General features: G+C 40.0%; 1 long non-coding RNA gene across 1 annotated transcript; it reads right to left on the bottom strand.

Moving 5' to 3' along the window:
• Nucleotides 1-17,081: 17,081 nt before the first annotated feature.
• Nucleotides 17,082-19,528, bottom strand: LOC128628318 (uncharacterized). The gene is made up of 5 exons (XR_008392691.1): nt 19,423-19,528; nt 18,935-18,963; nt 17,779-17,890; nt 17,582-17,655; nt 17,082-17,309 (listed from the first exon to the last, which is right to left on the bottom strand). It is a non-coding gene; the product is annotated as an uncharacterized LOC128628318 (long non-coding RNA).
• Nucleotides 19,529-72,089: the final 52,561 nt, after the last annotated feature.

The raw sequence follows: 72,089 nt of genomic DNA, 5'->3' as shown, positions 1-72,089 counted from the left end.
GATTGCTTTTGCTGTATCCCATAGAATTAAGGTTGTTGTGTTCTCATTTTCATCTGTTTCAAGGTATCTTTTGATTTCTTCCTTATTGTTAACCCATTAATCATTTATTAACATGTTATGTACCCTACATATCTTTGTGTGTTTTTCATTTTTTTCTTGTGATTAATTTCTAGTTTCATACCATTATGGTCAGAGAAGATGCTTGATATGATTTCAATCTTCTTAAATTTATTGAGACAGGATTTGTGCCCTAACATGTGGTCTATCCTTGAAAATGTTTCATGTGTACTTAAAAATAATATATATTCTGTTCCTTTGGGGTAAAATGCCCTGAAGATATCAATTAAAGTTGTCTGATCTAGTGTGTCATTTAAGGCCACTATTTCCCTATTGATTTTCTGTCTGGAAGATCTATCCATTGATATCAATGGGGTGTTAAGATCCCATACTATGATGGTATTACCCTCAATCACTCACTCACTTTATGTCCATCAGGATTTGGTTTACATATTTAGGTACTCCTATTTTGGGTGCATATATGTTTTACCAGAATTATATCCTCTTGTTGGATTGGTCTTTTTATCATTATGTACTTCTTTGTTTCTTATAGTTTTTTGTTTTAAAGTCTATTTTGTCAGACATAAGTATTGCTGCCCCAGCTTTTTTTCAAGATATTTCATTTGCATGAAATATCTTTTCCATCCTTTACTTTTAGTCCTTGTGTATCTTTCATTCTGAGGTGGGTCTCTTGTAGACGACATATGTATGAACCTTGTTTTCTTATCCATTCAGCTACCATATGTCTTTTGAGTGGAACATTTAAGCCATTTACATTTAAGTGATATTTGATAGCCATTTTATTCTCTTAACTATGTTCTACTTTCTCTTCTTTTTAATACTGGTTTGGTGATAACAAATCCTTTTATCTTTTTTTTTCCCCTGGGAAGCTTTTTTATGTGTCTTTCTATTTTATTTTATTTCTATTTATTTATTTTACAAAGGGAGAGAAGGCAGAGAGAGAAAGAGAGAGAGAGAAACATTAATTCATTGTTCCACTTATTCATGCCCTCATTAGTTGATTCTTGTATATGCCATGACCTGGTATCAAACTAGCAACTTTGGCATATTGTCAGGATGCTCAATGGCCAGGGCACTCTCCTTCAATTTTAAGCAATAGCCCTCCTGGGTGATGTTGTCTTGGTTGTAGGTCCTTACTTTTTATCACTTTGAGTATTTAATGCCAGTCCCTTCTGGCTTAAAATGTTTCTATTGAGAAATCAACTAGTAGTCTTATGGGAGCTCCCTTGTAAGTAAATAAGTATCTTTCTCTTAGGGCTCTTAAGGTTCTTTATTTGTCTCCAAGCTTTGCCATTTAATTATGGTGTGTGTTGGTGTTGGCATCTTGGGGCCTATTTTGTTTGGACTCTGCACTTCTTGGACTTGTGTGTCTTTTTACTTCACAAGGTTAGGGAAGTTTTTCATCATTATTTCTTCAAATAGTCCTCAATCCCTTGCTCTGTCTTTTCTCATTCCGGTACCCCTCCCATATGGCTGTTGTTGCACTTTATGTTGTCTCCAAGGTCCCTTAAACTATTGTCATTTTTTAAAATTCTTTTTTCTTTTTCTGTTCTGATTGGATGTTTTTTTTCCTACCTTGTCTTCCAAATAGCTGATTTGATCCCCTGCCTTATCCAACCTACTGTTGTAGTGTATTCTCTCCTTCTAGTGTATTCTCTATATCAGACCTTACATTCTTAATTTCTGACTTGTCCTTTTTTTATGGTTTATATGCCATTTTTATGCTGTTCAGCATTCTTATAATCATTACTTTGAACTCTATGTTTGCTAAAGTACTTGCTTCCATTTCATTTAGCTCTTCTGGAGATTTCTCTTGTTCTTTCATTTGGGCCATCTTTCTTTGTCTCCCTCTTTGTGTTCACTTCTGTGTATTCTGTAGATGTCCTATGACTCCAAGCCTTGGTAAGGTGGCCTTATGTAGTAGGTGTCCTGTTGGACGCAGTGGCACAGTCCTCTTTATCACCTGACTGGGCGTTCTAGGAATGCCCCTTGTGTTGGTTACGTGGGTTTTCCTGTTATAGTTGAGTCTTGATTGCTATTAGCCCATTCATGCATGGGGTAACCCTCAGGCGGGCTGACTCTGAAGATCAACTCTGACCATAGTGTACAAACTATTATGCACGTGCTGACCACACAGAACAGAATTCACCTCAAAAGGGTCTGGCACCTGCCAAGATCTCCCTTTGGATATGCTGTTGGTGAAGGTAATTGGATTCTTTGTATTGGAATTTGCCTCATCAGGGTTTGATGCCTGCCACGATCTCCCTTTGAATGTGCCACTTATAATGCTTATTGGATCCTGCTCTGTTGTTGTCTTAAGCTGGCCACTGTATGTGTTGGTCTGGGGCCTTTTGGGAGAGGATCTGGCACATACCAATATTAGATGATGCTGTTGTGGCTGGCCCTCAGCAACCTGTTTGGAGCTATAAACAATCCACAGTTTGTAGTTTTCTCTGGTGGGCTTGGGTGCATGTATGAAGAACCAAGGTATGCACCAAGGCTGGCTTTACCAACACAAAGCCTGGGGGCAGGTCAGCAAAAGTCCCAAGGCACCCTGAGATTCACCTCCACCTGCTTCTGCCTACTGGCTACCTGTTAGACTCTGTCACTGAAAGCCTCTGGCAGTACTTGAGTTGCATGAGGTAGGTTCTCAGTGAGTCACTGGATAGGGGCAAGTCATTTTCACCAGATTAATATAGGTTCAAACTCAGTGCCAGTGCTAGATTTGAGGCTACCCAGCCAAAGTCTCCAAGTATACCAAGTCTATCTGCTACTTACTGGTAGTTCACACACCTTTGTGCTGGATGTGAGGTCTCAGGGAATCATTAGGGTGAGACTAGCCAAGTTTATCAGGCCCAAACAGATCAAGATTTGGCCATGTGAGTGGAGGGCTGTGCTCCAATTGGGTGTGCATGGGAAAAATTGTCCCTGTTCTAGAGCCACACAGCTCAGTCTGTTTCAGATTCTGCCAGAAGGGTGGGGTTGCCTAAAGCCTAGAGGGTGATCCTAGCAGCTCTCCTGTGATGGGAAGCACTGGTCAAGTTTACAGGAAAGTGGGAGCAATGGCCCCAGTACCAAAGACACACAACTGTCACTGATGCCCTCTGAGTCTGCCCAGAACTCTACACACTGTCCAAGGCAGCTGATTCCTCAGCAGGTCATAAGCTCTGTAGAGTTGGGTAAGAGGGAGCCCCGAGGGTGGGGCTATTGCTGTCCCCCAGGCTAATACCACATGGAGGGGAGTGCTCCACCCAAGAAAGATGGTGTGTGAAGTATGAGAGAATGACTCAGTACCAAGATCCTGACAGCTGTTCCTTCAGCTCTCTCCAGAGCCTCAAACTCCAGACTCTCCTTATGCGACTCTAGGCCGCTCCTCCCTCTGCCAGGTGAGTGGCTGCAAATGAAACTTCCTGTGTTGGCTCTTTCAGAGGGTACCTGTGTCCCTAGTGGACTTCTGTCTCTCCCTGACAGACAGAAACTCCTTGGTTTTCACAGCCAGGTGTTATGCAGGTGCCTCTTCCTGGCTCTGGTGGTCTGGGCTATGGAGCCAGGCTTGGTGTTTAGACCCCATGCTTTGCAGGGAGAGCCCCTCCCCCCAACAGTTGAGATATCCCTCTGGAACCTCAGCCGCCACCTTTGGGAGCAGGGCCAGCCCTTTTTTCATTTCTGCCCTTCCTATCAATCTCAATGTCACTTCTTTTGTAAATCCTTGGCTATAAGACTTCTCTTCAGCTACTCTTCAATTGGTTATTCAGGATGATTGTCCCATAATTTGGTGTAATTTCAGTTTTGTCCTGGGAGGAGGTAAGTATAGCTTCTACCTGTTCTGCTGTCATCTTGGATCTCCCCATTTTCTAAAATGTTCAAACAGGAATGTACAATTTGATAAATTAATCTTATCACTTTGATATTTGGGTTTTGTTTTGCTTTCTTAAATACATTTAAGTTGTTTTCATGTGACCTTAACCAGGTTGGATGTACATTTGGAACCTTCTTATATTTATCCCAGACTGTTTCTGTAGAAATCTTATGTGACAAGATTTAGAGAGGAAGCATTTTTCTCTCTATATTTTGGTGCTTTGCAAACTGTCTTCTTTTAAGTCATGAGGGTATGGGGGGAATGCATGAAATTATTCTCAGAAATTATTCTCATAGCTGCAAGTGGCTTTGCTTCACAGCACCGAGGAGAGCAAAACTTTTGTTTCTATGTGATCCAAGATGACCGATATCATCCCAAACAGTTCATCACCTATAATAAACTTTTTGTTCTCAAATAAGTGATTTTTTAAACATGTAAACTAATAGTCACCGAGGAACCTGATCTGTGCCATGATATTTTTCTAAGGAATATAATAAGATAAAAGGTGTTGCTGAGGCATAGAGATTAAGAGATATCAAACATATATGAGCTAGGGCACATACAGTACATTTAGTTTGACTTTCTGAGTAATGATTTTATTCATTAATCTGCTTTGTCATATGAACATGCTATTACTTCTTTCTTGGAAAAATCATTGTCCAAACATCTGTCCAGGAGGTATCCATGCATGTACTATCAAAAATAGAGATATTTATTGAAGAAGATACAAGATACAAGAAACATTGTACATAGGACAATGACTCCTCAGTTCCCTTCAAAGTAGGCCCCTGGGACCTCACACAGTTCTCCCAATTGCCATCAGCTGCCCCATCATATTTTCCTAAATCTCATGGACAGTCTGAAATCTCTCCCCTTTTGGAGGTGATTTTAGTCTGAGTAAAAGCCAAAAGTTGTAAGGTGCCAAATCTGAGCTCTGGGGGTGCTGTGTTACCTGGGTGATTTGACATTTCATGAAAAAACTCTGCATGAGACATGATGCGTGAGCAGGTGTGTTGTCATGCACCAGTTGCCCATAGCTGTAGCCTTCAGAGTCATCTGAATAGTTTCCATGGAAGAATGTCCAAGCTTAACAATTACATGTTCAGATATAACATGTCATTCATTTTAGGCTCTAAAAATATAAAGAAGTGCTATATATTCCTCTTGTTCTAATAGAAAGTGCAGTGGGTAAAAAGATAAACAGATATGTATAATGAAACATGTTGAGTATGACAATGAGACATACTCAGAATATGAGAGGAGGAGAGTGAAGACGTATGTGGCACTCACTGGAGGAGGTGGAAACACAGAACGCAGGTCAGAGAAAGACTCTGGAGAAAAACGTCTCTTAAGTTTCTCAGGGTGGTTAAGAATTGACTAGTAAAGGGATGTAGGGTGGAGAAAGGCATTTAAAAGAGAGGGAATCTCAAGAGTATAGAGCAGAAATAAGAAATGCCTTGTAAGAAATAAGTCCAATATTTCCAGAACATAAAGTGTATTGCAGGGATAGTTGGGAAACAGATTATCATGGGATAATTTCAGGTGAGTGTTATAGGCCTTGCTAAAAGGCTCGTAGCTAGTGAAGAACTGCAAAGCACTTTCGGCAGAAGAGTGACAGGTCTGATTTGCATTTCAGATGAATCTCACTAGAAGCTGGGTGGATGGTCAGTGAGGCAGAGAGACCAGTCAGGGGACTGCTATGGTGGTGCAGGTTAGAAAAGATGAAGGGTTGGATGAGCAGCATTGACGTCGTGATTGTGGTGATTGGAAGGAGGGGTGTAAACTCAAAAACATTTATGAGCCAAAGCCAGCAGGACTGGAGATTGATGGGATATGAGATACAATGGGAGCAAAAGGGGTGATAAAAAGCAGGATTCGGTGTTTTAACTGGATGAATGGGCAGATATTGGTGCCAGCACCTGCACCTGTGAACTGTGGGGGATAAACAAGGCTGGGGGAAAGATAACAGCCTTGAAGTGCCCTTGGAATATATCCTCAGGAAACTATCCAGAAGGCTGGGAGATATGTAAGTGAAGGTTAGAGAAGATTTCTGGGCAGGAAAGAGAGATTTAAGAATAATCAACATTCTAGCAAATCTCCCATCTATAGGCAGTGATGGAGGAGGATTTTCAATGTGTGCAAAAAGTCAGAATCCTATGGATATAGAGAAGGAATAGGGTTGGGGGTGAGGAGAAGGAGGGCGAACAAGAGTATAGCATTGTGGGAAGGAAAGAAGTAGTTTCCAGGTCAGCATGGTAAACATAGAAGATAGTAGAGACTGAGACTATCCTAGAGGCATTGTCTTGCACATGATGAACATCTAGCCCCTCTGTTGACTGTTCCTCTTTCTCTTTGACTCTTCTCTGTCTCATACCCAGGAATATTCTGCTATGCAGTCCTCAAATTTAAAACTCAGTTTATGGGCATTGCCACCTTAGAGGGTGGCCAAGCCTCTAAACTTGATACCCATCAGAGCTACAGATGGTACTTCTTCATTTGACCCTATTGCTCTAGTGCTGACTTATCATTGCTTACCTACATGCTTACTTTCTTTTCTATACCAGGAGCTCTTCAAGGTTATTGTGGCAGACTGATTTGCGTGAAGGGCTCCACTTTTTCATGCTTCTCTGTTTCCACTCCCTTTGATACTGCGCCCCCACAGATGACTTTGACTGTGTGTCTTATTTGAGCCAATGGCATGGTAGCAAACTTGATGTAAACTGTGACTTGGAAGTGCTTGTGCATTTTCATTTTCTTTCTTAAATTTCTGCTACCAAAGGCTAACAAGTGCAGGCTAACCTGCTGGCGGAAGAGAAAGCACTTGGAGCAGAATGAAGTTATTCTAACCAAAGCCATCCTACACCACACAGCCCCTAGTTGACCCACTAGCAGAATTCCCACGCACTGAGTTTTGGGATGATTTGTTACACAGCAATACCTAATACAATTAGAAATCATGTCTTGTACACTTTTTTTTTTTACATTAGCACATTAGCTGAGTGCTTAATATAGTGAGTCATCCATAAATATATTTTGAACTGAAAAGCATAGAAGAAATGGAGTGAAGATTTCAATCTGTTGCAAAGCTTTTTTCTTCTGTTTTTAGCAAACATCATGACTATGCCCCTACTTTCTCACTTTTACCTCTGAGACCTCAGGAGCTAAATCTGTAGGGGTGGCTGTGGGAATTCCAGCATGCACAGTGTGGTTTGAAGTCCACAGACAAGGGAGCATGGCTTCCTTCCTTGGCCTGCTGCCCCACACGCGGTGAGTGGAGCAGCCAAGCCAAAGTGGCAGCCGCAGTGTGGGAGCCCAGCTCTGCTGCCATAAATTACCCAGGGCCAGGAAGGAGCAGTGAGAGTCAGCGGTTTCAACTACCTAGTAGTTCATTTTTGTTCTTGTTTTTCAGTTAGCAATCTGTAAAATTTATTGCAAAATTAAGCTCCCTGCTCCAGAGTCAATAATATTCCTGGTGCCAGGTGGTGTAATAATTTACAAAAAGGTCAGGAGTTGCAGGGAATGAGACTGATTTAGGAAGTAGACTTCCAACCCCTATTTGCTGCTGCCTACTCCCTGCTGCTAAAGGTCAGGTAAGTAGAGGGCTAAGATTACAGCCTCATAATATCCTTGGAGGGCTAGAATTTCTATTGGGTTTGAAATTTAAAACAAAAACTGTTTCTTTTGCATGATGGATTCCTTTTATCCTTCCCACCTCTGTTTCCATTTTAGCATAAAAATAGAAACATTCAATTTCATATTTTGTTTCTGGCATCACAGGGAAGAGGTATTGTAGAAAACTTGGCCCTGTGCAAGCTTCCTATAGTGCTCTCTAATCCCCTAACATGAGTCTCTTTGAACTTGAAGGGTCATAGGAGGGCTCCCTATTCCAACATCTTCACTTAGAGATGTGAATGCCCTCTTTTGCCCGCATAATATAATGTCTTTCAATATTATATATTTAATATATTTATATAATATCTTCATATGTAATATAATATCTTTAAAAACTCTCCATCTCCTATTTTTTCTTTTTGCACAATGATCACAATAAGTATAGTTATTATTATCCTATTATTTCTTAAAGAGTCTAAATTATGTGTCTGATTATCTAAAAGAACCACGAAACCACATTTTCATTCCAGCTCTAAGGCATGAGATGTTATCATTAATTTACTTTCAGTTAATTATCTTTACAAAGTTACTTTCTGAAAGACAGCGATTAAAATGTTATGTTTTGTTAGTCTCTTCTTTAAAACATGTACAAAATCATCTTTGCAATCTAGGGTGCAAGTTTAGTGTTTTGGAGGGACATTTAACAGTTGATTGGGAATTTTTCCTCTACGAGTTAAATTTCTACCCATTTCTCTCTTTGTTTTTTTTTTTTTAGCTAAAATTGGAATTTATTGGTTCATGTCATTGAAAAACCCAGAGGTAGATTTAATTCTATTTCTCAGTCTGTCATCTGCAGGGTCAGCTTTCTTGTTCGATGTCGTCATTTACTATTTTAGAAAATGCAGATGGAATTTCTTTCTTTTAAACCCTGGTTCTTTATTGGAGCTGGAGCTTTAGCCACTGCTCAGGGCTGCTTATAAGGCATAGGTTGGAAGGAATTGCTTTGATGTTTTTCAAAGTCAAGAAAGAATTTTACACCTCTCTGAGTATTCCTTGACTGCAGGTAAAGAATGTACCTCTCTGGAGAGGTACCAATTAGAGCTAATTGTATATGACCTGATTGATCCATGGAGTGCTTAGGGCTTCTAATTGGATTTGCTACTGTCTCATACAGTGAAGATTTGGTTTAGTAGCAGATTGTGGATTAGAGGACCTGGCTGCATTTTCTAACCACGGTGACTCTGTCAACCTAGTGACCTACAAGAGGCCATGTAAACCAACCCTTGTCCCAGAATTCCTCCTCTAAAATCAAGGAAGGTTTAGGAGTGCTGGTTCCCAGCATCTGGGAGGAAATGCCGGTTGCACAGCTCAAGACCTGATACTTTTTCCCAGGTACTTGCCTGGTGGGTAGAGTGGGAGAGGTACAGAAACTCAACTGTTGTGAAACTTTTGTAACCTGACCTGGGGCTGGGCAAAAGGAGCCTGGCTTCAAGCTCCACCAAGACCTTGAAACTCAGCCCAAACTGATTAAAATTTGTGAGTATGTGAGTCTTTCCAAGTGCACTAATTGTGATACCATGTGGACGAAAACTGTGAAAAAGGGGTGTTTTGAAAGTCTCAAGCTTAGGGTGAATCTTACTTCTAACATGATTAAACATCTGTTCCATTGTGAGATTTGGGTCAAAACTCAAGTGCATGATCAGCTGGAAAACAAATTAAATAGGCGTAGTTGAGCAGTCAATAAATTGGTTACTTACTCTGATGATGTTTATTCTATTGCAGTTAAAATTAAATGCCTCAAATGGGTATCATCTTTTCAATGTTAACAATCAATATGTTTTAAAAAACGGAGTGCTTTTTAATTGGTATTGTTACCGAACAAGAGGAGGTCCGAGAGAGGGGCAATACAATATTTGGCCCACCTAGGGATGCCCAAAACTGCTATACAATAGGGGCCCCTCCCAAAAACAGAATACTAAAATCTACTGGGCCCTTCTGTCCGCCGCCAATTGGAAAGACATCTCTTAATGCCAGAGATTTGTGAAAAGGAAACAAAATGTTTATTTAATGCTACTCAGGCCTAATGCCACCACTAAAATATCAAAGTCCTTTAGGGTATACACCTACACCCACACAGCTCTCCCTTCTCCCACTGTCCCAATTCCGGGTACTGTAAATCAGGAAAAGAGCACACGTCCCTTTTTCAGGCCGCTGGTGCCATCAGCTGTGTCACTGTGCAGGATCTCGAGTTAATCCAAAGTACTGTGGTACCCTCTCATGGTCCACTGGCAAGAGTCCTTTGTACCCAGTTCCAGTCAAAGTCTCTGTTGCTTTTCAGGCCCCCGCGGCCAAAGGGGGCACCCCAAAGCCGCGTGGGCCTCTTCTACCAAAGCTGCAGGAGTCCGCACTCCACCAAAAGCATGTGGCTTTCTTCTTCACCTGGCTGCAGGGATCTCCATTCTGGCAAAGCTGCATGGTTTTTCCCTTTCACCTGGGAAAGAGGGGGTCCACACCCTGCCAAAACCACGTGGCTCCCTCTTTCACCTCACCTAGAGGGGGGTCCTCACTCTGCTGAAACCGCGTGGCTCTCCCTCTCACTCAGAGCTCCCAGGCCTTCTCACCGTTCATCGGGAGCGCAGCCCTTAGTTCCCATCTTGAGTCCCCTAGTTCCATCCTCAGTCCCTGCTATTCATTGCCCATTTTACTCCCTTCTTCCTTCTTCCTGGCTCCAAACTTGGCCACTGCTATTTAACATATCTATGAAACCAGTTAAAGGTTATAGATATGTTAAATAACCATTCCAGAGGTTAGCTGCAAAACTGTTGCTATGCAAAACAGCTCTCAATAGCCTGGCTCCATTCATCCCTTCCCCCTGGGGGGGGGGGCTAAGTGAGGACATCTTATATATCTCTCTAATATTTTTATACACTTTGAATTCTGGACACCATTCCAAATCTTTTTTGGGGGCCCCCCTGGCTGCACCCTGTATCAGTATGAGACTGATTGCATATTTTAAATTGTTTCAAAATAGGAATTGTCTATACTCAAGGAGTATACTTTCTTAAGTTTACTTTTTCTTGTAAATGTACATAGTGAGCATTCTGTGATCTTCCTTGTGAAACAAAATTAAAATGTCGTGCTATCATCCCTGCCTGGAAAAGTAGTACTTACAATTTCATTCTCAGTTGCCTTCCTTAGCTCACACACATAGCTACACTTCATTCCTCCATCTACATAGCAAGTGCCCTAGACATTCAGTTTTACACCCACCTTCCAGAATCCACGTCTCACAGTTTAGAGCAAAAAGAGGTAAAGGAACCATTTCTTCACCCAGCTATTTTCTTCCCAATTTGCATAACAACAAGTTGTCTACAGTATATTGAACATGAAGCAGAGGTTCAGGCAGCAGGATATAATGCTGTGGTAAGAGGTACGCACTTTAAAACAAGACTGCCCAAGCTCAAATTCCTGCTTTGCCACTTATTAGCTCTATGACCTAGGGCAAGGTATTTAAATTGTTTGAGCTCTGGTTGGCTCCTCTACAAAGTGGAATAATATTTCCACCTCTCTCAAGGGATGTGGATGAAACAAATCAATCTACATAAAGTCCTTAAAATAGTGCCTGTGTTCTATTACATTTATGTACACAAAATACAGGTTTCTCTTACAATACCCTGAGTGTCTTAGGAGTCTTGTAGTTGTGAGTTCAAATAGTCATGAAGTAAATTTTCTTCCAGTAATGTAAGACTTACCTGATTAGAGTGTTCCATTTTGAGGTTGTTTGGCATCCACATGCCACATCCCTCCTCTGGAAATTAAGGATACTTTGCTTGTAGCTCAGAGCCCTTCCGCTTGAGAAGCACATGTGAAGCCCCAGAGTATACATACCACTTTGGAGATTTTAAAATACTCTTTTCCCTGCTTTTTCTTAGGCTCATATAAATTTTATTTTTCTAATCACAAGGAGAATAAGCTGATGTGCTTGATGGAATAGTTTTAGTTAGGGAATGGATGAAAGTCCACTAGCCGTAGTTGATCTGCCTCACTGGTATATCTGCTCACCCTTTATACAACCTTTTAAAATAATGAAATGCTATTTTCCTAGAGTCTTCCTCCTGAGCAGAGGCTTTTAACAACCCTGTTGGAAGCTCATGTAAAAGCTCAAGGTGGAGAGGTTTACCTGGTATAGGGATTTGTTTCAGGTTATGTCATAAACCAGCATGTACTCCTCTCTCTGCTCTTTTTGATTCTGATGGGGACTGAGGCATTCTTTACCTTAAATATAAGGTAGAAAGGAGAAGAGAGAGAGGTGGAGAAGGAGAGGGGAGCATTAGAATATAAAAGAAATGAAAAGAAAAACTAAGCCCTCAGATTTGAGAAACGCATATACTTATCAAACTCTATTTTCCGGTCTCTAAGACAGATGAATTTTGATTCAGGTGCCACTTTGTCAGGTATCAGGGTGAATAAATTCACGGGTGTTCATGTTATGGGATGTTTATTCTTTCACATAATGCAAAGTGGGTGAATGATCTCCTAGCCATTTTTAAATATGTGAACTTTTAATTTTTGACTTAAAACATTGTTAATCTTTTTTTAAAGGATCATGACTCTATTTACTGCCTCCATTTTAAATTTTGTCTTCTGTAGGTCTAGACATAACCATTTTTATCTTATTTCAGTATCTTTTGGTAATTTCATTCATTTTTTGGATGGTAACACCAAGAATACTTAAAGTATGTTACAAAAGACTTCAGAATAAGAGTCTGTTAATCCTTGTTTTCTCTTTCTAGCTAGAAATTTCTCATCAAGGAGTCAAAACGTCACTAGGTGTGAGATAACCAGTTATTAATAATGATAGCTCATAAAGAAATCACTTACAATAAAAGTGTAAAAAGAAGGTATTTTCAAAGAGTTTATAAATCTTCCCCCAACAGCTGTCCTTTCCAAAATTTCTGTTCTTTCCACCCATGGGCAGGGTCGCCTATGAGTCATTCTTTCTTAAAAGCGAGAGATAAATTCCTAATAGCCACTGACTTATTAAACACTGTCTTTTCACTGCTTGAATTTTGATTTCCTGAAAGCTATCCCAACTTAAAGAGCCAAATAATCTGTGTGTGGAACACTTTTGCAGAAAGTTCTCTGGATCTGTGCCTCAACACTCAGTAGGCCATTTGTGGAGTGACTCTAATTTATCATTGAAACCAGGGCATTTTTGAGAGGAAAAGGAAGTGCTATTAATAATTATCCAGGACAGCAAAAACTGGGGCTATTTCACACACATTGGGGTGAATTTTTAGGAAGTAAGTGGTCAGCAAATAAAAACTCGAAAGAAAGGGAGAAAATCAAACTAGAAATTATTTTCTTGCAATAATGTTTAAAAACTGTGCTGTGTGCTATGCATCTATTAACTCATCATAGTAACTGAATTCGATAGATATCATTATTTCTGTTTTATGGATGAGAAAACTGACCTGTAGGAAGTACAGTCATTTGCCAAACATCACAACATAATATATATTGGGGATAGTATTGACTTTAGAGGTTAGAAATTGTGAAAGAAACAGACTGACTGAATGAGTGAATAAAATGATTAAGAAACACAGTACATCTCATTCATGAGATGAAGAGATTCCCATGTATATTACCATCTGAGTTTTCAGAAATCTGCCAGTCTGACAACATAGTCTTAGCTAATTTATAGTTCCTGTGCTTATTTTACTTTTACAACATCATAAAGGTGATAGCAATTTCCAGCAAGTAAGAAAGCTCAGGACCATTGCTGTGGATAATTTCTTCAAGTGGAAAGATATCTATATCTATATCTATATCTATATCTATATCTATATCTATATCTATATCTATATCTATATCTATATCTATATCTATATCTATATCATCTATATCTATATAAATATAGTTTTTAAATATATCTTTATATATATATATAGTTTCCCAGTCATATATTTGACTGGCTGAAAAGAGTTCTTAAATTTTTATTCAATAATTTCACCTCTAATAATGTATTTTACAGAAACAGAGCTGGTCTTCATACTCTTTGTATGGACCAGTCATTGGACATAGGCTGCCCTGTGGAGGTGGAGGCTTTCTTCAGCCCATTTTAACATGCCTTCCAGTGTTAAATGGGGGTTGATAATAACCACCTTGTTTACTGCACACGGTTATTGTAGGAATCAGTGAGATGCCACCGTATCTCAGAGTGCCTCAAAATATAAAACATGAAATGTGAGAGATCTCGTTGTCAGTCCAATAGCCCTGAATGAACTTGCCTTCCAGTTGGACTGTGTATGAAGACCTGATTTTCCAGGGAGGTCTGTTAATGACACACTTGGATTTGGAAAGGTTCACAAAGGCAGGCAGTGTTGAACCCATTTCTTCTCTTTACATTCTGGGAACCACTGTCCTTAGAAGGGTAAATGTGGTGGTTGGTGACTATCCATCATGCAATGGGTATGACCAACAGGTTTTAAGATGGTCCCCAGTTATCCCTGCTCCTGGTCTTCATGCCCTTGTGTGATTCCCTTTCCTTGAGTGTATGCAGAAACTGTGATTTGTTCCTAACCAATGGAATATAGCAAAGTGCATGGTTTGTCACTTACATGATTATGTTACATTAGATAGTAAGTTTCAGCTTGTTAGCAGACTCTACCCTTTGACTCTTCCTTGCTGGCTTGGTGAAGGAAGCTGTTAGGTTAGAGAAGGCCACACAACAGGGAGCTGAGGACAGCCACTATCCAATATCCAGCAAGAAATCGAGCCCCTCAGTCTGATAGCTCACAAGGAAGTGAGTTCTAACAGTCATGTGGGTTTAGAAGGGGATCCTTACCCAGATGAACCTCAGTTGAGGGCACAGCCCTACCTGCCAGCTCAATGACCATGTGCAGAGGACCCAGTTAAGCTATGGATTCCTGACCACCAGAAACTGAGATAATAATGATTTGTTGTTTTAAGCTGCTGAGTTTGTGATATGGTTATGCAGCAATAGATAACAAATACACTAGGTAGTAATAATACAATATACTTTCAAAGGCATATATTGATCGGTTATTTTTCCCAAATGGGTATTTTAGAAACTAAGCCAATTATACTTATCCACTCTTGAGTTGTGCTCACGTCACTGACCACCAGTATGAGAGAGTCCACTCAGGGAGTTTGGGAAAGAAGAATTCCACCCACGGTACTATCAGATGTATAACTCTGAGAAAGTCACCCACTCTACATCTGTTTAAAAACTGTGCTGTGTGCTATCTATCTATCTTATCTATCTATCTATCTATCTATCTATCTATCTATCTATCTATCTATCTATCAATCATCATCTATCATCTAATCTGTCTATCTATAGCTGCTTTACATGTACAGTGAGATAATATTTACCTTACAGAATTTTGTGAGAATTAAATGAGATGATGCATGTCAAGTGTCTGATATAGTGGTCCCCGAGAGATTCCAGTCTCTTTCATTTCTTTCAAAGGTTGCCTGGAATTTAATTGAGCAGATACATGCCTTATAGACAAATGATAGGGAAGATTGCTTATTCTTTAAACTGAGAGAAGCTAACTTCAGTAGAGGATCATCTTGCCCTTTTTCACTGTGATTGGGTAAACCAGCTGGTTTATTGGCTAAATTGGTTTTGTCTACTAAAGCCAGGTCTCTCTAGTAAAAGTGAAAAGTGGTTTGGACATGTAAATCTAGGGGCTCTTCAGGTTTCTGAAAGGACTAATGGATGCCAGGTTAGCTAGATAGAGAAAAATTAAATTCATTTAAGAAATACTTTTAGCACCAATTATGTACCAGGCACTCTCTGTGGTGTCTAAAGCTTAATTTTATCTGTATATCTGGATACAAAACTCTTTGTTAAAGGTGAACAGATTTAGATTTTCTCATTTATAGGAACCCTCTATTATCTTCAGAGCAATACATTCTTATGACTACTGGTTCTTACATATATACATACATTCTTATGACTTACGTATATAAGAGATACAATCAGGTTACAAGTTCTAGACTTTTAAATTTTTTTCCTTTCTTGTACTGTATTTTGTAAAGTGATACTTTTTCTACTTCCTCTGATTGATCATCTTCCTTCTAGCTTTGATTTATTTATTTTCAGTCTGTTCTATGAATATATCACAACTTATTTCTCCATTCTACTTTTGGTGTACCTTTGAATTTCTTCTAGTTTGGGGCTATTACATTAATGCCATTATGGCTGTTCTAAAAATATTTATGCTGGTTGACAAAAACTAGCTGCTCTTGGTTATATAAAAAGGAACAGAATTTTGGGATCACGTGTATGCACATCTTCAATAATACTAGATAATGCCCAATCATTTCCAAAGCAGTTGTATCATTTTACAGTTACCTAGTAATGCATGTCTTCAAGTTGTGACACTCTGTGGCAGACAGGGTTGGTGCCCCATCCATATATTCTGGCACGATTTTCATGCATGACCAAATCGAGGGCTTGAACTATAAAACCTGTAACTTTTTGCCTGAATGCTTTCTTTCACTTCCAGAACCCTCTTAGCTCTCAGCAGTCTAGAAATGCTCAGGAGTTAACATTCTCCCCATCCACTCCTAGAAGCTTCCCTGACCAAATCACTAACCAAAATGATGTATAACAACTTTAGCTCCCTCTTCCAGCTAGTGGGATATCTCTGAGATATATTTACCACCACCTGGTGTTTTTCAAAGAATAAAGCTCTTATTTGTTCACAGTGATATCTTGCTCAGTAATAATACTTTTTTTGGCTCTCTCCTCTTCCATGTCTCACATATCCACTTCTGTATTAATAATTCCTAGGATCATCTTCCAAATAAACTATTTGCACTTGAATGATTTTTGACCCCTTTGACATTTATGGGATGAGCCTCCCCCATGTCTTCCCACATAGCCCTGTGACCTTGACCTCACTCTCACTCTGCGTTGTCTTCCAGTAGGAATGTACTCTCATTGAGAAAAGGGGCTTGATTTGTTTCCTTCATAGCCCTACTCATATCTAGCAAACTTTCTGTCATGGAGAAGGTAATCAGTATTTTTAGAGGAATAATTATCTTCAACAGTGTCGGGTGAAGGAGCCACTATGAAAAATAAGGCAGAAAAAGGAAGGTGACAATTAATATGAGGAGGTGTATCTTAGTGAATTGGAGTATCTTAGAGAATACCTCTGAGGAGGAACATTTGACCTCAATGAAGTATAGGAGCAAACCGTCCATTCATCACAGGGAAGAGCATTCTAGAGAGTAGAAGGAGCGTGTGCAAAGGCTCTGAAATTGAAGTAATTGATTCATTTGAGGATAAGATTATAGGCTTGTTTGGCTAGAGTGGAACAAGGTGAGAGTGACAGAAAATGAGGCAGGAGACATAATCAGTGATAAAAAATTAATAAACGAATGAATAAATAAATGCCTGAATGAATATATGTATGAGAAGCAACAAGATACAGAGAAAATTTATTCATCTTCTTGTTTTTAAAGATTTTATTTTTATTTCTTTTTAGAGGGGAAAAGAGTGAGAAAGAGAGGGAGAGAAACATCAATGTGTGGTTACCTCTCACACAACCCCCATCGGGGGACTTGGCCTGCAACCCAGGCATGTGTCCTGACTGGGAATCAAGCCAGTGACCCTTTGCTTCGCAGGCACGTGCTCAATCCACTGAGTCACACCAGACAGGGATTATTCATCTTCTTATGAATAAATTTCTTCATTTGTAGTATGAGAATATTACTGTTTAATCTAGAGGGGTTGAGGATTAAACAAGAGGCAATAAACAAATTGCTTAGTCAGAATAACCTTTCAATGAGAACTTAGTAGTTGTAGTAGTAGCAATAGTAGATGTAGTAGTCATTTTAGTACAGACTACAGATCTGGTAGTTGGGAATAGGAATAATTTTCTCAAGCAAAAGGACCAAGGGAAGATACTGAAAGTATTTAAGTATTTGAGCTTAGCCAGTTATGAAAATGTACCAGACAGAAAGAGAAATAGCATTATAGAAGTTAAACTTTACCCATTGTTGAGGATCCAAATTGGTGGCATAGGTGGATGTTACATTCACCTCCCAGGACCAAACTTGAACTGCAACTAAAATATAGAATAATCAACCTGAATAACCACTGAAGACAAGTGTTCTAACCAAGAATTTACAGAAGAAACCACATAGAGACTGGTAGGAAGGGTGGAGATGCAAAAAGAGCCTTCACTCACATGAGTAGCAGCTGAGATTGTGGAGGGATATCTCAATTGAACAGTTTTCCCCTGAAGAGTGTGAGTATTCAACCCCACACCACACTCCCCAGCCTAGAGCACCAACAGTGAACTGTTAGAAATGGAAGATAAGAAAACAATGCCAATTACTATTCTATCAAAAAATATACTTAGGAATAAATTTAATCAAAAATATAAAAGACCTCTACTTGGAAAATTATAAGACATTGAAGAAAAAAATTGGAAAATATACAAATAATTGAAAGCGTATACGGTATTCATGGATAGGAAGAATTAAAACATCATTAAGATGTTCATATTATTCAAAGCAATCTATAGATTCAACACAATTCCTGTCAAGATACATATGTCATAGAACTAGAAGAAATATTCTAAAAATTATATGGAACCATAAAGACCCTGAATTCCTGTAGCAAGTTCAAGAAAAAAGAACTAAGTTGGAGGAATCATGCTGCCTGATAGCAAATTATACCACAAGGCCATAGTAATCAAAACAACATGGTATGGTACTGGCATTATATACATATATATATATCAATGGAACAGAATAGAGTTGTAGAAATAAACCCATACCTTTTTGTTCAATTTGTATTTGACAAAAGAGGAAAAAACATACAATATGGTAAAGATGGTTTATTTAATAAATGGTATTGGGAAAATTGGACAGGTAGGTGCGAAAAAAGAAACACTGGACTGCCTTATTGCACTATACACAAGTGTAAACTCGCAATAGATTTAACACTTAAATATTAGACTTGAAACCATAAAAGTCCTAGGAGAAAACATAGGCAGTGAAATCTTGGATATTCCTTGTAGCAATATTTTTTCTGATATAGCTCCTCAGCTAGGAAAAAAAAGAAAAAAATAAACAAGTGGGACTACATCAAACTAAAATTTTTGCACAGCAAAAGAAACTATCAACAAAATGAAATGACAACCTACTGAATGGGAGAACATATTCACAAAAGTTTTGCAAAGAACTTACAAAATTCAACACCAAAACAACCAACCAATCCAATTAAAAACTGGATTTATATCATAGCAGTATTTTTTTCTGATATATCTCATTGGACAAAGGAATGCAACAAAAAAACCAAAATGTTTTTAAGATGATCTGCTAGTTCTGCATGCTTACCTGCAGATGGGTGCTCTTTGCTGACTAGGCTGAAGTAGAAGAAAAACAGGGTGATGAGTTATGTATAAGTTAATACTTCAAGAGTGCTTATATCATAAAAGTATGGCATTTTGAAAATATCATTACTCTTGAAGTTTAGAAAATCCTGTATCATTATCTGTGGTTTACAGAATACAAATTAATATATCAATGAATAAACTAGTTACACAAGTGATGGAAGAGCTAGTAATCCGAACGTTGACTATTGAGATAACACAGATAATAGCAACAACAGGTAGCCATTACCACCCCAATGTCTGGAAGAACAAAGAGAGGGGGTGGTATTACCAGAATGTAGGGACCTGATTCATGCAGAAGCTGGAACCATAAGGGGTGTGCCTGATAAGAGCTGGTTGTGGAAAAGGTAGAGCCAGAGCCAAAGATATCCCTTGAAGCAGAAAGAATGAGCACAGGCAGGGAGAGACGCACTGGTTTCTCACCACACTCACCCTCCATTCTTCCATCTGTAGCTCACATTGGCTGAACTCAGAAGGAGTACTGATATGGAAGCCTAGGAAACAGCATATACAGAAGTCAGCCCCGCCATGGTGCAGTCCAGACAGAACAGAAAAGAAGCAGGAAGAGAGCAAGGAATGGATCAGAAAATAAACCTGGGACCCGTATACCAAGAAATAAACAGCCGAAGTTCAAGGAACTGAGAGAAAGGGAACTTCTTTTGAGAATTCTCATGTGAATAACTTTCAGCCCTAAATTTTAAGTCACTATGCCACATCAGTCTGATTTTCGAGAGAGAATGTTTCAAGTCTTTACCCTGATCCAGTCACTCATAGTTAAAGACAAGGATCTGTTTACACAAAATGTGGCAAATTGGTACTTAACCTTATAAATTCCACTTTCTAGAAAAGGGTGGCTCAAACCCCACACTTTGACTGACTCTGCAAGATTTCAGTTAACCCCACACTTTGACTGACTCTGCAAGATTTCAGTTAACTAATACCTACTTTAGGTTTTTAAAATCCATATTCTTATGTGAGATTAGCCTATTCTGGCTTATATCTGTCAGATTTGGATATCAGTATTATGCTAGCAATATGATATTTTCTAGTTTTGTATATATTTGGATTAGAAGATATAGTGTAGGAAATACCTTTTCCTATAATTGTTTAATGAAAACTCAACAGTAAAATATCTAACCAGAACCCCATTTTAGAAGCAACTTTAATAATACTTCAATTTTACTCTTATTATTCATCCTTTATTTGTTGACATTCTTACCTTCTGAAATTTTATTTATAATACAAATATTTTCAAATTTTACACAGTGCTACATGAATTTCTTTCAATTTAAAAATATTATGTTATGTCTATTTTCATCTCTTCATTTTATTCTGTTGCTTAAAAGTGATTAGAATTAAAACTAAATAAATTTTATATTTTTCTACTCTAGTTCATTAAAATTTAAGCACTGCTTTTTTTTTTTTTTACTGCCTAGTTATTTGTTCGACGTTTTATTTTGCAATTCAAAAACTTGCCTGGACATGTTAATTTATCAGTTAGTTTTTCTTCACTAAATTTGGTGAACTGTTTCAATGTGCTTGCTTTTTTCTCCTCCTAAATCTGCACATTTTTAATGCTTGTTATAATTACTTATGTTTTCATTTTTACCAATTTTCCTTTTGGGAATACATTTAAATCATTGGTTGGGTCCTTTATTTTTCATTCCTTTTTATCCTTGCCCCCCACACTGAGGAAAACTGCAGGTTTGAGTGACCAGCTGCCTCAGTTTCCCCCTGACAGACAGGTTCCTGAGACGAGGGACTTCTAGTGCTAAACCTGGGAAGTCCTGGGCAAACTGAGACATCTGGAACATCTGGTTACCCCAACTGGGTATCACTGGCTGTGTTTCACAACATCCTGTTACAACTTACTCCTTCCAACCCTCCAACACTGGTTCTGATTATACTATTTTTTTAAGAATATTTTCCTACTGTCATTTCTTACCCTGATGCTCTCCCTTTCCATCATATCCTGTTGTCAGTGACTTCAGTCTACTGAATTTTTTTGTTTTTTGCTCATTTTTTAACAGCCTTTTCTTCCGTCTTATAGAGATGCCACCAGATATGTGTTACTTTATAGTTTTTGTAGTAAGTAATTTTCAGGGATGCTATCCTTTGAAATTCCAGCCCATTGTTTCTTTTCTATGAGTCATACAAACTTATTTTTAAAACCGGAAATGGTCAAATATCCAAATTTTGGTACTATCAACACACATATTATATAGTCTTTTTTTTTTTAGATCCTGTTTGTTTTTCTTTTTTCATTCTTGATAGGAGCTGTTAATGTTTGCTTTCACCAAAGACAAGGAATGTGGATTTCCCTTGACTTTACCCCCTTCCTTTTCTGGGTACTAGTCATCTCAGATCCAAAGGTAGAAAATAGGTTTACATGCATATGGTCTAGGCCACAGGTGGCAAACACACGACCCATGGCCGAATCTGACCCTCCACCTCGTTTTATCCAGCCTGGCACTTTATTTCTACCCAGTGGCAGCACCAAGCTCCTTGCCCCTAAGGAGTAGTTACATTTATACCGTCCTAAAATTACATTTGGCTCTTGGAAGGCAACTGCGAGGCTGATGTGACCCCCAGTGAAAGTGAGTTTGACACCCCTGGTAGGCGAAGCAAGTCTGCTTTCAGTCCCCATGGTCTAGGCTCTGCCCTGCTGCTCTGCCTTCTCCATGGCCACAAAAGAAACTGTAACTTTAGCATGTAGTCAGTCCTTCCAGTGTCTCTAATAACTTATTTGTATGAACTACCTTCTGCCTTTTTGTTTTGTTTTGTTTTTGTTTTTCCTTGCTATCTACTTCTTTATGCCAACTTCTGCTTTATTGTTTTCTGGGAACCAGAAATAAATGCAAAAAGATAAGAATTGTAGTAAACTTAGCCTACCCTCCCCAAGCACAAACAACCAGGTAATAACAATATTAACAACAGCAATATTTATCAGAATTTGTTGTGTGAGGCATTGTGGTAAAAGCCTTAGGTAAGTTATCACCTTTTCTATTAAGTGGTGCAACTATCTTGTTAGTCAAGTTCATGTATCTCTAAACTAGGGACAGATAGTGAAGGAGGGTCAATTTTTTTCCGACTTTTTATCTAGTAAGTAGATGACTTATTCTTTCATCTAACCAACTCCATTAACATTCTATTTAGTGATAGTTCCTTCTATATTCTAGTACTATGTACTCATAAATTTTCATTATCAATGTTTTTGAGAGTTGTAGTATTTTTGTCTTTTTAAGACATAAGTATTTTTGTCTTTGAATATTTTGTTAAGAAATTCAAAAATTGTTCTTTAGGATTTGTAATAGTATAACTTTGTTTTGTTTATACATTGGAATTCTAGGAGACTTTAACAGATAGAAATACTATAATGTTTTTCTATTGCAAGCAGTAGAAGATACAATGTATAAATAATAAAAGCAGTTCATTGGGTCACATTTTTGAAAAGGTCAAATTTAGGATGAATGCCAGGTGAAGTTTAACCATGATTCCATTTTTTTATGGATCTCTTAGCTTTTCTCTCACCTATACTTCTTATTCTTAGACTTGTTTTTCTAATATTGGAAAATTATGTATTAAATTCTGAACATTAAGTCATGCAGAAAGAAAGGGTTGTTCTGTCAAATTCTTGAAAACATGTCCTAAGCTGTGTTCTACTTGTACAACTCCTGAATTACTCCTTGTTCCTGGGATGGATCATGGAGCTTTACCCTGGCTGGTAGCTGCAGTCAGTCATTCCCAAACCTCTTGGCTGCTACTTATGCAAGGCAGGGGGAGGGGTCTAATCCCCAGGAAGACAAGGTCATGGTTAGAGGTTCATTCCGATTCTCTCAAAAGGAGGAAACACACCGCCATGGCCAAGGCCATGTTTCCTCTTTCTGAGACAGATATCTAGTGAGTGGTTTTTCTTGAAAACTTTTAGCGAAATGTTGCTGGAGTGAGAACTTACTGTTCTTTGATTTGGAACACTCTTCCTTCTTTGACTGTGAGCATTTAATTCTTCTTTCTCTGGAAAGCTCTACCACTTCAAGGGCCCTTTCTCGGTTTTACTAAGTCTTATAACAAAATAAATCATATAGCTCTCATTTACCATATTTCTCATTTTTACATTTAGGATATTTACTACACATCTCGAACTGTTAATAGATGAACAGTGTTCCCGACACTGAAGCTTTACATGACCATTTGGTGTGTATCATTATCTTTCCTATCAGTAGATAGGAAGTGAGTCTGATTAATTCTTGCCCTCAGCCTACAACCCCTTTGTATTATGCACACAGCATGTGCTAAATAAAAACCCACTAAATAAAAGTAATAAAAATATTCCACTGGAATGGAAAAATTTGCTCCAACACAATCACTACCTATATAAGAGTTTCCTATCTACTCTCTCATCTCCATTCAAATTACATACTCAGCCTTATCTCTCTCCTCTAATTACACCCCCTCCTGACCTGTAAATGATGGGAATACCTTGCTGACCTTTGCTGAACTGGTTTTAAGTTTCTCTCCTGTTTCAAAATCTAATGCCTTGAATGTTTTTTTTTACTCTGTAGTTCTCGGAGGGCTATGTCAAAGTCTATATCCTTTGAGTTATAATATACCTAGCATGATATTAAGCTCAATTTGGTCCATAAAAATTGGTTTATGATTATATGGTTATTTATTATTTATATGGTGTGATTATATAGTGTGGCTCTGAACAAAGTCATATAAAGTGGAAGTACATAATATCAAGAATGCACCTTAAAAAACTGCATTAATTTAAACCTTATGTAAGAGAACAGAAATACAGAGGGTACTAAAATAGGGGAATTTAAATGCACTTCAATATTTTGAAAGGGAAAACAAATTCTTTCACTTTTTATACACTGTGTATGTGTACATCTATACTGTTATTGAAAGAAACAAAAATTATATTCTGACATGAATGTCTTTTATGCTTAAAAAAATTAGCTGACTCTTAAGCTCATTTCTGAAACTGGTCTTTCATTTCAAATTGGAAAGATCTATGTGTTTTTTGTGAAAGTTTTCATGTACTTCAGAATAATACATCACATTTTTTGAGATTGATTTAATCTTTTTTTACTTTTACTCTGATAGTGACAAGACTGTTGATTGGCCGCAGTCATCACTTTTCTACCTGGCCCAACAGACCAGGCAAAATTATTCTGCTGTACTTTAGAAAGATAATATAAATGGCTTGTAATATAAATGGTTTCCACTGTCTCCCCTTCCATGTCCCTTAAGAGCAAAATGAAGTGAAACAAAATGAAATTAAATCACATGAAGAAGTTGAGCTACAACTAAGTAAAAGCATCTTATATTTGTCAGAAGATTAAGATGAATGAGCAACTCCAGTGGTTTAAGCAGTGTAAAGGAGATGTTAGCGTTCTCAAGTTAAAAGTATTGGATTCTCTTAAATTCTGAAGTGCAAACAATGAAGTGTTAACCTAAACCAGGGGAAATTATTTAAATAGAAACTGGGTAACTCTTAATTCTGGCACCATCTCTAAATGATGGCTGGGAATTAATTAGTGATTATTTTAAACTTAAATTCCATCAATGTGGGTTTTTTAAAAAATCAACTTGTATCTATAAAATCTGCATGAGAGTTAAACTGGAATGATTACCTAGTAAGACAGATAGTTCGCACGCAAATTAAACTGACATGCTATCTGGTTGCAAGGACAGTGTTAACACTCTGAACCTGGAAAGTTGATGCATCAGGGAATGAAGTGAGTGAGTGTAGAAATGAGATTTCTTACAGATCTACTACTTTTCTGACAAAACTAAAAGAAATATCAAGTTTACCCTAATTTTTTGTACCTGTAGAAATGATATTAATTAGACAAAGTCTAGTGTACAATGTAGCAGTTACTTTCACTTTATTCCCAAACCACAAAATGAATTCTCAAACTTGGTTTTTGAAAATGTTAATTTAAAACGATGAAGTGTGCAAATCTCTTACAGTCTGTGATATGGATCAGTAGGATCTGTATAGAGTTAATAGTTTAAGGAATATCTTTACATAATTATCTATCACTCATTTGGTTCTCTGGGGTGGTAGTGGGGCTGTGTGTAGGAAACACAGATTGTGGACCATCGGTGAGGTTGCTTTTTCAGTTTAATGAGTTGCAGTGGGACAAAAGTAAGCATGGTTTTAAGAGAGGAGAGGAAGTCTGTTATCAATGTATTAACAGTGAACAAACCTCTATCTAGCATTTACTTGCTGTAAACACTGTGTGTTACCTGGAGTAGTCCTTACAGTTGTGTAGCTAAAGAACAGTAGTTACCCCATATTGTGGAGAAGGAAATCAGGTCATAGATTGTTCAAGTCTACAGAACTACTACCTGACAGAGATGAGATTCAGACCCAGCCTGTTTGACTCCAGAGCCTTTTCCTTACATATTGGTGTTCCAGTAACAGCCTCTTCATTTCCAAGAAATGGAATGTGCACTTACACAGAGGCGGAAAGCCCAGCTGGGTTTATTGGAAACTGAAATAGAGAGCTGAACAGCCATTAGGAGTCAATGTCTGTTTTGTTATATCAGAGATCTCTCTCCAGCTCTATCTTCTTTCTTCTTTAGTTGGTTTTCTCTGCCTTCCAATTCCCACACGGCCCAACATTAGCTAATAACCATGTATGTATTTTTTAATTAAAATTCTAAGAACCATAACCACATTTGAATCAGCTCATCACTCATAAGTTTTGGGTGGACAATGACTTGTCTTGTTAAGATGTCCAGTCTTGTTTGGTGAATGAGAAAGGTCAAGGGACAGTAGAGTAGCCACGGACCAGGCTCAAGATAGATATATTGCAGCCATGCAGACACGCCCTTCTCCTTAGGCCACTGGCCATTGGCCTTCAGTCAATCGGAGGACCTGATGCCTTGGTTCTGTGAAGCTTGGGGGTTGTCCTCATCAACTGTATGAGAATCAAAGCCAAGAAAGGAGTTACCTAAGCCCCTAGTTCACTTTTCTGTGTATGATGAGGGCTCATTAAATGTTATACTGCCTGGAACTATAGTCACTTTTATGTAGTTAGTATTGGAAAGACAGAAGTCATGTTCCCATTATTTGTTTCTTTACATTTGGGTGAGGGAGCTGGACTAGAAGGTGAGTGGGAAGTGGAAAAAATAGCTCTTAAATCTCTCAGTGAGAGAAATTTCTTGCTAAGCTCACACCTGGGGATTCCAGAGGACCCAAGTATTGCAGTGAGATTTCTTCCCCTCTGACTCTATCCTCTGCTTCTGTTTGCAGGGACAATCTCCACTCAGGTTCATCTTAAGGCAATACTCCCTCAGAGAGATCCTTCAGGGGGGCTCTTCCTTGGTATTTGTTCTTCTGAGGAGCCTTTTCCAATTACCAAGAATTTTCTGCTACTCTAGAACAACCGTTGCCTCAAAGGTGCGAGCTTAAAAGCTACTGTTTGCCTCTGCCAGCTTCACGATGAAATCATTCCCATGTAGTTTAGATTCCCCCAAGTACAATGTTATTGTACATTATTAACCTCTGTGTTCTCATTCTGGTATATGGCCTTGCTGGCAGGAAAAAGACATGTGACATTATAGATCCTTAACATTCTTTATACACGGTGAGGAAATTATGTAGTACCTCCATTGTCACCTTTGATTAGCTTTTTCCTAAGATGGCTTTAAAATTTGTTGGCTTGGCCTTTGAAAAATGAAGAGTTGAGAAAGTTTCACCTTGCCTACAATTAACTTTCTCAGTGCATGGAGTTTAAAGCCAAACCCCTGTTTCTTGCTGAAGCCCCTTTAGCTAGCTCATAGACCAGTGGACACACTAGTTTTTGCAAGGAAAGGGCTACTCTTGACCTAGCAAGGTCAGAGCTAAGATCCTAGGAAGCCAGTTTGGTTGCACACTGTCCTTCTGATTTCAAAGCAAAGCAGTGTAAGGAGACAGCTTGGAAGTTGTTTTATTTTCTCTAGAGTGGACTTATGTTATCAATGGCAGAAAGCCATGAACCACAAAGATAAAATAATGCTAACCAGAGTGCTAAGTAAAGAAAACAAAGATGGCTCCACAATTAGTAACATTATATATGTTAGTGCTAAGTAACAACAGATGTTTCTACAGACTGAAGCATTCCTTGCAATCCATCAGAAACCAAAGACCTCTGATACCACAAGCCATTATGGTTATCTTGGGCTTGGAGGAATGATGGTCGAGTCCATTGGTTTGGCAAAGTGGGGTTGCTATTGAGGGTGTTCCAATCTACCTGTGTCATCCTTACCATGCTGCACACTTGTGCTGAGTTAACAGGGCGACGTGTGCTGTAAAACCTGGTTCTGTAAAGACATGCACTAGCCATGAGTCATTAGCAAGCATGCGGAGCTAATTGGCAAAATACTCATAAAAGATTTTGAAGGTGGGTTAATTACAATTCATTACACCGTAAACTGTCCCCAGGCTATTGTTAAAAAATGCAGGAGTTTCAGGGCCCATTATTTTATGATTCATTTTGCCATGTTGTGAAAAACAGACTCTAAATCAAACTACATTTATTATAGGTCAGACCACAAAATCTTTATTGGTTTTTCCAACATTCCACCCTCGTTATATGAATTCATATGGACTGCACATTTCTGTCAATTGGCAAGAAAGCATGAAATAAAATTTATGATATTTTCTTACCTTATCCTCAGTACAGCCTTAAAAATCACAAGATCTAATTGCTTCCCCTATTTCTCCAAGTTCATGAGAAAAATAAGTATTTCAAAATCAACTCTAAAGTTCTGATGATTGGAAACAACTAAAGGATAATGAAGTCTGTCTTCTAAAGGAAGCATTTTAAAGAATAACCTAAGATGCATCATCCCTTTGAAATTTATTAAAGCTGTTCTTTCCCCCACCTAGAAAAAATGACTAGGATGTACTTTTCCTTTGGGGATTAATTTAAAGTCCATTGGCTTCCTAAGCATTAAGCTTGTTCTCTTTGTCCCCATCTTTGAATGTATCTTTTTTTTTTTTAACAAATAAAAAATACATAATTTATTTCTCAAAAAAAACGGTGATACATTTGCATGCCTCCTGTTATTACCACAGACAGACTTGGTCAGAATCATGTAAGGTCTCGTAAGTGCTCATTCTGCACCATTATATGTAATTGTTTGTTGCTTAATGCTTTCAATTATGTCAATTTTCTCTCTGTGACCCAAACCACCTTCACAGCGACAGCCTGGTCTACTTATGACCAGGGATGAGCAAAGGACAAAATGCCAGGTTCACTTCCAGCCCTCAAGAGTTCAGCAATGCATTTGAACCTTATCTGAACTATTAAAAGCTTTGACTCTGCAGAAGCCCATGTTTGAGGAAGGGGAGGAAATCTGTGGTGGAAGGAGGCTTGGGGGTGGAGTGTGGGGTTTTGTTGGAAATTGTGCAAGAACGAGTTTCCTTGTGAGCGATCTGGTACTTCCTGATTCTGGCTGGGCCAAAAATACCACAAAAGTCTTTCTTGAAACTTCCAAAATCTTTGGAAGGCCTTCCTCTAAGCAGTTTGCCACTTCTGCATGCCTGGGTTTTGGCCAGGGCTGGAGACAGAAGTATGTGCAGGAGGAAACAGTTTAATAGAAAGTTACCTGGATACTTGAGAATTGTCAAATGAGGTTTACCTCTAATGGAATAAAACCTGAATGGTTTGGCCGGGGACAATGATTTTAACCACTTCCACCCCCTTACAGAAAGATGGGCCTGCAAGGCAACATTTGACATTACTAAGGCAACCCACTTATTTTATAGAGGAAGTCAGGATATCCAGAGAAGCCATGTGACTGGACCAGAGTGAAGTCTAGCAAGCTGGTAAAGGAGTACAAGGGAAGAAGGAGTGAGCCAGCAGATTCCCAGGGGCTCAAGTCCTGCCTTTACTCTGCCACTAATTACTGGTATGACCTTGGGCAAGTCATTTCACTCCTCTGACTCTCTATGGGTCATTTCAACCGCAAAATACTAAGTTGAACATTTCTGTGGGATGAGAGTTCTGAGAGGGGGTGATTTAGAAGCAAGGCCTGGGTGGACGAGAAGAGTGTCAAATAGAGAAGAGAAACCGCAGCACCCAGGCACGGCTGGTAAATGAGAAAACTTTGAATGAGAAATAAGGAACCTGATAAGGTGTTTGTTTTACATTTGGTAACAGGCAGATAATTATTTTTTAAAAAAAGCTTAGAGAGAGAGATTGGGATGGGAGTAAAAGGCAGAAAACTACACTTGAACAACAATTAAAATACAAAAAAAGGTTAGGAAGTAAAATTGTGTGATGTTTTGTGAAATAAAACAATCTAAAGAGAAAGGCATGAAAGGGAGAAGTGCTTAAATGAGGGAGATGCTAGGACAAATTAGTTTCTTAAACTCTGCTGGGTGGGACTTAAGGCAAAAAGTATGGAGCGTCCTACTCGGCCAGGATAATCCCAATTTATTCTTGAGAGTGAGTTTTCTTTAAAGAAAGTTTTCTGAGGCTAAAAAGAAGCTTTCTGATTGCTGAGCTGCAAAAAAAAAATCGAGAAAACTAGTGTCATTTTTATGAGTTTGTTTACTGTGACTCTTAAAAGATAAAATTCCAGGGCCTTAAGTGGAGGCAGTTTGAAAGTATGTATCCTATATAAAATACAAATAGAATGTGCAACGTGGCCATTCTTTTTTTAATTGTTTATTCTGTTGCAGTTGTCCCAATTTTCCCCCTTTGCCCTCCTCTGCCCAGCCCGCCTCCACTCCCACAGCCAATCCCCACACCATTGTTCATGTCCACGAGTCACTCATACATGTCCTTTGACTAGTCCCTTCTGATTGGGAAGTAATGTTGGCACTAGAAATCTCTCAGCTGAGCTCTCCAGGAGTGCAGGGGCAGTCCTTCTACAGCAACTGCTGTTCCCCTTTGGGTCATGGTCTCTTGACCAAAGGCTTTCAGTGTGTGAGGGGAAAGAACCAGGATCCAGTGCCACGCCCCCCTGTCCTGCAGTATTATTGGCTTCCAGAAAAATCTGAGGACAGTGGAGGAATTGGGGAACAACAACGATAATCAGTAACTCAAAAGTATAAACAGTGAGAAGGAAGAATATCCAGGAAAACAAGAACAACCAGTAAGCATAATGGCATAATAGAGAACCATGGATCCTGATCAAGTCAAAATTGGTGGTCTTGCAGTGGGCAGTTTGACACTGGGGTCTGATGGACAAACCTTCCAATGTTGATTTAGAAATTGCATAATGGGAGCAAGAGAGAAGGGATCCCTGCCCACAGCACTACTAATATGAAGATGCTTCTCTTTGTTAGGCACAGAGATCATTTTTAAAACGTATTAAGTGACAAGATTATCTTGTTTTCTTTCTTTTGTACCCAAAGGACCTTCCAAGCTTCGCCTGCATGATTGCTTCTTCACTAAGCTCTTACTCTGAGGCATGAAGGTTCTCGCCAGTACCTCAAGTACCTCAACTTGCTCCCTACTGAGATTGCCTCAGCTGAATAAAGCAGAGAGAGCTGTTGATTTCAGAGCCAAGTGCAGAAAGCAGCTGGCTCCCAACTTGTTGTCCAAGGGAGCCAAGCAGAGCAGAGCTGACAATTGCCCTGGCCAGTGGGAGCAAGAGCCAGGCACCTGTCCAGTGCTGCATTGCATACTGTCCTGTGCCGGGTCCCGGGGACACCTGTGGTGAGATGGCAGTTCATCCTACCTCCTTCTCCCTCCACAGAAATCCGGCTGCTGCCAGCATCCCCCAAGTTCCTTCTCCAGGCAGTGATTTAGCATTTTGCTCCCTAAACAAGTTAGGAGTCTCTCTCTTTCTCTCTCTCTCTCCTTCCCGCTCCCTCTCCTCTCCAGGGAAAAAACGTACACAAGGAAAAATGATAATGTCTTTATTTCATTTTTACATGAGGCTATTAAAGATAGCATGCCTAGTCTTTGGGGAAGGGCAGGAGGTCTGTGGTGTTGACTGTTTTTGTGAGGTGTTGGAAGGGAAGGGGTTTGGGTGTGTACATTTATCTGTTATCTCGGTCTTGAGAAACTTGAAATCTGCATCTACAAAGACTAGCCCTCTGTAAAATGTTGGTAAATATTATGTAGAAATGAAAGAATTTCATTTCTAGGTGTGCTGGGTTCAGGCTGACCCCCAGGAGAGGGCATTGAAAAAGGAACCACAAAACTCTGGGCATGAATCGAAACGGACATTTCACAGATCCAGGGTGAAAATGCTTATCAGCAGGTCTGGTCTGCTCTACCTCAGGCAAGACTGCCCACTGGATTGACCCTATGACTTGAGACATAGACACTGGTTTGGGAATCAAAAGAACCAAGTTCAAGATCAGCTCTGTTGCTAACTCACTCGGGCCTTCAGCAAGCTTTTGCCTTTGCTGGGTTTCAGTGCTCCCATTTGTAAAATGAGAGGATTAGACATCACCTCCAAAATGCTATGATTTTCATAAATCTGGCCATGCTTACACTGTGGAGCCAGCAGCCCTAACCTGAGCCTATGAACCAAGTAAACTCATTTCAAGTTAGTTTCTTTTCTTCACGCAGGAAACAAAAAGAATCCAGTGTCCCAAAGAGCCCAGGGAATCAGTCTTGTGTTCAGAGGAGAACCTTCAGATGACAGTGGCCTGCATACCAGGCACATTCCTTCGCCATAACCACAAAGAGCCTGCATATATTTGTTGTTGTTTTTAATTGCAAACTTTTCTAACAATCTGCCCTTTAGAAATGATTGCCCCTCTCGGAGGATCAGATCACCGCCCAGCCAGTTCTCAGAGTAAATTAACTGAAGAATGCTGAGGCTGGAATCTATGATTAGAATGCCTGGCTAAGTAAAGATGAACATGTACTTCCCCAAATGGGTCAGCTATGACCCGAGATATCCACAACAGGGTGGCAAATGACTCATGCTGCCTTGATAGCCTCTCTAATGCTGGATTTACATCTGGATTTAGAGCTAAAAGTGGGAGGTAAAGCTGAAGGGGCATAAAGGGGATAGGGAGGGAATTCAGAGTCAAGGGAATTTCCATCCAAGCTTTTCAGAAGCAGGAATCCATTCTACCTTTGTCGATGACTGTGGTTTGCTAGGATCAAGATCAAAGGAATCACCGTGGGCAGAGCCATGACAAATGCGAGGTGCAGTCTGGTGAAACCTAGCATTAGCTCCTCTCTTAGGCTGCCGTCTAGACTGGAAGTAGGTGCTCGTGCCAGACCCAGCTGAGTGTATAGTCATTGTGCTCCTTCATGACAGGGCAAAAGTTCTTCTCTGTCCCCATAGCCAGGGCCAGCCCAATGGGGCTCAATGTGGCTGAAGCTCCAGTGGGAAGAGTAGCTTTTGTGCGAAAATGGGGAACATGGAGTAAGCATGGAGCTAGGTGGTCGACAGAGATGCAGATGTTAGTAACACACAGCTGCCTTGAGTTGTACGTCTTTCCTCATCCTCCCCTGAGGGCTTTGGAGAGTTGCTTCAAAACTGCTAAAAGGTTGTTCATCTGTAGGCCCAGAACACTTACAGACATTTGAACTGGCATTCACCAAGAATAGCACTGATATTTCTTTCTGATGGTCCACATGATTTCACAGAGCTTCGGCTTGTTTTCTACAATAAGACAACCCAAGTACCTGATGAAGGAATATTCTGGGTTTTGAGTGGGCAGTGCCACTTCTACATTGCCTGCTGCATAGCACATCAGCATTAGCAACTGTTTAAATACTATTGCATCATGAGAACACCAGCATAGGAAACACACACACACACATACACAAAGATACCAATGGCACCTTCCAAGTTTTCATGCATGCATTATCTTATGTGGCATTTATGTGGATCTTGTGAGGTGGGCAGGGGATATCCCAATGCACATTTTAAGAGTGGACCTCAGAGAACCAGAAAAGTCAGGAATCAGGGGTTTGATTGTGCTACTGACAAACAGTTCGAGTGTCACTCAAGGCAAATTTCACTTTCCTTTTCTATGACCTGGTCCTTAAATAGGGAGGGCTGGGGCTGGGGGTGGGGGCATTAGTATACTAACTTTCAGAGTGATGAGGCCCATCATGGTATAGTCACCAGACAGAAAAATTTACAGCCTTGAAAAATGACAGTTATGGATATAATACAGAAAATGATCATGGTATAATGCTCCATAAAATATCAAACACGAGACTGGTTGCCTATCTAGTTTACAGCTCTGTGAAAAGCTGTATAGGAGAAGAGGGAAAGGAAACAATGCAAATTTTAGCTAAGGTTACAGTAGGATAATTCTTATGTATTTCCATTTTCTATGATATGATCAGCTGTATCATTTCTTGCAGATTTAAATGTAAGTTAATTTGTGATCAGAAAAGAAGGACGCCCACCAACCATCCCCAGCCCTACAAAGGGATTTGACACTTACTAAAGTCTTGAGCAAGTTATCTGAGCTTCAATTCCCTTAACTATAAAAGGACTATAAATATCTTAACCTATTAAGTATGAAGTCCTTACTTTGTGCCAGACAATTATCCTGAGCATTTTCACTTGTACTAACACATTTAATCCTCGTTATACCCAGAGAAGTAGGTCTTATTAATTTCCGCACTTTACAGGTCAGGAAACTGAGGCAAAGGGAGGTTAAATGAGGTCAGACAGCCACGAGTGGAGAATCTTAGAGCAAATCAGGACAGGATAATTCCGATGCCTATGGAGTCGCCACTGGGCCATATGATTTCAAGGGATGGTTACAAAATTGAATCTTATTTCTTGGGAAATCTCTGTTGCAGAGTTGACACATTACAGACACTAAATAGATGTAGTTCTTCCTTAGATTCATCCATTTCTAAGGTTCACAAGTACACATAGAAGTTAAAAAGTGATGTCTGAACAACTGAGCACTGAGAAAATTGGTGTAAATTTGTCATTTGGTCACTAACTTCACTGGGATCAGTAAACCAGGACTAGTAATAACAAAGAGGTACTTCTGGAAATCACATGGCTAACTTTAGAAATGCGTGTTTTTATCTTAAGCAAAATCATCATGAACGTGTTCTGATATTATCTTATGTTTCTACTCCCCCCCCCCACCACAAGCATTTGGGACTTAAAGTAAATCTGAGCTCACTGTACCCAGAAAATCTTTTTCTATCCTTTTCTCCCCTAATAATCCCTCCTACTAGCACTATGTGTGGTAGGGGACATGGAGGTAGCATTACACCTAGAAAATGGAATCCACATAGTTCTGATTCTTTTCCTTGCAAAACATTGATCTCTATGAGCTATTTTGTATGTTGATGCCTATAGCCTCTTAAGAGCTCTTTTACATGGGTTTTATAGGCCCATTCAATGACTTAGTAGTTAATTCTTGGAAGCTATATGTTGCCAAGCTAACTCTCCACCAAAGGTTTAAGTGCAAGTGAACTCTCTTAACCCAGTTGGGAATGAGTTTCAGCTACTTTTGTTTCCTTGCATGGACACTTCTATGACAAGATAAGCAGGCACCACCTTCCACTAAATTAGGAGTCTTGGTATTTAAATTTTGTATGAGGATCATTTCTAAATGGTCATGTGACTTTGGGCAAGTTGTTGAACCTCTGTGGATTTTTTATCCCCATGGAAATTGAGTGAACTCTATGGGTTAAACTTCCTCCCTTAGGAAAGCATAAGGTTAGGTCAAATTATTCTCATGAAAATAAAAATATTGTTTTGTGTGAACTGTTTGATGCCCATTAAAAACCAGTGTAATGTTGTATATTTCTCATTTGAAAGGAAGTTTCTGGCTAGAAACTCAACAGCAAAGTGAGAGGTGGGCTGGATGTTCAATTGGGTGCCTCCCATGATACAAGTCCATTATTTTACAATTCCTGCTTCTGGTACCACCCTCCATGCTCTTTGATAGGTTTAAAACTAGAGAACAAGAGTTTAGATGCTCAACTATATGGTAAACATGTGTTGGAAAACCTTGTGGATGGAGTCCTAGCTTCCTAGTGGGAAGCAGGAAACTCCATAAAGAGTCAGAAGTGGAGACCATACCTGGTACAGGTCTCGTTAACTAGACATTGTCCTATTAGGTTCCCTAATTATTGGAAAAGTCTTCTTCCTCCGCACTCCAGTTTCCCTTCCTTCACATTGTACCTCCCATGCGTTTTGTGACTGATCCAGTTCATTTTCTATCTAAATGATTAAAGCTAGGTTTGGCACCATCCCAGGACCAGCCCGCTAAGTGTTCATTTATTCCCCGTAATTTAAGGCTTCTAGTGCCAGGAGTAATAATCTTCCTCCCTCAGACCACTCTGGCTGCAGAAACCTCAATGCCAGCCTGGGGCAAGGGAAGGAGAGGTAGAGGACAATATAATTGCTCATAGATTTTTGAAATATTTCCCTGTGGAGAATTTTAACACTTGGGAAAGGTTCACTGACTTTCAGATCACTTTTTAGGGATGGTAAGCCTGGAAAAGAAAAGGAGGGTGTATGGTTTTGAAGTATCTCTGCTTTAGAGAAAAGTTTAAAAAAAAAAAACTAATAAAAACCAGGAGCAGCTTGAACACACCTAGACAAAACAGTATATCAGGAAAGAGAATGAGGGAGCTATCCTTTCTCATTCTACATTCTTTTTATTATCAGTTTTCATTGAATAAATGAATAGGTAGATAAAGAATCAGTGATTGAGTACATTTATGAATGAATAAATGAATGAATGAATCATAGATCAGTGGCTCTTAAATCTGACTCATCTTTAGAATCAACTACAAGCCCTTTATTATAATACAAATCCTGGGAATATCCTTTGGAAATTCCGATTCATCGGGTCACAGATGGAGCCAGAGATCTGTGTTTTTTAACCGCTTCCCAAATGATTACAATAGTCACCCAGGTTTGGTAACCCAAGGCCTACAGCATAGCTGTAATCTAGATTTGATTCCTTCTAATTTTTATTCTGATTGAGGGCCCCACACTGATTGGCCCCCATACTGAATTTCATTGCATATTTATTAATCAGTTGTTATTTCCTCCTCGATCAAACCAGCTTATTACTCTGCCTTCCATCCTTTTATGTTGCCAACAAAACTCTGTGACTGCTATTTTGCAAGAATTTTTTTAGAAGGTTTTACATTAAAATAATCATTTTTCCCCCATCATGTTCTATCTCAACTGTTTGGGAATTGTCCATGCTCAAACGGTCCAAGAAGCCTGGCTTAGTTTATTTGTTCTTGGTAGAAATAAGGTTGCTTTTGAAATCCATGGATTTTTAGAAATACCTGAACCCTCTCTTTCTGTCTGTTTAATCATTTATTCAATAAATCTGTATTAAGCATCTCTAGTTTGTTAGGAACACTGGGGATACAAAGATGAAAGATATGTTTGCTTATGGAATTTACAGACTAGTGAACAAGAACTAGTGAATAAGAATGTAATTATTCTATAAGCCACATATGGTAAAAGTAGATATAGGTAAGAAAGTTGAGGTGTATTTTGGGTCAAAAGTATGATATGTCTTGAACACAAAAACCAAGATTTAGGGGATGAAGGAGGGCTAAAACATTGTGTATGCAGCCATAGAGGTAATGCCCTTAAAACCTCGGAGAGCTAAAAGGAGCCCTGTGCGTGTGTTGGAGGGGTTGCTGGTGGGAGATGACACGGAAGATGCAGACAGAGGAGATATCATGACATACCTTGAATGTCTTCCTAAAATGTTGGATTTTACACTGAAGCAATGGTAATCCCATAATCGACTTGAGCATGAGATGGATACAAACAAATGTAGTGGTACCTTGGTACTCATCACTAATTTGTTCTGGAACTCATGATGGTGCCAAAACCAACGAGTACTGAGTGATGAAGCATTTTCTTTTGCAGAGTGGTGTTGTGACTCATACAAGTTCTAGCAAATGCGACAAATCCTGAGCAAAAGGATCTGAGTGCTGAAACATTTTTTTCTCATCAAAATGCAATAAGTGCAGGGTTTGATGAGTTCTGTAGCTGACAGGTACTGAGCTACATATGACTGTATATGAAGAAATGCTCTCTCATTATTGTGGGGGGTTCACCTGACCTAAAATTTGCCATATTTGAGGCTTCGAGACCATGAAAAAAATAATAAGGCCACGAAGAAGTCACCACTGGGATTTAAAGAGAGAGGCCAGCCCTGGCTGGTGTAGCTCAGTGGATGAGCACAGGCCTGTGAAGCAAAGGGTCGTTGGTTCGATTCCCAGTCAGGGCACATGCCTGGGTTGCAGGCCAGGTCCCCAGTAGGGGACACATGGGAGGCAACCACACATTGATGTTTCTCTCCCACTCTTTCTCCTTCCTGTCCCCTCTCTCTAAAAATAAATAAATAAAATATTAAAATAAAAAGAGAGAGGCCAGAGAGGAAAATGAATTGATAGAAATAATTGATAAACCTTGGTGATACACAGGCGTTGGTGGCAGGGGTAGCAATAACAAAATAGGGGGTCATTAGAATATTCTCAAGACCTTGATTACCTGGAGAATGGTAGTGTAGTTCATGGAATCAATTATTTGGCTGACTTTCATTCATTTTCCTCTGGTATCCAAGGAAAATACTGACAGCATCACAATATGAGGACCTAAATCCAAGCACTTGAGCAAGTGGCTTTTTTTTTTTTTTTGAGTTCTTATCAAGGCTAAAAAATCTTCTAAGCACACATGAAAGAAACAGCAGGGCCACGGCTACTTTGAACTTACTGCACATGATTCCTTTCATATAAGATGTACTTGACAAACATTAATTAAGTCTCCCAGCACCCCTTTGAAGTAATGCAGGAAATATGTACAGGTGGGTAAACTGAGGCCCCAGGAACTGGAAGGAGAACCTGAGGACATACCAGGGCAGGTGCAGCATTTGAAAAGACCCCCATATGAGGCCCCTGTTTCTCTGATGAGAACAGATGTGGGCGACTGTCTTTAAGTAAAGGTCTTCCAGCAAGTTCTCTAAACCAGGCAGGATGAGGCAGGCTGATTATTTACTCCAGTGGCCACACACTCTGACCTCAGACCTGGCAGCCTGGAGTTTTATAGCTCACCTTGTCTACTTACAATCCAGACCCACTGTCTCCTTCCTGAAATCTACAGCTGCGTCATATCCCTTCCGATACCTGTGTCCTTGCAACTGGCTGATGGTTTGAGAGTGAGAAGGTGGGGTGCTTGATTTCATGGCCAAAAAAACAATCTGAGTCATTTTTGTACCCAAGTTTCTGCTTTTTAGTTTTTCTGTTTTGTTTTTGCAGTTTGGCCCCTTTGGTTTAGTGTGCAAGATGTTTATTACAGAGTAGATAGAAGTGGGTACACGGAAAAGCTGAGCTGTGATTAGCTCCATCAGCAGCTTTGGCAAAAAGCTATGGATGGCTCTGAGGCTAAAATGCCCCTTCTGCATTGGTCCAAGTTGGTTATGATAGCTGAGCCTTTGTGCTTCCACATTGATCAGTCATTGGACATGGCTAAGGCTGTAGCTGAGCCAACCCCTGAACTGGCTGGTGGTGGAAGGCTGCGCACAGTACATATTAAAACCTTACCTTCAACAGAGACCAAAGGGATGTTTGCTGGGGGTGCAGTGGAATAGGGTGTGTTGGGGGATGAGTAAAAAGGATGAAGGGGAAATATAGTCTGTAATATTGTGATAAAGGTGGCAGATGAGTATTAGAATTAGTGAGTTGATCACATTGTAAGGTACAAAAATGTTAAATAACTATATTGTACTCCTGAAATTAATACAGCATTGGATACCAACTATATATAAATAGAAAAAATAAGAAAATGGAAATAAAATCTCATCTTCTGCCTGCTAAACTAGATGCATCCAGAAAGATGGGCCTTTTTAAATTGTGTCTGCTGCCTAACTATTGATTTATGATTTGTTCTATCCAATTTGCTATTCTATCTATTCAATATCTATCTATCTCTCTGTCTGTCTGTCTGTCTGTCCATCCATCTGCCTACCTTCCTATCACACCTATAGCATGTGTGCTGTTGGAAATGATATTAAGTTCTATAGTTCTATACTGATAAAAGATTAAGTCCTTGTTCTTAATCTTAATTAGACTGAGGAAGATTTCAGTCTAGTGACTGAAACACAAAATAGATAGAAACAAAAATCAGCTTAGAAAGAGCCAAATGTTTCAGAGAGGAAATGCAGAAAGTAAACATTGCATATACACTGTCGAAGAGAAAAAGATGGGAAGGAATATCACTGTCTTCAGTGACATAAAAGGTCTTCTTCATAATAATCCAACAAGATATGTAGGTCACCAGCAATTTAAGAGGTTACAAAGAGATACGTTTGAAACTTATGGTAATTAAGAAGTATTTTTATTGTGCAATGGGCCTTCATTGTTTCAAAGGGACAAATTAAAACAATTACTCAGAGAAAAGAGCACATTTTAAAAACTGAAGATTTTGAGTTAGTGGGAGTGTGAACAATGAGATTTCTGTGTAACACATTGGTGATATAAAGTGTGAATATTTTTGCCCTTTTTCACTGACTTTATTTCTAATACATCCTTCTGAATCTGCTGTCTTTTTTTCTTATTAGATGTTGTAATTTTTTCCCAAAAGCATTTCTCAAAGAAATAATAGATTATAAACATATTCAGTTGCCTTACGGAATGTAATGGCCCCTTGGAAAATCCTGTTCCAGTTAAAATTTCTGAGGAATCTATTCAGAGATGAGAGTCTTGTAGACATTTTATTCATTGGTTTGGTTAACCATTGGTTTTCCATTTTATTTACTACATTTCCCTTTTTCTCTGTGATTTAGCTCTCTGAAACATTTGGGCGGTTTGCATGAAAGAGGCTATATCATAAATGCTTTTAGGGTCTATATGATTTATACATACAGCACTCATGATTCATGTCTCAAATGGCCATGTTGGTAGTTTTTTTATTAAATTCTTGATTTATGTGAAATAGATAAATACACGGATCTTTCAGAACAAGGGTGTCTGTGTCTGGGGCAGAGCAGGGAAGGACGGGAGGGATTTGTATGCATGAATAACTCCCTATTGCTCCTAATGGAATTTGCACAAGGAAGACTCCTGTATTCCACGACACAGTCTTTCTTCATTCTAGCTTGTGGTTAGGAATATGTTATTGATATCACAACTTTAATTTCCGAGCCATGTTAAATCGATCCATGTTTTAGATGTCCCCCTTAAAGAATAAAACATAAAAGAATATGCCGTTTTTCTTCTCTCTTTCCCCATGTTGTATTTGGCGAATTACCTTGACATTCTAAAATGTCTTATCTACCTCTGATTTTAATCTTCTTGAGGACTGTACAACAGTCCTCAAGACTTAGGCAACAATTTGGCTTTACTCTGTGTTATACGCAACCCCTTATGTTTAACCAGTATTTACCATCTAATAACAGCAGAAAATGAAACCAAGAATGTTTCTTAACAATAGGAGCATTTCATAAAAGACGATACTTAAATGAGGTTTTCCTGTAATAGCAATAAAACATTTTCAAGCTGACTCTCAGCTGAAGAAAGGAACTTTTACCCTTCTCAAAACTGGAGTTGTGTGAGAAAGTGTACATATGCATGTTTCAAATAACCAAACCAATAAGCCCTATTTCTCTCCTTATTATAATCAAGGGAACAACCATTCTAATAAAATTGTGTTCAACAGTTCCTCTATAAACTCCCTCCCTCATCCCAGCTCCACCTGGTATAATATAAAATGTAATATACTTTGGAGGCATTTTTAATAAAATTCTTTCAGATGACTCTATGTGGCAACACAATTCATTTATAGTTTCCTATTAGTTCACCTTTATAGAGGTTTTAGTCTTTTCCTATCTCATGGGGTAAAAAAGTCACTATTTTGTAACTAATATGTATTTTATAACTAATATGTATTTCTGTTGACTTAATTTCTCCATGTTTTAGTGTTTCACATATAAGAACAAGGTTGGGGCAGGGGAGAAAAAGGTTTTCTTATACTCCTATGATACTATGACTAATATTTTATGTGAATCTTACTTTGCCCTAGGAGATATGATATTTTTATTATAAAGCCCTATATTATTTGATTATTTATGAAGTTATAAAAGGGGAGGGAGGAGCAAATTCATGATTTATTCTTATCAAAATAACTGCATGCTTATTCAGCGTTATCCTCAGGGTCAAAATAATGTTATTCATTCCAAATGACTACTTATGTAGGTAAGATGATTCAGGGCTGATGAGAATTTTGAATTACTTTATGGCGTGAAAGACTTGTGTGAAGCATGTTGTGAGCCTGGGTGAAGAGAGTATCCAAATTAAGAAGGACCACTTTCAGCAACTGGCCAAAACCCAACTGCAAACAGTTTCAGGTTCACCGTTCACCTTGTTCTGTTCTTCATCCAAGAGAGGGGAAGATAAGATCCATAGGTAGGCTCATTGCTTCTCAGACTCCCCACCATTTTCTCTGCTTTCCGCATCATCCTTAACACAGAGTTAGTGGGGGTGGACTTGAACACAGGTGTCACTGGATCTGTTTGACTCATGGCCTGCTTCAATTCTTATCTTTATATTCTACTTCTTGGGTTTGTGGACTCTTGTGGACTTCTTGGGCTTGTGGATAGCCAGTAGAGTGGAAAGCTGAGAAGCATCTTGGTACATATTAAATAATCTCCCCAAAGCTAAGGCCATACTAGATACCTTCACAAAATGGCTATGTAGTTTGTAGGGCTCAGTGCAAAATGTAATAGCAGGGCCTTCAGTTAAAGATTATTGGGATTTGAAGATAGTGACAGTAGAACATGAAACCAGACATGGGGAGGGCCTATCTGTCTGTACAGGTTGCAGCACTCATGACGCTGGGTCTGCCTTCAGACACCTCTGAATATGAGAATAAAAGTAAAGCTAAAAATAGAAATTTTGACTGAACATCCTTTTCAGGAGAATTTAGGCAACAATTTGGCTGCTGTCTTCCTCCCTCTGTAGCAGAAAGCTAAAGTCGAGTAGTCGGGGTTATGGCCTTTGCTATCCTGATGATTTGCTGCATGTAATTGAATCAGTAAATTATTTCTCTAGGTTCCAGGTTCCTCATTTCCAAAATAATAGTTGAAAGTAGATTTCCAAGATAACATAAAAACTAAGTTTAATATTCATAAAAAACCATTCAAAACCATGATAGAAAGAAGTTATTGTAGAGTTTGAGGTAGCCTTCTGGAAAATATTGAGTAAGAAGAGGTTATTGGAATAACTGATTATTAATATTTTTCTCTAGTGATGATTTTAACTTCTCCCCAAAGGTAGCAGTGTATTGAAATAGAGTATGGCAGTATGAAACATTCTGAAATGAAATGAGGCAGATACTAGATAAATGAAAACTCCATTTCCTATCAGCTGTGTGATCTTGAGCAAGCAACTTACCTCACTGGATCTCCTGTAAAATGTGGTCAGTAATAGTACTTACACCAGAGGGTTGTTAATGGGCTTGATAAGCTACCACATGTATGGTACTTCTCAGGATGTCTGGCATGTAGTAAGCATTCAATAAATGCATCAGATGTGGATGATGAAGAACATATTAGTGGTGGTGGTGATGAAAGCCACAGTTGTTTAAAAGGTGACAGTTGAATTCAAACCAATCTTTGTTGGAATCTTCTCACCACCAGTACCTGTGAGAACCTGGGCAAGTAACTTAACCTCTTAATGCCAGTAACACAGTGACAACATAATTGATATTGATTTTAGCTCAAGAGTCAGATGATCTACACAGGCTCAGATACTATGCATCAGATTGAAGATTTATCTGGCCTGGGGTACTTTCTGTCAGTCAGGCTCAGGTCTGCTTTCTGTGTTTGTTATCCCCCTTGGATTAGCATACATTTTATGGAAGTGGTGGAAGCATAAGAGCAAAAGCTCCCTGTGCAAACCCCTTTCAAGACTTTGCTCACTTATGGCTATGACCATCCCATTGGCCAAAGCAAATCACATGGCTGAGCCTAAAGATAGTGATCCAAAATATACTCCACTCCTCTAGTGGGATGAACTCATATAGCCATGGGTGTGGATGCAGAGGGAAAAAATCTGAGGCCAATAATTCAATTTCCTTATGTGTAGTATGGGGTTGATAAAATGACCTCACTCATAGACTTGTTTTGAGGATTAAATGAGATAATCCTTGTAAAGCATTTAACACTTAATTAGCACTTAATAAATGTTAGCTGTGTTTGTAAGGATGACTCTGATCACTCTGTGACCCAAATCTAATGAAAGATTTTAGATGAAAAAGGCAGGTGTGGGCAGGGGTGGTTGGAAAAGATTTAGTGGTGAACTTTTAGCTAGACCATAGAAGATGGGTCTAACATGCAAGAAAAGGAGAGCTGGGGGTAGGGGGGTGTTCCTGAAAGGGGAAGAACAAAAGCAAAAACCCTAAAGGCAAAATAATGTGGATTTACAATGTAGATTATGTTTAAAGTTTTAGGTGAATTAACCACACTTCATTTCCATTGCTTTTCTTTTAAAATCCTTGAGGTGAATTGTCATTCCCAATCCTGCTGTTTGTTTGGAAAGAGAACAGAGCATATGTATATAATAAACCAGCTGTGAACCTGTGTTCTCTGCTTGGAACTTCCTTGAGCATTTCCCTTCCCTGGGCAGGTGCCGCTTCCCATGGGTCTGCCTCTATCCTGAATGGAAGGTTTATGCACAGGAATCCAGGCTGCCAGAAATTGTGAAATACTCCTTGAGGGCTCAGTCTCACATTGTAGCCTTTGAGTAAGGCTATTGCTTATGTACAAGGTCTGAGGAGCACTGAGTCTGTGAATTCTGTTGTTCTCCCTGTGCAGTGGGGATTTGAGGCAGAAGACCTTGTGAGCAGTTAATATTGTAATATCTTCTATTCAAGCTTCCTGCATATGCCATTCCCAGTCCACCCAGCCCCTCCCTCCTGCTGCTTGATTGATCCATGGAGTATTGATGAATTAACAGGGGCAGAGAGTCTTCTGCTATCTTAGCCCAAGTTGTCCAGGCCTGTTAGTATTCCCTTGAATAGCTGCAGCCTGAAGAAAGATGAGGAGGGGGTTTACTCCCCTCCTAGTAACATATGTGCACTCTGCAGGTGCTCTTTTGAAGACAAATCTTTAGAAAAGTCATGCATAGAATAAAGTTAAGCATGGAGCTGGAGCTTGGAATTTTTCCAGCTGTGACATTGTCCCCACTTCTCTCTTTTTACCTCACCCCACTCTACCCTAAAATGCATGGCTTTTAACTCTAGCCTGGCAAATCATTTCTGAGAAATCACTATGCAAGAAGCCATTTTATCCAGTTATCACAGTTAATATTGGTGCTCTCTAAAGTTGTTTTGTCCTCACACTCCTTAAGAGATACCAATTACACAGGATGGTGGTGGCATCTAGCAGATACTTTACCAATATTTGGTGTAGAGTGCAATGTGATGTGCTGCTTAGATTCCTGGTCAGGTTTGAGGTACTCATTCCCCTAGTTGCTGAGACTGTTGCTAGCTAACATTTCTTAGCTGTGAATCTCATTTTTTAACCTTCAGCTGGAGAGAGGCCTCAATACAGGCCACTTAAAGTACACCAAACATGTGAAACATTTGTTGAGGAGTGGATAAATGAATGAGATGTTACAGCAGACAAGAAGGAGGGTGGTCAGATGTGCTTCACGATAAGACCTCTCTGTGGGAGTGTCAGGGGTGAGTGCCAGGGAGTTTGCACCAGAACTCATGTCTGGGTATGTCTAATGTGCAAATAGAACTGCAGCCTTGGGTGACCTCAGAGCCCCATGAGGGACATACACACTTCTATTCATCAGGGTGAGGATGGGTGGGGGAAGAGATAGCACACTCACGTGGAGGTATGTGAGGAGAGTTTAGGGAAGGGACTATTTACAGAAGTGTGGGGAGATTTAAAAGACGGTGATGCTCCTTGAGTCTAGCAGTAGCAGGGAACCATTGCCACCCATAAGACTGAAGGGGCCAGGTGGAAGTGTGGCTGCTGGGAAAAGGAGCTAAAGTGGTATGAGAGAGCTGACTGACAGGAACCTTGACTGGAAGACCATGTTCAAGCCACAGGCTGGCGGAAGAGAGGTACAGGGAAGAAATACTTCAAGTACTTTCCTCTCCTACCCTTCCATGTTCCATTGACCAAGGAGTACAAGCTAGAAGGTATGGGAGCCAGTTTCTGCAGCCCGTACTGCTAACCTGTTGGGGCACAAGGCTGGGTGGGCTGTGGAAAGGTGGGGCAGGTGGAAGATTCTGGCACAGCACAAAATGGGACCTCTGGCTTCTGGAGACACTGAGATAAGGGTGCCAAGCAACACTTATTCAATGATTAGATGCCAGAACACGATTCAGAATTGGGGAGAGGGTATCCTTTCCACTACGAATAAGGATGTGGCCTTCAAGTAGATGACAGAGACAGCAGCCTGGCCATGGCCCTGATGGCTGGCAAGTTGGGAAGCACTGGGCAGCAGTGCCCTTGGCATGAATATAAGCATTAGCGGAAGCGGCAAGTCACGCCCCTCAAGTGGCTTCTCAAGTCATGTTTATCAACAAGAAGTGGCCAGGAAGGAAGAAGAGGTTAGGAGTACTTCCGAGTTCATATGAAACAAATTTGAGCCTCTCAGAAATGACTGAGAACAGGGGGACAGTGACCAGAGGGGAGTGGGAAGGGAATTTAAGGGGAAAAAAGGGGAGGGATTTGGAGGAACAAATAAGAAGGACACAGGGACAAGAATTAAGGGGGGTGGAAATGGGAGGGAGGTGGGGAACATGGGGCAGCGGAGGCTGGGATGGGAGAAATAGACAAAAAACTGTACTTGAAAAAATAACTAAATAAAATTTTAAAAAAAGAAATGACTGAGGAGATCTTGAGAGGGAGTCTGCAATATCCTGGGTTGCACTGGGGCTTAGCCAGTGGGGTTTAGCCAGTGAGATGTTACTGTTAATGTAATACCTTTGTACCCACAAGCTAGTGAAATCTGAAGAACAATTTAAACATAAAATTATAGAAAGGTAGAGAAAGAGGAAGCTCATTCATTCACAGAGAAGCTCATTGAGCACACAGAAGGAGAAGCAACTTATTCAGCAAATGTTGAACACTTTCTATAAACCGTGCACATGGGACTGGTGCTTCTTAACCTGGATCCACAGAACTCCAAGGATTCCATGCATGTAATTCATGGTGCCATGAACCAGGAAGGAAAAGCTACTCATTTATTTTCACTAACCTCCACTTGAGACTTAGCATCATTTTTTTCCATTATAAAGGCAACAAAACACAGTAGGAGTAATATTAGGATATATTCTTATATCACATTATGATTATTAATATTCTTAATGCTTATAACTTCTTGAAGAAATGGTATTGGTTAATATGTTAACAAAGGTGTATATATATAGTGACATCACAATTTTGGGAAAATATGTTGATAATTATATTTCAGTATGATTTGCTTCTTTTGTAGTTCCATATATTTTATTGTATGTATTTAAAACACTACTTGGAGGAGAGCTATAAGTCTTCATAAGACTGTTAAAGGGGTTCATAGCACAAAAATTAATTGAAACTGCTAAGCAATGTACTTGAGATACTGTGTCTACCTTCAGGGGGGTTTCTTCAATGTGGGGGAAGTAGAATTATGCACACAGCTGATGCGGATCCCGGCTCCTGGGGTCTGTGGTGTTATGGATGAGACGACATAAATTCACATGGACTGTTGAGCCCTATGGAGGAAAAGGGACAGTTCAGCTTCTCTCTCAACGAGAGAAAAAACCTTGGAGTGCCTCAACCATTGCCTTGACAGGCTTTTATTGGGTTCAATTTGCAGAGGAATACAGGGTTTATATGTAAAGCTCATCAATCATTGTCAGGCAGAAATGATTAAACATTAGATAAGATTCTAAGAACTCTGAGGGCTTATTCCAAGTTAGGGTCAGATAGTTAAAGGGCCATAAAACTTTGGGGAACAAACTCACTTCCTGCTTGGACTCTTATCATTTAAGTTGAGGGTATGAGCAAAGTAGGTTTTATAGGATTTTATGCATCCTTTCTTAGGTCTGATCGCCTTAGGGGACTCGCCCTTTCTAGCACAGGGCAGGACCCACCTCCAGCATTGTTTCAGGCTTAAGGCATTGTTTCAAGCCTAAGTCAGGCGGGGGAAGTAAGGCAGCCAAGAGATTAGGAGACTTACTGTAAAAAGAATGAGGACTCAGGCTATGTCAAAGCTGAGGGGCGAGGGTCCATCATCCCCTTTTTTTATAGCCTCCAAGTCTTTCCCTGAGGGCCCCTTTGTGATTGTGCCTGTCTTAGGTCATCCCTCTTTTGAGGAATCTTACCCATCATTGGCTAATCAGTCATCTACCCAGGGCCAAGCAGAATGAAGAGAAAGGGGCAGAGGTGGTGCCCCTACAAGGAAGATGAGCTTTGTCTTCTAAGTGGCTTATGGTCCCAAGGTCCTTTACTGAGCCTTAGCCATGGGGGATGATGTTGTAGACTGCTCTGCCTGATTTTAGGAATTGTATCTCTACCCCTTGTAGCTAAGGGTGAGAGACGACCTCTGGAATGCCAGCCACAGGAGACAAAGCCTGTCTCTGGTAGCAAACACTGCCTCAGTTCCTCTCCCTGCCTCCAGAGCTTGGTCGGAAGTCAATGATGGGTAAGACCCCTCACAGCGGGGGGTAACCTAAGCCAGACTTGATCACCTGGGAGGCCTAAATGGAAGGACTCAGGGGGCTGCAACAGAGAGCAAGGGACTCTCGCCCCCCAGCTTTGTCAAAGCCTGAGTCCCCATGTTCTCTGGGAGAAGCACTTCCTGGCTCTAATCTCCTTAAGCCTGAATACATGATGGGGAGAGGTGCAGCTCCTTGCCTGGCCAGAGTGTGCCATGGGGAAAAATCTGGCACCACAAAGACTTGCTGATGAACCTGTGAAATCTGCTCTGCTAAGAGTGCTTTCATTCATATGATAAGGGTCGGAGAGGAAATGAGTATGTCTCCCAAAGTTTCTGCATCTCTCTTCCTGACAGACACTGACTCTGAAGCCCTCAGAGCTCTTTGAAATGTTATCTACTGTTCGATCCTTGCTGCCCTGTATTCCTGTGTATTACAACCCAGTAAAAGGCTATGGAAGAAGGCACTCGAGGCCTTTTTCTCCTCAGAGAAACTGGCCGCTGCTGGCCTCTTTCTCCCCAGAGAAACTGGCCACAGCCCACACCTCCATCCCCAAGCAGATCCAGCATGTCTCGGCCATATTTACTCACTTACATGTGTCCGTGGCACTGGGGGGACCTCTCAAAAGAAGTTGCCCCCACAGGATTATCCTTCTGAGGTGTGTTCAACACAGAGGCACTGATGGCAGGAAGCACATTGTCCTTGGTGGTCACATGCTCTTCTCCATCCCCACTACTCTTCATGGAGTCAGTTCTCAAATAAACCACATAAATCTGGTCTCAGAGTCTGGTTTGAGAGAACCTCAAACTAAGACAGGCATTTTTACTGGGTCTGGGTGATGACAACATGGAAAGAAAAAGAGCCATGAAACAGGTGAGATTACAGAACCTAGTCATCAATCAAATGTGCAAGTGATGCTAGTGGAAAAATCTGCAGTGCTCTAAGATGGAGATGGCAGAAGGAAGAACAAATGGAGGGGAGCATAATGAATTCAGTATGGACATGATTACTTTGAAATACTCATTGGACAGTGGACAGAGATTTCTAATAGGAAGTTGGAAATGCAGAGGTAGAGTTTATCGAGAGAAAGTTGGGCTGGTGGACCTTACATGGAGTCATGAAGGATTTGGGGGGGGATTTTTCTAGAGAAAATTTAGGGAGGGAATTTGAACTTAAACATTTTCATAAACAGGACATCTGTGAAAGCTGTTGTCTTCCAAATTGGCCTTCTTCCTCCTGGTTCTGATTCTGCCACCTACCCCCTAAACACTGCTTGCTGGACACATGGTGGAAAGCAGTTTCCAGTCTAAAATTCCTTTCAGTAATAGTAAGTCAAAACAATTAAGGTTTTTTTTCTAGGCAATGGTCAGATATAGGCACGTTCACAAGAATGTGTGCCTTCCTGGTCCTTATTTCAGTTTCTACAAAGTCAGGTATTATTTTTAGGGTGATCATATTATTTATCATCCAAATCAAGACACTTTCAAGAGTAAAAGAAAGCACTATTTGTAATTATACCTGGGCAGTTGGCATACATCAAGATGGTCTAAGACAAATAGAAGAATATGGTTGCACTAGTATCTGATCAAAGATGTAGACCACCTCAAGTCTTTCTAGAAGTGTATGGATATAGAAGTAAGAGACAAAAGCAAGATATAGTACAAGAGAGTGACACAAGGAAGGAGAGGAAAAAACAGGGAGAGAGACAGAGAATGAGGATAAGTTATGTGTCTGTTGATGAGAGTCCTCTGGGACACACCTCTACCTTTTCCCCTTTTCAGCCTTTTATCTCCAGTGAATAGCCCAGGGCTGGATATGCACCAGACAGTAAGTAAATGATTTTTAAATACATAAATGACTAAATTTCTTTTAAAAAATACTACTAAAAATTCCATTTCTCAACCACTCTGCACCATGTGACATTTTTTTTCCACTGAAATTCTATGCCATCTTTCATTTTCATTGCTCAATGAAATATTTGATGAAATATATTCTTGTTCTGTTGATCAGTTTAGGCATGGAAATTTGATCTCTATTGTACTGATCCTATTAAAATGTTATGACACTAGTATTTTCTTCTGTCAAATGAAGATAGTTTTAGTGCCTGCCTCATAAGATTATTGTGAGGATTAAATGAACCTGGTCCATACTAAGGACTCATGGTAGCTATTGTTGCTTTTGTTTTTATTATCTCTTCTAAGACAGAGATGAAGCCATTGTACTTATTACTGTTTGGGCAGAAAAGAGGGGTGCCATTTATTAAATGACTTAAAAATGACTTAAAGACATGTTAACTTGTATTTGATAAAATGGTTTCACTGAATTAACTCAATTCTTCATATGTAGTGCATTCACGAATTGCATTCAGTGAGCTGTTCCTTCCTTGAAACACTCTAATTTGAATTCTCAAGCTATGTTTCTGGGATATTCAATGACCCCTTCCTCTTAATGTGAGAGCATACTGGTTATGTCAAGGTGGGTGGGAAAAAATGTCTGGAATTTAAATTATAAAAAAACCCACTTCATCCAAATAGATCTTCCATCAGTTCTGAGAGTGAGAAAACCTCTTTTCAGCACTGTTATTAATGCTCTTTTCCGGGTTTTGCAGAATAGGGGTTAAAATTGAAATGGGCCCTTCCCCAGGTAGTATTTGCAGAATTTCTAACCTATCAAGTAGTACAAGACTTAGCTGATCTGGGGCCAGTCTGTCAAAAGGACACCTATAATGTGGATTATCTTCCTGCTTGAAGAAACCCTCTCTCCCTCATGTCAGGGCTTGAACTTAAAGACCTTGCATTCCTTGGTCCCCATTTGAAATGTCCTCAGTCCAGCTTTCTGTCCTTTCCCCCTTTGAACACATTCTGCCCCAGTCTTCTCGTCTATAATGGAGGTAAATGCAACATGCTATCTCCTTTTTGACCTTTGTCACCTTCTCTACTCCTTCCTGACTTTCTCACCCGGAATGTGGTAGTGTTTTAATACTTTGAGTTTTGCTTCACTTTTGGTTCACTTAATCCTGGCTTCTCATTGACATAGGATTCTCTCAGACTGGGGCTGTTCAGTAGAACTCTTTCCCATTGTTGAAAATGTTATCTACAGTATCAAAATGGTGGCTGCTAGGCAGATGTGCTACTGAGCATGAGAAATGTGATTAGTGCAACTGAAAAGTTAATTTTTTAAAAAAAATTTATTTATTTAGTTTTAGAGAGAAGGGAAAGGAGGGATAAGGAGAGAAACATCAATATATGGTTGCCTTTCACATGGCCCCCATTGGGGACCAGGTCTGCAACCCAGGCATGTGCCCTGACTGGGAATTGAACTGGCGACCCTTTGATCTGCAGCCCATGCTCAATCCACTGAGCTACACCAGCCAGGGCTGAAAAATTAAAATTTTAATCTAATTTTATTTTAATGTAATTAAAATTAAATAGACAGAGGTGGCTAGTGACTACCATATTGGACAGTAAATTTAGACTATCTTTCCCTTCAAAGGTTTCACTCAAATTTTAGTTTCAGGGAAAACAAAACAAAAATAAATATGCTATTTATTTATAGTCACAGTCACTGTTTAAACCATGTGTCTAGATAACCACAACATGACATTGACTAAAATTGTGATATATATACACTGGAACTTTGGCTAAGTCAGAATTTTCCTTGAATTGGGTGATGCTGCTAATCTCTTGCTTTTTCTTCGACTCCAGTCATATCTCCTTAAGTAAATGTTGCTAAGTCTTTGAGTTTGGTAGGTCTCACAAATGAGTCAAAGACCATCAACTTGATTAGCTCCACATTCTGCTTCTGGGTTATCTTACTCATGCCTATAGCTTTAGTAACCTTTACATCAGTGACTCCCAAATTTACATCTCCAGTACACACCCCCCTTTGAGACTTTTTCAAGTAGAGCATGTCAAAATTGGAAGTGTGACTCCTTTCATAGTCCAGTTGTTCTACATCATTGAATGGTACCAATCTAGTTGGGTAAGCCAGGAATCCAAAACCAACCTTGACACTTTATCTTCTGCCATTAATTCCCACATCTAAGTCATCTCCAAGTCTAATCAATTTAACTTGGGATATAGCTTTCAAACTTATTTGCCTTCCCCCATTTCTACTATCTAATTTACTGTGAACTTTTGCCTGGACTTTCTGCTAGAGATTTCTACATGAGCACTATCACGCAGACCTTACAGTGTCTCTAACGTTAATGCTGCCTGAATGCTCCCCAGTTTCATCCCCCACCCTCCTGCAGGCCACCCTGTCTTGCTCAACACCTGGTTGATTTCCTTGAGGTTTCAGGGAATAAAATCTCACTTCCTTAAGGATAACTTTCCTGATTCCCCATACGATATCTGGACCCCATTATACATCACTATATTACCCTATCCTTCCCCTTTCAAGAATTTGTTACCATTATAATTGTCTTTAATGTCTCTGCTTTAAAAAAAAAGTAACCTCTTTAGGGGCAGGAACCTGTTTGTCTTATTCATTGTCCTGTTCTTGGTGCTCCACTCAGTACGTGCAGACAGTAGGTGCTCACTCAATATATGTCAATTCCTTAGTTAGTTAACAGGAAGTTAAACTTACACTCTTGTTGCCTGGGGTTAGTAAATTAGTGAGGAAATTAGTTTAGTAACTTGTCATTTCCATGTGATAATTCTCAAAACTTTGAGTTTCTCTGTGAAGAAAACAATAGGTTACTAAACCTTGGACTTTTCACAACAAACTCTTGATGTAAACCTTTCCATATTTGTTATTGCAGCTGCAAACTTTCCATCCGTTCTGTAATATTTTAAATATGTTTCATGTTATTCATTTACTATTTGAGTAGTTCTTGGATGTGTTTTTTTAGAAATTCAGTTAACTTACTAATATTATTCTAATTGTTATTATGTTGTAGAACATGTGTTCTTCCAAATGTTCTTGCCAGAGACTTTCAGTATTATTACCTGACCATGGTTACAGATTGTCAAGGAATCATCCATCCTTCAGGAATAATCTTTGTAATCAATTGTTTTTATGTGGCATGACACTAATCTACTAACCATACTATTTAAAAGTAGCACCTTTTCTATTTCCTTTGTTATTGTTCCCAAGAGTGGATTTGACAATTTCTGTGCAGGAAGGGAAAATGAATGCTTCTGGACTTGTATGAGACTTTTTGTCTTTGCCTATTAATTGCTCAACTGACCATGTAACTAGCTTCCTCTCTTTGATCTGATACTTTCTTATTTCACGCTTGCAGATGTTTGAAAATGTTCCAATATTTTTCCCCCTGGGTAAACTGGATGCTTTGTGGTAGCTGCTGACATAAGTTTGCCTGGCCACCATGGCTTAATTTGATAACTTTTCCTAGCAAGTAGGACATTTAGGTTGAGGATAAGAAGGATTAGCAGAGTATGCTAATATACATTTGAGATATTCTTCATTGGATTGCCGTATTAAAAAAATGTGTATATATATGTATATGTACATATATGTATATGTATATCTTTATATTTCTGCCAAATATATACATGTATCTTATATATATTCCCTTTATATATATGTGTATATGTATATGTTTATATGTGTGTGTATATATATATGGGATATATGTGCGTGTATGGGATATATATAAAGGATATATATATATATGGGATGTATATATATATATATATATATTTCCCTGCCAAATATATATATATTTGGCAGAAAGGGATTGCTGTGTATATCTTGTAAAATTCCTGATTTTACAAGTTCACAATAAATATTTGCACAAATTAAAGCTGTGTAAACATAAATTATTTAAAGGAACTGTAGGCTTTTAAAGATTTAGAAAATTAATTTAAAAAAATGTAAAATTCTGCATTCTTCAGAATATTTGATTCAAGTCACATCAAAGTTTGAAAAGTTAACTGTAGTAAACATCAAAGAAATTATTGAAGTATATTAATTTTTTTAACTTTAATAATTAAAATTATAAAACAATCATGAAATATTTACACTTCTCTATGATAAATGACTATTTTAAATAATTGTTTTCTAAGGCCATAGAAAGTTATGGTTCTTTTTAATTAACTCTTTAATTAAAAATTATCATTTAAATTTAATTACGATTATAATTTAATTATAATTAACTTTAATTTTAAATAATACTTAGCTTTTGTTTTTAGAGATCATTTTAAATGAACTCTTTAAATTATAATTTAAATTGTAATTAACTCTTTAATTTTAAATAATTACTTAACTCTTGTTTTTAGAAACCTTTTTATAAAATCTCCTAAAGCACATTTTCATTTACCCCAATTCTATAAAGACTCAGATTTTAACTGTGATCATTAAGCAACAATTGAGAAATTTAATAAAGTGAGTTTTTTGAATTTAGGGACAGCTATTTACAAATGATAATAATTATAAGATAATAGTCATACATATCTCCAGTTAGAGAAGAAAAAATATGAAAATAGGACCAACTTACATCTAAAGCAACGGTAAAGGCTTTACAAGTGCATGAAAAATGAAGAACCTTGCAGATGCTAGCCCAAGTGTGGACTAAGGTCTTAACTAACTGGAACATTCCAGTGGGAAGGTTGGAGGGGGTGGGGAACTACATGGCATAGCCATTCCAGAGCCCTCTCTGGAGGTGGGTGTTAGGTATTAAAGCCACATACCCCAAGGGAATAATGGCTAAATTCATGAAATTGATAGAGGAAGCCATTTACGAATTCTGTGCCATTGTAACTTCAGCTGTTGTAAAGTTTTGAATGACTGTAAAAAATGCGTTCCAATATTTTGCTGCAGCTTAGCAGTGTCTCTCGGCACACCTCGACCCCATTCTGACACACATGTTCCACTCACTGCACACCGCTCCGTGAGGCCTGCTATTCAGCATGGGGGTAGAGGACCAGCCTTAGTGCCTCGGGTGAAATCCTGACCTTGTCCCTTATTACCTTGGGCATGTCTCTTAACCTCTGTGAAGTTTAGCTTTCACCTGTGTAAACTAGAAGGATAATAGTTTATCCCCAATTCTTCAGATTCTTGTGTGGTTTAATGAGATAATGTGTTCAGGTGCACAGTGAACGTTCAATAAATGTTAACTTTTGTTAGTTCTGTTATTCCCTCTGTGGACTTTGGGTGAGTTGTCTTGATCAGGTCTCGAAGTGTTTACATCTTTTATTGCAATGTTTCATCAGGAGAGGGTGTAGCGTCAGCTTCAATAAATCTGCATTTGCTAGTGTGCGGGTGCTGGCAGCACCTGGACTTCTCAGAAGAAACATCATTAGAGCCAGGTTTGCTGCTTCTGCCAACAGAATCAAAACACATTAACTTCATTAGCACAGCCCTGCAAATAGCTTTTCAAGTGGTCAGGATAGTAAAAGTTCTATTCAGCTCGGGGCTAGGGACACTTTCTCCCTGGAGAGACCACCTGCATTTTATAACCTGAGAGGGTCTCTCTGTCAAGTCCTCACACAGCTGCTGAAGGCAGACACACATTCCTAGAATTTGGCATCACAATGGGAGCTTGGAGAAAGGCAATTCTGTCATTTGTCAACCCCTTACCTATTTTTTCCCCAGGCCTCCCCCAGATTTTTATGAGGCCTCAAGCTGGAATTAGGAAACACAACACAATCAGAAGATGTAGTAGTGTGTTTTAAAAATTAAACTTTTTATCTGAGTAATTGTAGATTCACGTGCAATTGTAAGAAAAAAAATGTAGAGAAATTCTCTGTATTCCCCCAATGATAACATCTTAAAGAACTAAATTTTGATGTCCAGAATTCAAATTCCCATTGATCTAGTCAAGATACAGAAATTTCCTATCATCACAATTCCTTTATTGACCTTTTATGCCAACCCTCTTCTGCTTTTACCCCTCTGCCATCCCCGTCACCTGGCTACCAGAAATCTGTATGCAACCTTTGCATTGTCTTTTCCCAATGAGCATAGTGCCCCGGAGATTCGTTCAAGATGCTGTATGAGTAGTTTGTGCCTTTTTATTGCTGAGCAGTATTCCATAATTTGGATGTATCACAGTTTGTTCAACCATTCCCTCCCTGAGAGACATCTAAGTAGTTTCCAAATTTAAGCTAATATATCTGCTACAGATAACTATATTATTTTTTATGTGAACCTAATTTTTTATTTCTCTGCAATAAATGTCCAAGAGTACAATTGTTGGGTTCTGTTGTAGTGGAATGTTTAGTTTTATAAAAAAAAAACAAAAAACCAAAACACTGCCAAACTGTTTTCCAGAATGGCTGTATCATGGTATACTCTACCAACAATGTATAAAGGACCCAGTTTGTATACTTACTCTCCAGCATTTGGTGCTCTCTCTACTTTTTATTTTAGTCATTCTGACAGATGTGTAGTGATATCTCATTGTAATTTTAATTTGCATTTTCCCAGTGGCTCATGGCGTTGACCATCTTTTGCAACTGTCTTTTGTAGGTGGTATAATTTAACAGGGGAATGGGAGAAGGAGAAGAGGGGAGAAGGTACAGAAAATAAGTAGCATAGACAGTAGATAGAAAATAGATAGGGGGAGGGTAAGAATAGTAGAGGAAATACAGAATCTAAAGAACTTGAGACACCTGTTCATGAACTAAAGGGGGTGGTGGTGGGGGAGGGATGTGCAGGGTGGAGGGGAACGGAGGGGGGGAAATAGAATAACTGTAAAGGCATAATCAATAAAAAAATGTTAAAACAAAGCAAAACAAAACAAAAAAAGAGCTGGAAAGTATTAGAGAGGGACCAATGATTGAGTCCAAAATCAATATATTTGGATGAGTCAGGTCCCATTTACAAAGAGAGGGAGAAAAGGTGAGAGGGAAGAAGATAGAGAGAGAAGTTCACTCTGGACTCAGGTCTCCTAAATCCGACCCCGTGATGTTTACACTAGATTCCACCTCTAGTTCACCTCAGGGATGCGTTGCTTGCTCTTAATGGAATGGTGAGATTGAACAGAATTGGATGGTAAAGCTGATTTAGAATGTGTGTAAGTAATTCAGTGATTGCTCTTTTGTAGTTTTTAGCCTGTAACTGATACCTACTAGGAACTCAATAACTAACTGAATATTTTTGCATGTATTAAAGGAATATATAGCTTTATCTCTATATATGCATACATCTCTATCTACTTATATCTATATCTCTGTCTCTATATATCTCCCAGGAGCTGACATTTTTCCTTTTTTTTTTTAAAAGTAGACATATTAGAAGTTTGTCTTATCCTTTCAGAGCAGGGAATAGATAAATTAGTATAATTTTAAATACTGTCAAAAAAAGGAAAGGAAATGTCTGTTCAGTCCACACGCCGTATAGGGCTCCTTATATCTCCATAGAGTTAGTAATGGAAGGGGTGCCATGGAGCCTCCTGATTTGCAGATGAGGAAACAGAATTTCACAGAAATGAAATGTCATCTTAGATGATGCTCAGGAGGGTATTGGAGGAGCTGGGACTGACAGTGTTTTCCGAGTAAGGAGCCAAGTGCCTCTGATCAAGCTCCTGCCAGGCTCACACACAGGGCCAGGCATTGGAAGCCCAGGGTTCTGCTTACATTGAGAGATCCCACTTGAGGATGGGAGGAGGAATGAGGTAAACAGTCATTCCCTGGGATGAAATTTGCACGTGTAGTTTGATTCCTTAGTCTAGCCCGAAGGATGTCACAACTTCTCTGACTTTGCTGAGAGACCAAGTCTTTCCATTTGGACATAAAAAAGGTCAACACTCTAATAACCACTTCCAAAGCCAACCGCCATCCTGCCCCTGGCTGTGCAGCCCCAGATGGTAGATGGAGCAAAAGGAATTTTAAAATGTGTTTAAGACAGAAAGAAGGAGGTATACAATATATGTATCTAATTCAGGCAGAGCATGTTTTAAAGTTAGGAGGTGACTTGGCCAGTAAAAGACACAGTTGCAAGGCAGAATACATACAAAGTAAAATGTACCTGAGGAGATGTAATCCTAAGGGAGACAGGATGTTTATAGCTTCAAGACTCTGGGGGCAACTAACTTTTATAAGCCTTATAAATTGTGAGACCCACACTGGTGGTTCCTGCAGGGTGCAGACCACCCTTAGTCCATGCTATTATACCACAGGTTGAGAGGCAGCCAATAAATGGCTCTGGTGGTGCTCGAGGTGCTGACTTGAGAGTAGTGGGGCCACTGTGCTGAACATGATGGATAACACAAGTTATTCAACATTTTACTATTTAAACAGAACTTTTATAGGCTTTCTCATTTCCTTTTCACACAACCTCCCCTCCTCCCCAGATTGAATATATTGGGAGAGGCAGGGCTAAAACCCCATCTCTCAATTTGTCAGTGCTGTTTCGAGCCTTAGGTGAGGCTGAACTCCCAGAGATGATCTCCAGGTGCACCTACTGGCTTTATACAAAGAGAGCTCAGGAAAAGAAGGGACAGATGTGTTGCCACCACTGCAATACAGGGTCCTGCAGACATGGGTGTCACATGGCCATTGGGAGCAGAGGCATTTTAAATCTAAATATTGGGAGAACTAAGGAATGATCCATTTTTAATCATTCAGCAAGTGGTTACTGAGCGTTTGCTATGTGCCAGCTCAGTGCTAGAAACTGGGGCTACAATCTGACTAACACAGAGGTAAATCTGGCATTCCTGATGCTTATAATCTGGGTGTGGAAATAGATTTCAAGTAACCACGTGGTGTATAGCTAAAGGAGAAGCCCAGGGGGCCATGAGGTGGAAAAACAAGGGTCCATCCCTAACCAGGGGACCCAGTGGGGGGTGTGAGAGGAGAGAAAGCTTTTCAGGTGCAGAGAAATGGTGAAAGAAGGTGTGAGTGATGTGACCTGAAATAAGGATGAAGTGTGGCAGAAGCACTGTGAAGATGTTGATGTTAGGGGATCTCTGAAACCTTTGTCTCTCTCTTAACCACACACACACACACACACACACACACACACACACACCCCATACATATCCACACACCACCACACGCAACACATGCACCACACAAACAGCACACACCATATACCATCTCACATACAACACACACTGCACTCACCACACACAACACATACCACACACACATATACACACACTTTGTTTTCATTCAGACTCCCTAGAAATCCCAGTAACAGGGTTCTTGAACAATTATTCTTAAAATAAGTCTTGAAATTATCATCTCTGTCAGGTTATTAATAGAGGTACTCAGACTATAATTAAATCAGAATCTCAGGAAGTGTTACCAGGCATCAATACTCAGCTTCCCAAGTGATTGTAAAGTATGGTCAAGTTTGAAACCCATTGGTTTTGAGACACTGCAAACCCCTTCCTGGCCATTTGCACTGGTTAGAACAGGAAAAGAAGCCAGCTATGGCATTGGGAGGGGGTGTGGGGGAAATGCCTAGGAGATAAGGCTCCAGTCTCTGCAGGTTTGTGAAATATGTTACGGAAGCAATAACAACCCAAGTGGAGTCAAGTGTCCGCAGGGATGAGGGAAAGGTCCTTGTCTGGGTCCTTGGAAGGTTTAATTGTGAATGTCTGTATCTGACTATCGAGAGAGTCACATTCAAGGGACCATTGCTGACTTTCTTGATGCTGTTGCTAGAGCAACATCCCTGAAGAGGGGAGTGGATGGTATGAGCCCTGGAGAATCACTCTCCATCACCATTTTTCTGAAGAAAGCAGCATGGCAAGACTGTTATTCTGCATAACTCATTCCTTGATAAAAATTGTGTTTGTTACTTCATGGCCTACAGCAAAACTAGCAGATGTAATAGTTGTTGAAAAAATTAATTGGTAGATGACTGATTTATAGCTTCATCATAACAAATTATAACAGGACAGCGACTGGAGGGGAGAGGGGAGGGAATTTCAGGGGAAAAAGGAAGGATTTACAGGAACTAGCATGAAGGACACATGGACAACTACTAAGAGGGGTGGAAAGGGGAGGGAGGTGGGGAGCACGGGGGGGTGGGCTGGGAAGGGAGTAAAAGAAAGAATACTGTAGTTGAAAAATAATTTAAAAATAAAATAAAAAAAAGGAGGTGGAGGGAATGGCTTTTTGGGAAGTGCTGCCTTTCTGCAGAAGTGCAAAGCCCTTGTTCTTTTCCAGCTGTTTGTTGCCGAAAATATATCTGTGAAATATGTAAACATCATACCACCCAAATGAAAACTGAATTATTCACATACAAGAGGAGAGAAAGAGTCAGATGTTGGCCTAAGGCCTTAAGTTCATGTCTGTGACAGGTTCCGAGCTTGTCAAAAGTGTTCTTCAATCACCTTACTAATAGTATGGTGTGCTTCAATCACTGAATGGGTCACATAATTAGAAGCATACTCCTCAGGCTGGGAAGAAATCTTCTGGTACACTCTAAATTTAAAAAAAAACAACAACTAGTGCCAGGTTATATAATTTAATGAAGAAACTGTAGAAGGAGCCCTTTAAAACGTGTGACGGTGTATTCATTTTTGTTATAATATTAAGCACTCAAACAGAACACACTTCTCTTTTAACTTGCAGCCAAAAATCATCATCATTCTGTCAATGAATTAAATGCAGCCACAGCCCCACCTGGTTGACAGGACAGCATCAACTGTGACCTGAACGTGTGGGGTCCATTTGTACTTGCCTTGTCACATCTTGGGTAAACCAGCACGGAGAGGTGAACGTTTCTGCTTTCATCCTTGTTACGTGCCTGAATTCTCCTTTTTAACCTCCCTCTATTTGTTCTTGAAAAAACAATGACAACAAAAAATCTGGTGGTAGGTCCATCTGACCTCATCAAGTCCAAAATGGCATCTCAGGCTCCCTGTCCTTTCTCCCTGGCCACTCCTTTATTTTTCTTTTTCTCTTTTTCTCTTTCATCTGGTTTCTCCACCCAAAAAGCCAAGGGAAGTGAGGTAACAATAACTTTGTTGCATTTCACCTGGCCCACCCAGAGCAAAGCTATTTCTAGGCAAATGCAGAAAACCCAAACCTTGTGGAACGCAACAGGCCCTTTAATCTAACATCCTCTGTGTGCTGCAGAGCCTAATGTTTAATTTGGAAAACAATCTGAAAATAGCATGAAAGGAAACGTGGGATTTGCATAGCTATATATATGTTTAAGATAGTCATAGTCCTTTTCAAAAACACTGTGTTTGAGAGCTGACCCTTTACTTGGCAATGCCCGGATTTCATGGACGCCTTGAAGATAAGGAGTGTAATTTTCACTTGAGTGATGGTTGCTTTTCTGCACAGATCTCTTGGTATTAAGGGGACAGATGTCAAACCTTCTCACTCTGGGAAACTGAATGCTGATATTCAGAGCTGTTTGACTGGGTAAAGCTAAAATAACAATGATGATGAAGATATGATTATTTCTAATAACTTAGATTGTCACATTTTTGAGTATCTTATTAAAATCTGTTTCCTCTTCTACTTTCTCTTTATTCTCTTTTTTCTTTTCTATTTGTTGGCAATTTTTCTCTTTTCTTTTTAAAAGATTGTACTTATTTTTAGAGAGAGGAGAAGGGAGGGAGGGAGAGAGAGAAAAACATGATTTGGTTGCCTCTCACACCCCACCTAACTGGGGACCTGGCCTGCAAACCAGGAATGTGCTGACCAGGAATCAAACTGGCAACCTCTTGATTCATAGGCTTGCTGGCACTTGATCCACTGAACTATACCAGCCAGGGCTCTTTTTCCTCTTAAATTTTTTTTTGTGTGTCTCTTCTTTCTTTACAAAGTTTAAATAGCACTGAAATCTTACTTTCTCTAAGTAAAGCCTGGGTTTGGTTTATTCTGGTTTCTTACAGATAGACTTCATTCACCAACTCTTTTTGAGGCTGACTTCTATTGCTGAAGCTCCAAATTTTATAGCTGGAGAAGACTAACAAAAATCTCTATCATTTCAGGTTTCCTAGAGGTTCCATCATTTTTCAAGGTGCTATTTATTTATCTATTTAAAATTTTCAATTACAGTTTATATTTTATATTATCCTGTGTTAGTTTCAGATGTACAATGAAGTGGTTAGAGAATTGTGTACTTTGCAGAGTGGTCCCCCTACTGCTCTGAGCCTCCATTGGGCCCATACACAGTTATGATGTGATTGACTACATTCCCTAGGCTGTAATCTACATCTCTGTGACTATTCTATGACTACTGATTTGTCCTGCTTAATCTCTTTACTTTTGCTATCCAGCCTTCTGCCCCACCCCGTCTCCCCTCTGACTCCTAGCAATATTTTTTTCTGGTATATCTCCTTAGGCAAGAGAAACAAAAGGAAAAAAAAAGCAAATGCGACTATATCAAACTAAAAAGTTTTTTCACAGCAAAGGAAATCATCAAAAACAAACATGGCCAAGATGGAGGCATAGGTGGAAATATTGTGCCTCCTCAGACAACCAAATTTAAGGACAACAAAGACTTAGAAACAAAAACACAACCAGAACAGACAGAAAATTGAACTGTACCAAAGTCCAACAAGGAACCATTCACACTTACTGGTAAGAGGGGTGGAGTTGGCAGCCAGGATAGATGGGTCGCAGCAGGAAAAAGTGGTGGTTGGCGGACCCAGGCTCAAGGAGGAAATGAGCACACGCAACCCAGTGAGGTGTGCAAGGCAGTTGGCTGACCTTGGACACACATTCCTGTGCAGATAAACCAGGCAAAAATGGACAGTGAGACAGACTGCGCAACCCAGGGCCCTAGTGCCGGGAAATACAATCTAAAAGCACCAACTGAAAAAAACTTGTGGCAGTTGAGGTGCTGAGAGTGACTCCCAGCCTCACAGGAGAGTTTGTTGGAGAGACCCACAGGGTCCTAGAATGTACTGAAGCCCACACATCCGGGAACCAGCATCAGAAGGGCTCAATTTGCTTGTGGGAAGCAGCAGAGGGGACTGAAATCCAAGAGAGAGCAGAACAAGTGCCATTGCTCCCTCTCTGACTCCGCCCCCACATACAGTGTCACAACCCAGCCTCTGGGTTGACCCGCCCTGGTGAACACCTAAAGCTCAGCCCCTCATATGTAACAGGCATGAACAGACCAAAACATTATGGCTCAAACAGAACAGATCAAAGCCCCAGAGCCAATACTTCTAAGCAACCAAGAGATAGCCAACCTCTCAGATGCACAGTTCAAAACACTGGTGATCAGGATGCTCACAGAACTGGTTGATTTTGGTTGCAAATTAGATGAACAAATGAAGGCTACACTAAGTGAAATGGAGGAAAACGCACAGGGAACCAATAGTGATGGAAGCAAAACTGGAACTCAGATCAATGGAGTGGACCAGAAGGAAGAAAGAAACAACCAAACAGAAAGAAATGAAGAAACAAGAATTTCAAAAAAAAAGAGGACAGGCTTAGGAACCTCCAGGACATCTTTAAACGTTCCAACATCCAAATTATAGGGGTACCAGAAGGGGAACAGGAACAGCAACAAGTGGAAAACTTATTTGAACAAATAATAAAGGAGAACTTCCCTAATCTGGCAAAGAAAATAGACTTCCAGGAAGTCCAGGAAGCTCAGAGTCCCAAAGAAGATGGACCCAAGGAGGAACATACCAATGCACATCCTCATTACATTAGCCAAGATTAAAATGAAGGAGAGAATTCTAGAAGTAGAAAGAGATAAAGGGACAGTCACCTACAAAGGAGTTCCCATCAGACTGTCAGCTGATTTCTCAAAAGAGACCTTATAGGCAAGAAGGGGCTGGAAAGAAGTATTCCAAGTCATGAAATTCAAAGACCTACATCCAAGACTGATCTATCCAGCAAAGATTTAATTTAGAATGGAAGGGCAGATAAGGTGCTTCTCAGATAAGGTCAAGTTCAAGGAGTTCATCATCACTAAGTCTTTATTATATGAAACATTAGAGGGACTTATCTAAGAAAAAGAAGATAAAATAGGAACAGTGAAAGGACAGCAAACTCACAGTTATTAACAACCACATCTAAAATAAAAGCAAACTAAGCAGACAGCTAGATCAGGGACAGAGCCACAGAAATGGAGATCACATGGAGGGTTAGCAACAGGGGAGTGGGAGGAGGAGAAGCAGGGAGAATGTACAGAGAACAAGTAGCATAGACGGTGGGTAGATAATAGACAGGGGAAGGCAAGAGTAGTGTGGAAAATGAAGAAGCTAAAGAACTTAAGACTCATGGACATGAAATAAAGGGGGGAGATGTGGAGGGGAGGGGGTGTGAAGGATGGAGAGGAGTGAATGGGGGAAATGGGACAAATATAATGGCATAGTCAATAAAATGTATTTTTAGAAAAGTGAAAAAAAAATAAAGCAAACAAAAGACAGCCAAATGTGGGAGAACATATTTGCCAATGATACATCTGCTATGGGTTAGTATCTAAGACTTATAAAGAACTCATAAGCTTAACACCAGAAAAATAAACAACCCAACCAAAAAGTGGGCAGAAGACCTGAATAGACACTTCAAGTTGCCTTTGAAAGCAATCTACAGACAGGTACTAGACACCCAGGTGGAAGCCCAAGCTCCTCACTAGAAGATGGCTGACCTACAGGTGGAGGGTGCAAAGCAGAGAGGCTGCAGAGCTCATGGGGTGAAAACATTTCAGGGAGATTTATAACCACTCTGTAGATTTTTACAAATGGGATTCTATCTTGGGGTCCACCAAAGGATCCATGAGTAGAAGTTAGGGTGTCCATGAGCTTAGATAGGAAAAAATTACTTTATGTTTCCCATGCTTTAGCTGAACTGTATCTTTTCCATTAATTATAGATATGGACAAAAAGTCATGGTGATATGAGCTGTCTGTCACATATCATGTTGTAGTAATTGCAGATATCTCAAAATGCCCTTTATTTCATCACTATTTTGAAATTGTGGTAAATATTAGATCCACCACTAGATCTGTTTAAAGCTTTAATGAAGGAGCAAATATATTACTTTAACACAGCAATTTTTAACCAGTGTGCCACAAGAATTTTTAGGCATGAAATACCTTACTCTTCAGTCAGGGAAACTGACCTCTTTTTCCTTAGATTGTCAAATTTAAAAAAATGACAACAGCCAACATAACAGTTGTCATCCAGTGCGAATGCCCTGAGTTAAATCATAAACATACAGACCCTGTAAAGGACTTGTATCTTATTGGTCAGATCATATAAGATTGTGTCTGATTGGTTAATTCTTGGTAACAAAAATACTTATATACCAGCACAAGAAACTGATGTTTTAAAAAGTCACTTTGGAGTATAAAGGGTAGGTAATTACTACTATTATTACTTTTTTGTAAATCAATCAAAATTATACCTTGTTTTGGTCAGCTCAGCAAAAATATATATTTCTTGGTTAGCCACAGAATTTTAGTAATTAGTTTATGTGTGGCATGAGATGAAAAACATTGAGAATCACTGCTGTAATGCCATCAAAATATTATGACTATTTCAGTATAATTGTTTTAGTTAATAATTCTATACATTTTATTAAGTGTATTTCAAATCATTCTGAGATTAGTCAGTGGGCTTTACCAGATCATCAAATGAGTCCATGGAACAAACAGTGAAGGCTAACAATCTTGGTTTGGAGACTTAATTATTTTTCCAACTAGATATTTATTGGCCCTTGATTTGGGGGAAGAGGAGTGTTGAAGACCTAGCCAGAGGGGAGTGTGGAATTGGTCTTGAGTCTAGCAGAGTTTCTACTTGCTTCTTTTGGATCTGTGTCCAGAGCAGAACATCTAAATAGCCCTCACAAAATGTAAAGAGAGAGGAAAAAGCCATGTTAGGCAGTAGCAGGTAGGGAAAATAACAAACAAAGCAAAACAGAGATCTAAAAACCCACTGGAAGTCCTTTGGTACAAAGGGTTTCTGACCACTTCCCTCTGCTTTTTGTACGTACAAGGTCCAGCACAAATAGTGCCCCCCCTCTTTATGAGTTGGTAATCTATACCAAATCTTTTATTATAAAATCACATGCATATAATTCTGTAACATAACAATATCACACTTGAGCGCATCATAGGACATTTTAGGTGAAACGTTCAAATTGCTGTCCACCTTGTGCAAGACATTCACGTAACCTACCAAGTGAATGGCGTTACTTCTGCCTGACCCTGTATTTTTCTGATGCCAATTTCCAACCTCTTTTTTAAAGTAGTTTTAGATTCTAGAACATACTTATCCCCTTATATGTTACTTTGCATAAGCACTGTGGGCAAAGCTGCTGTGCCATTGACTGAGTCCTTTTCCAGAACTGTCAACACTCACAAGATGTCCTGCCTGACCCTTTATTGATAATGCAACAATGACAAAAACTAGCTTGCTCTGAGTGTGAGTATTATCTGTGAGGGAAGTTGGATTTTTTGCAAAACTTATATCAGAAAGGGGGAAGGTTGTAAATTGATAGCCGTTGTATGTGTTAAATTCAGTGAGTCCAATGAGACATAACATTTGTCCAGTTTCTGTTAAATATGTTCCCATCAGAATAATACTGAGAAGAGAAGGCCTTGTCAGAAGACAGCTACTTTTTCCTTTGGTGATAACTTCTGATTCTGCAAGATGCTGGGAAGAAGAAAGGAAGGAAGGAGGAAAGTGGGCAGCAACTGTGGACAGCAAAGTGTATGGGCTGAGGGACAGAAATGGACTTCGCAGTCAAACTGAGCGCAGTTCCAATCCTAGCTCTTCACTTTCCTGCTGAGTGATCTTGGGCATGTTGCTTAACTTTTCTGAGCTTCCGTGCTTCATCCATAGAACAGATACAATTGTAGTACCAACTTGCAGAGTTATTGTGAGAATTTGATGACATGTGATATGTGAGACCACACCACAGTGCCTGGAACCATGCAATAAGAACTTAACAGGACAGCACCTGCAGAGCTGGTACTGATACTAGGTGCATTTGTCAGTGGATAGAAGAGACCAGCATGCTGGCAGCTGCTGTCTTTTCCCGTCTGCTGGGTGGTCTCTGTAATCAATCAGCCAATCCTGTTCTGCTGGGCAGGGGGTGTCCTCTACATTGGGCTGTCAGTAGCCTGGCTTCCTTCTTTTACTCTTCATAATCTTGGTTGCTTTATTCAATAACTGGATCATCTCAGGTTTTTCTAGCTAAAACATTTGCATCTTAATGATAGTTAATACCTATGTATTAACTAATCACACACCAGATTAACCAATGTGTATGTGAAGTCATGTTATTTCTCAAGTTCAAGAGAGTGACTCTGCTACTTCTGTAATGAGGGTGTGAGCACTGAGGTAAATGTGTATGTGGATGCATATCTGTACCTGGGCTTTTTTTCTAGGTAGTACTACCTAGTTAATGTTTTAAATTGAATAATCATTTAACTGATAAATAAGATCATTCATGTGAAAGTCTTTATAGACAGCAAAACATTATTAAAAGTCGAGGCTTTACTATATTATTGTTCAAACTAAAAATAATTTGGCCACTGGAAAATTGCCTTCTGAAATGGTTTTTTAAAAAAATATTTTTTTTAATTTTTAGAGAATGAGGAAGGGAAGCATAAAGAGAGGGAGAGAAACACCATTGTGTGGTTGCCTCTCACTTAGCCCCCAATGGGGACCTGGCCCGCAACCCAGGCATATGCCCTGGCCAGGAATTGAACCACGACCCTTTGTTTTATATCCCATGCTCAATCCACTGAGCTACACCAGCCAGGGCTGCCTTCTGGAATGCTTTTACCCCACTATTAAGGAAGAAGTTCAGTCTGGCCGAGGCTATGAGTTCTCTAAGCTTTAACTCTGGCTGGTCACTGAGGAATAGGAAAGTTCCTGAATGATTTAGAATCTCATCTTTCTCTTCTATGTGATAAGAATATCCTGGACTTGCCTCATGGTCAGCCTTTCTAATAATTGTTCTTGGGTAATGATGCTAAAAAGTGGTGAATGGAGGGTATGGTAGTTGGAAATTTGAGCGATCTTGCAAATACCCCTTGCTTCTTTCAATAATTGATGATGTAGGTCTTGTTTATAAAATGTTTTGGAAGGATCATCAAGGAATATGTATAAAGGACCCGTGGACAAAGCCAAAGGGTGGCAGGATTGAGGGTGGGAGGTGGGAGGTGTGGGTGGGTGGGGTGGGGAGAGTGGTGGTGGGGAAATGGAGACAACTGTACTTGAACAACAACAAAAACAAAATAAAAACATTCAGTTACTATTGTTGACCGAATAATCTTTTGTACTTTTCTATTTTAATAATTTATAAATATAAAAACTATATATACTTTAATTATTCTAGAGAAAACTTAAAATGGCCATTTGTGTATATATATATATTAAAAATCCATCTCTTACAAAGCTTAATTAAAACTAACTACAGGTGGCCCTGGCTGGTGTAGCTCAGTGGATTGAGCTCGGGCCTGCGAACCAGACAAGCAAGGTTTGATTCCCAGTCAGGGCACATGCCTGGGTTGCAGGCTGGTTCCCTGCAGGCCAGTTCCCAGCAGGGGATGCGCAAAGGGCAACCATACATTGATGTTTCTCTCCCTTTCTTCTTTCCTTCCCCTCTAAAGATAAATAAATAAATTAAAAAAAAAAACTAACTACAGGTGATTTGTGGTAGAATTGTGCACCTGAAACCTGCATAATTTTGTTAACCAGTGTCACCCCAATAAATTCAACAAAAAAAAAGAAAAAATAATCTGTTCATTACTCACTAAGGACCTTTTTAAAAGTTCAGAGAGTGGAGACCCCCATAATGGTCTCCAGCCTTCCAACTGATGGGACTGGACTGTTTGGACTTAAACTAACTTGAAAATGAAGCCTGCCTTGCCTCCAATGACCTGTTTTTACTTAAGTTAATAAATATATTTTACATATGTTATTATTTAAAAACTTTAGCAGGGGCGTTCAAACTTTTGGCATCTCAGGGCTACACTAGAAGAAGAGTTGTTTTGGGCCACACATTAAATACATTACAACATGTAATCACAAAAAAATTTCATACTGTTTTAAGTAAATTTATGATTTTGTATTGGGCTGAATTCACAGCCATCCTGAGCCGCAGGTTGGACACCCCTGGTAGAGTAAGCTGTTCTTAGTTGTTAAAAGAGTTCAGTAAGAAAGAGCATAGCTCATCTCCTCTTGGTCTGAGAAATGCATCTGGTTTGATTGTGGAGATAAATATAAGTTTGCCATATGGTTGTGTACAATACTGACTCAGTTTGGTAGTAGAAGGAAATCAAAGGGAGTTAAGAGAGAATTCTGTCTTTAGGAGTAAAATGATCAACCTTTGTCTAAACGGCTGTTAGTATCTCTTCACATGAGTGAGAAAAAGCCAGTTGGCTGCCGAATTGTGGTTGTTCCTTGTCTCTCTAGTACTGGCACCTGAAGCAGCCACAGGACATATACCCTGTCCATTCCCACGGGATTGTTCATCCAGTACTAGTTTTGTCATTTCTAATAGTACTAGGCTAGTTTGCATTGACATTTCCTGAGTCAAAGTGATGTTGTGCTCATTTTAAAAATAGTCGAGAGTGATAACTTATTGGCAGAAATCACAAAGGCAGAGTTCTTTACCAGAATGGTTGGCCCTCTCCAGGCCTGGTTTGAAAATGGTGCTTTGAGGGAGCCTCACTTCTTGTGCTTGGCCAGGAACAGCTCAGAGATGCTGAATTATAATTTGCTGCTTTTACATTCAAGATTTGGCTATGTGTTTAGGTTAGTTTATGCAAAACTGGCAGAGGTTGATTTCTAGCTTTTTTTAGTGTCCAAGTTTGATCATTTTCCTCTTGTTAATGTAACGAGAACTAAAGCCTTCTGTTCTGACGAAACAGCCACAACCCAAATAGGCCAAGATACTAGGAAAATAGCAGGGCATGTGAAATGAGGAGTGCCTTAGCCAAGCCGAGGCATAGAGCTTAAAACCAATGATAGGACATGCCTGAGAGATTTCTTGAGAGGCCTGATGGCATTATTATTATTTCTCATTGTTGTCCTCCTCCTCCTCCTCCTTCTAGATTTTCAGAGAGAATGGAGGGGAGAGAGAAACATTGATTGGTTGCCTCCTTCATACCCATAGCTGGGGACCTGGCTCACAACTCAGGCATGAAACCTGCCTGGGAATCGAACCAGCAATGTCTAGATTTGCAGGACAATACTTAACCCACTGAGCCACACCAGTCAGGGCCTGAAGGCACATCTTATATGAAGCTACTTACATTAAGTCAGAAAAAAATTCAAGTACTGTATAACTCTGTTTGTTGTGCTCTTTTGTTATTTTGGCCTCTGTGTACCATTTTGGTAATGATACAGGGTGCAGCCAGGGGGGCCCCCCAAAAAAAGATTTGGAAGGGTCTCCAGAATTCAAAGTGTATAGAAATATTGGAGAGACATATAAGTTGTCCTTACCCCCCCCCCCCCCAGGGGGAAGAGATGAATGGAGCCAGGCCATTGAGAGCTATTTTGCATTGCAACAGTTTTGGAGCTAACCTCTGGAGGAATGGTTATTTAACATATCTATAACCTTTAACTGGTTTCATAGATATGTTAAATAGGAGTGGCCAAGTTCGGTGCTCCTGAGAAGGGAGAAAGTAGTGAGCAGGGGACTCAGGATGGAAACTAGGAGCTGCACTCCTGAGGAAGAAGGGAGTAGCAGGGACTGAGGATGGAACTAGGGGACTCAAGATGGAACTAGCAGGGACTCAGGATGTGTTACCGAACAAGAGGTGGTGGTCCGAGGGAGGGGCAATACAATATTTGGCCCACCTAGGGATGCCCAAAACTGCTATACAACAGGGGCCCCTCCCCAAAACAAAATACTGGTATCTACTGGGCCCTTCTGTCCGCCGCCAATTGGAAAGACATCTCTTAATGCCAGAGATTTGTGAAAAGGAAACAAAATGTTTATTTAATGCTATTCAGGCCTAATGCCACCACTAAAATATCAAAGTCCTTTATGTATACACCTACACCCACACAGCACTCCCTTCTCCCACTGTCCCAACTCCGGGTACCGTAAATCAGGAAAAGAGCACACGTCTGTGTTGCAGGCCGCTGGCACCGTCAGCTGTGTCACTGTGCAGGATTTCGAGTTAATCCAAAGTACTGTGGTACCCTCTCATGGTCCACTGGCAAGAGTCCTTTATACCCAGTTCCAGTCAAAGTCTCTGTTGCTTTTCAGGCCCCGTGGCCAAAGGGGGCACCCCAAAGCCGCGTGGGCCTCTTCTACCAAAGCTGCAGGAGTCCGCACTCCACCAAAAGCATGTGGCTTTCTTCTTCACCTGGCTGCAGAGATCTCCCTTCTGGCAAAGCTGCGTGGTTCTTCCCTTTCACCTGGGAAAGAGGGGGTCCGCACCCTGCCAAAACCACGTGGCTCCCTCTTTCACCTCACCAAGAGGGGGTCCTCACTCTGCTGAAACCGCGTGGCTCTCTCCTTCATCTGGCCAAGCGGGGACCCTTCATGTCCCGGAGCCAGTCTTTTCCAAGCTCCCACCCAGGCCTTCTCACTCAGGAGCGCAGCCCCTTGTTACATTCTGAGTCCAAGCCCTTCTCCCTCAGGAGAGCAGACCTTTGTTCCCATTCTGAGTCCTCCTAGTTCCATCCTCAGTCCCTAAGCCCTTCTCACTCAGGAGTCCAGACTTTAGTTACATCCTCCTGAGACCCAGTCCACTCACTCAGGAGAGCAGCCCTTAGTTACATTCTGAGTCTCTTCTCACTCAGGAGCGCAGCTCCTAGTTCCCATCTTGAGTCCCCCCAGTTCCATCCTGAGTCCCTGTTAGTTCCTTCTCCCTTCTCCCTTCTCAGGAGCGCCGACCCTAGTTACATTCTGAGTCTCTGCCACCACCTTCTCCCTCCTCCTTGGCTCCAAACTTGGCCACTGCTATTTAACATATCTGTGAAACCAGTTAAAGGTTATAGATATGTTAAATAATCATTCCAGAGGTTAGCTGCAAAACTATTGCTATGCAAAATAGCTCTCAATGGCCCTGGCTCCATTCTTCCCTTCCCCCTGTGGGGGGGTGGGGCGGTGAGGACATCTTATATGTCTCTCCAATATTCCCATACACTTTGAATTCTGGACACCATTCCAAATCCTTTTTTGGGGGCCCTCCTTGGCTGCACCCTGTATCAGATGGAACTAGGAGGACTCAAGATGGGAACTGAGAGGCTGCTCTCCTGAGTGAGGAGGGCTTGGACTCAGGATGTAACTAAGGAGCTGCACACCTGAGTGAGAAGGAACCAGCAGGGTCGGAGGATGGAACTTAGGGGACTCAGGATGGGAACTAAGGTCTGGACTCCCGAGTGAGAAGGGCTTGGACTGAGGAGGTAATGAGGGGCTGCGCCCCTGAGGGAGGGTGCCGCTGTGTGGGAGCTTGGAAAAGACTGGCTCCAGGACATGAAGGGTCCCCACTTGGCCAAATGAAGGGAGAGCCACGCGGTTTCAGCAGAGTGAGGACCCCCTGTTGGTGAGGTGAAAGAGGGAGCCATGTGGTTTTGGCAGGGTGTGGACCCCCTCTTTCCCAGGTGAAAGGGGAAGAACCATGCAGCTTTGCCAGAATGGAGATCCCTGCAGCCAGGTGAAGAAGAAAGCCACATGCTTTTGGTG

Source organism: Artibeus jamaicensis, unplaced genomic scaffold (genome assembly GCF_021234435.1).
Source record: "Artibeus jamaicensis isolate MK-2021 breed Jamaican fruit bat unplaced genomic scaffold, CSHL_Jam_final contig_685, whole genome shotgun sequence".
NCBI classification, from domain to species: domain Eukaryota; kingdom Metazoa; phylum Chordata; class Mammalia; order Chiroptera; family Phyllostomidae; genus Artibeus; species Artibeus jamaicensis.
Note: the sequence above shows the minus strand (reverse complement) of the source record. Positions and strands in the feature narration are given on the sequence as shown.